The sequence below is a fragment of the Alosa alosa genome, chromosome 13 (assembly GCF_017589495.1).
Source record: "Alosa alosa isolate M-15738 ecotype Scorff River chromosome 13, AALO_Geno_1.1, whole genome shotgun sequence".
NCBI lineage: Eukaryota > Metazoa > Chordata > Actinopteri > Clupeiformes > Clupeidae > Alosa > Alosa alosa.
The window spans coordinates 793645-865733 of NC_063201.1; the positions used below are offsets into that span (position 1 = coordinate 793645).

Below are 72089 nucleotides of genomic sequence, written 5' to 3' on the forward strand. Positions count from 1 at the left end.
GCTTATAAAAAAGGCGAGAGGTGTTTTGGCTTGGCAAGTCTCAATACCCTTTTCAAAGACACTGTGAAAGAAACAGAGGGAGAAGACATAGGAGCGATATAAGGATCACCTGTTGAAACAGAGGCTTCATAAGTCCCATCCTTTTCTAAAATTCCACAAAGCCTCAAAACATACCTTGTTTATGTAGACAATATATCTCCTGAGGAGATTCTCCAGGATGTCGCCATGTCCTCTTCATCCTCATCTGAGGATAGTGATGGAGATATGAACCTGGAGATGGAGAGAGAGGAGCCTGACAATGCCACCACAGAGATCACAGATGATTATCGCCTTTTATATCATGCTGCACTTACCCTCAAAGAGATCCTCCAAAACGCTGCCAAATCGTCTGAAAAACTTCCATGGCCTCCCACTGCAAGTGACCTCACCCTGGAGAGGGCCTTTGAGGTAGTGCCTCACCAGCTGTTCAATTTCATTGCATGGGCATCTGGAATTACATCAGAACCAACAAACGAGCATGTTAGGGTCAGTTTTGAGGATAGCAGGAAAATATTGTCTTCCTGTCAGGACATCATTACCTTGGCAACAAAAGCACGATGGCTCATGCCGAAGCAATGTGCACTTGCCATGGCAGTTAGACATATGTCTGGCTCAGCACAACTCATTGGAATGTTGAATGGTCTTGGCCACTGTTCATCCAATTCCCTGGTCCTTGAGCATGATACTGCCCTGGCTAATCTGCAAATGGAGAAAGGAGAAACTTACATCTCAGAATCCATCTGTGCTGAAGTGCCTGTGACTTTGGTCTGGGACAACAATGATTTTGGAGAAGAGACCCTGTCTGGTAAAGGGACAACGCACAACACCAATGGTATCGCAATTCAGCGAGCCACGGGTAATGATGCAGCACCTGTTCCAAACACATCCAGACAAAGAACAAGAGAGCGGTCAGTCAATCCTCCACCACTTAACCTACTATATTACAGAAGAGGAAAGCGGTCTGGTCCTCATAGTTCAGGGTTGGAGATTGATTTTCAGCAGGACCAAAACGGGTGCCCAAACAATTGGTCGGAGAACTGATGCAGCATACTTCTTAATGAAAGTCCCTGAGGCCCAGGGTAAAGTTCTTCCTGGGTGGACAGGTTTTAATATTATGTTGAAGGAAGATGCAGTCTTACCTCTTACAAATGTGACCTACTTACCTGTGATTGATGCCAGCCCAACTGACCTGAACACGGTTCACACGATCCTGAGCCGCTCCATTGCAATTGCTGGCAGCCTAAAACAAACAGAAATTGTATTGGTTGTGGACCAAGCCATCTATGCCAAGGCACAGGAAATCCGTTGGCAGACAAGCTTATATTCAGAAAGACTTGTTTTAAGGATGGGAGAATTCCATACGGCCATGGCATTTCTTTCCTGCATTGGGAAGCTCTATGCAGACGCAGGCCTTCAGGACATCTTAATTGAGTCCGAACTGGTGGCTGTAGGCTCTATTGATGGGGTGATTACAGGCCACCATTACAACAGGAGCATGCGGGCCCACAAGCTCTTCACAGAGGCATTGCAAAGACTGCGCTGGCAGGCCTACTTAGACACATTGCCATACACAGGCAATTCTGCAGCAATGGAAATTGTAACAGACCTGCAAGACCGGTTCCCCATTGAGTTCAATGAGGCACTTAACTCTGAAACATTCCTGGATTTACTGAAAGGCTATGATGAATTTGTGGAAAGAAATCACTCAAATCTGACCTTTGCATTTTGGAGCCAGTACATTGAAATGATGGAGACCCTGCTTCTTTTCATCCGGGCTACTCGGGAGGGAAACTGGGCTCTCCATTTGTCTACTGTTCAATGCATGCTGCCCTGGTTCTTTGCTTGTGATAAAGTCAACTATTCCCGTTATCTGACAGCATATTGGGCCGAGATGAACAATCTGGAAAACACACATCCAGCAGCACACCAGCAGTTAACTTCAGGTGACTTTGTAGCACAAAGGCACCAAACACATGGCTTTGCTGGCACAGCATGCGATCAGGTAATTGAACAGACAGCCAATCGAGATTCTAAGACAAAGGGAGGCATTAGTGGGTTCTCACTGAATAAGGGTGCAGTTCACCGATGGACCTTGACCCAGCATGAAAGGGCAGCAATCACTGCGGAGTGCAAAAACATGGCAGGGCAGGGACCAGTGGCACATCTGAATTCAGAGCTAGAACAAAGCAGAATGCAGAGAGATCAGACTGTGGAGTGCAAAAACATGGCAGGGCAGGGACCAGTGGCACATCTGAATTCAGAGCTAGAACAAAGCAGAATGCAGAGAGATCAGACTGATGTTGTAAACATTCTGAGCACTATTGAAAACATGGTGAATCCTTTTGACCTATCCCTGGATGGAGACACTCTCTATCAAGTCTCCTCTGGCCAGCTGGCATCAGAAAACATTGCCACAGACTTAATACAGGCTAAACAGAGAGGTGAAGTGGCACTCACAGAATTCTTTGACAGACGGATCAGCACAGGAGAAAGGTCTTAGGTCTTGACCCAATTAAAAAAATAAAACTTAAAACAGTTAAAGACTCATGCCAAAGCACTACAACAAAAGTCAAAGGAAGAGAAATCACCCTGACAACTCACCGCAACTTGTTTGCAAGATTAATTATTGTGGGCAGTGTTAGGCAAATTAATATTGAAGAAATGCTCACTTACTGTTTGGGTCCTTTTCCACAGGCTCTCGCAAAACACTGACGGCTCCCCTGGCAAAACCAATAAAGCCAAGCTGATGCATGTCTTGCAGGAGGAGATCGGCCCGCCTGCTACTGTGAAAGACAGCCCCGATGGCTCAGTCTACATTTGGGATGCTATGGCTCTTGTGCAACAGCTAAAGCCTTTGCCAACATTTGGGCAATATGCTGACCACGTACTGAGGACACTAGTTCACTCAGCAAAAGAGATGAAGTCAACAGAGCTCCATTTTGTATGTGACACATATAACAACCAAAGTATCAAAAATGCTGAGCGAAGTAGACGGGCCGAGCAGGGCTACCAAAAAATAAAAATCTATGGTGACGAGCAGAGAACACCCAAGCAATGGAAAAAATTCCTGCAATGTGGGGAGAACAAAAACAACTTGCTTGAGTACTTCTTCCAACGCTGGACCACATCTGCAAAAAATATAATTGGAAATGTTACCATCATCACGACACATGGCCACAAGTGTCATGCAATCAAGCTAAATGACACTGTCCTTGATGTAACTGAAATCAAAGACCTTGAGACTACTCAAGAAGAGGCAGATACACGAATTCTGCTGCACGCCGCTTATGCATCCAAGTCCTGCAGTGACCTGGTGATTAGGAGTCCAGACACAGATGTTTTTGTGCTGGCTCTAGCATTTTGCCCACAAATAGACGGTCATCTGTACTTCCACACAGCCAAGGGAAGAGAAACACACATTACAGATATAAGCAAACTACACAGCCATCTTGGTGAGGACAAATGTCATGCCCTTGTAGGTCTGCATGCCTTTTCTGGATGTGATACTGTGAGTGCTCTGTATAAAGTTGGGAAAGCAAAAGCCTACAAAAAATTATGCTCAAAACCAGAGTACTTGCGTCTGTTCCAAGACCTAGGAGCTAGCTTCACCCCATCTTCAGACCTTTGTGAAGCACTGGAGGTCTTCACATGTCACCTGTATGAACAAGAAAACTGTAAAGAAGTGAACGTTGCAAGGGCCAAACATTTTAAGGCAGGAAAATGTTCAGAGAGGGACTTACCTCCAAATAAAGACTGCTTGCACAAACTTATTCAGCGTGCAAGTTATCAGGCTGCAGTACACCGCCAAAGCCTTGAGTGTATGCCGGATATTCCACCTCCAGTGAACCATGGGTGGAAAATGGCTGGAGATGGCTACGAAGTGGAGTGGATGTCACTGCCACCAGCTCCAGAGGCTGTACTGGCACTTGTACACTGTGGATGCCAAAAACACAGTGTGTACTAAGGGCAGATGTACATGCAAACAGCATGATCTACCATGTACAGACCTATGCCAGTGCTTAATGTGTGAGAACAGGCCAAGCACTGACTAGAGTGGTATTCTCTGGATGACGTTCACCTCTTGAGCTATTAGCTCTGTTTGTTTGAATAATGTTCCCCTCTTGAGCTATTAGCTCTGTTTAGTTAGTTATCAAACATATGTTAATTAAATGTTTTAATTCAATATTTTTTGCAATGTCTTTTTTCATGCATGCAACACTGACATAAGATTTACTTAACGACTGTCACTTACGTCAACAGTTCTACCACACATACCGCACATGTGCCAATTAAATAGCTATCTTGTCAATACAGCCTGCCAATTTTAAGTAAGTTAACAGGTACTGTAGAAAAAAATTATTCGTTCGTGTTAACAACAACTGCATTTTAACTTTATCACAGCCGTTTTTTGTACAAGGAGTTGTTCAAATAAAATGTAGTGCTACCTAAAGACAGTTTTAGCTCGACAAAAGCTAGCGACAAGCATTAGCCTATAGCGTCTACCAAGAATATAACGGCAATTGACAATTAACTAAGATTGCCGTTACATTGACAAAACACATTTGACCATCGCTGACTACTTAAATCAACATGCTATATAGCAAGATACATATATAATATATTAAAGATACTTACCTCCACAAAATCAATCCTCTTCGGCGATGTCCATACTCTGGTAGCCATGTCGGTGGCTAAAAAAAATGTTCGTGTTGTTGTTGTCCAACAGCTGATTCAGTATAGCCAAATCTGATTGGCTTGTAATATTCGTGAACAGATGTCAGTATTGTACTATGCTATTGGTAGATTGACATTGGCGACCACAGCGTTCACTATCCCACGGTGAAGACCTGTACCACCAAGAGTTATTAAAACTAATATTTCACGCGTTTCAATAAAATACTAGTGCTGTAAAATACTATAAAATACTGTTTGACTTAACGTCAGTGGCAACAAGTGGCATATTGCTAATAACAAATGTATCCTACTGAATAGTAAAAAACAAGTAATCCATCTCATTTTTCAAAATTGAACAGATACCGGCCATGCCGCAGGGCCAGCTTCCGCCACACAGCCCCCGGTAGAATGTGGTCATGATGGCTGGTGGAGCACATGATTTGCCAGCCTGGACTAGGACAGCCCAACTTTTCAAGGTAGGCTCTGCTTTTTTCTTTTTTTATCTCTGTTGGTTTATTCAGAGACAACAATAAGCAAACGAATTGCGATTGATAACTTTACTGTAAGGTTATACTATTATTTTCCAGCAATATAGGCTAGGCTACTAGCTTAGCTTGAGCAAAACAGCCATCACAATAACTAGCCTATTTTGGTAACAGCTAACGCCAACAGGATCACTGATGATAAAAAAACGAGTGTAATTGTGACTTAACCTATTTTCAAAAAGGAATAAATGGGTCATGTTTATTTTTTGTTGTTTCAGATTGACTATGGAGATGACTGAGGAAGACAGCCTGAATATCGATGGGAACAGTGGAATTAACACGACTTAATCTTTGTCTGGGATTGCACTTCTACAGCCAGGTTGTTGAATAAAAAAAATAATAAGACACTTATGTGTAAAGTTTTTTTTACCCCCTTGTGTTTGTAGCCTAGCTTATGTTTATCAGTTGAGCTGTTGGGAAAACGTTACGAACTTTAGCCTGGGTGAACCTATAACGAACCTGTTAGCAAATGTGTAGCAAACAGATTTTTCAGGATATATTAGCCCTAATTACCAATCACATTTCACATGTCAAATAAAGCCGGCTGATGTCTGATAAACGGTCCCATTACCACACACAATAAGCGGACCCGTATTGCATATGATAAACAGATCTGGAACACGCCAGTAACACAGACTACCATACGGAACTGGGCCAGTCTTAGCCCTTATTGGTACCAGATCCGTCAAACGGATCCAGACCAATTTTGGACCGATGTGCGTTTGGACGCCGGATCAGGTCCATTATGCAGATCCGTGCCGAACGTTGTGGTAGGTGTGGCCCAGTTCCGTCCCAGTGTATGTTTGCTATCTGGGCTGCCACTAAAAACAGTCTTACCTACTCCAAAGGACACTCGAGGCAAATTCCAGACAATCGATGTAAATGTCTGTGTTGATAGAATAGTGTAAGAAATACAACTACCCTCACATTGCGTTGCAATAGTTATACTTTGTTCCCTGAAGTTGGTAGTAGTCATTTTGCATCTCAGCCATGGACTGATATTACCAAGGCTACTACTAGGTATCCCCATTGGAGTGTGCTTTACTGTTTACTTTTTGGCGCAGTACTACTAACTGGAGCAAGTATAATTCCGCCGCTGCTAAGACACTAGTCCCTCAAAATGTAATGCGATCGTTGAAATGCAAGGATAGAATAATGTTAGAAATAAAACTATCAATACAGACATTTACATCGATAGTCTGGCGTTATAATTTATTTGCCTTGGGTGTACTTTGGAGTGGGTAAGACTGTTTTTAGTGGCAGGCTAGCACATACCGTTGACTTGCGCTAGCCTAGCACCTGCGAACTCTGCAATTAGAACGACTGGATGAAACGTGTTGAAAACGGTCTCCACTGATAAGTATCACACTTGCTTACTTGGAAATGAGGTCCTATGTCCAAAATCCTGAACCACCCCTTTAACTAACCCTTTGACTAAAACTAGACTAAAATGACGAGACTTTTAGTCGACTAAAACTTGACTAACAAAAATGATATTTGAATGACTAAATATGACAAAGACTAAAAAGGACATTTCGTCACAAGACTAAGACTAAGACTAAATTAAAAATAGGTGACAAAATTAACACTAGCTCTTTGTCCAGCCCCTGTTCTGTACGCAGGTAACAAAAATCTTTTTTCAACTGAGTGTCTTGTCGAGTATGTCTGTGTATTACAGGAAAAAATAAAGTAGCTGGACACTTTTTCATAATTACATTTCTTACAAAACTGAGAAGAGTATAGTGTAACCTGTCTTTAACTGATAACCAGTTCAATGCATTTAACATTTCAGAGACTCTTGTTCGGTATGAACAATTGAGCACAATATGTGCAGCTTTGTTCTGAACAACCTGTAACTTGTTGAGATTATTTTCTGATGTATTAGACCATACCACAGTACAGTAGTCCATCTGGGACAGAACTACAGCCTGCATTAATTGCTTAACTAAGCAGCCTGGCAAGTATTTTGAACGTTTGCAACAATCTCTAGCGTTTCGTTAGCCTGCCTGCTTCGGTCGGTGGGTAGGATATACTGAACTTGCAAGCGGGATATTCTTCCTACAGACAGTAGGAGCGGGCAAGAGAGTCTTCATTCGCCCTGTAACGAGTCATTTAACCATATACCGACTTACGAAGATGAGTAATTAACACGAAAACGTTGCCTGGTGTCCCTTTAAGCCTAGTCCTACACTAAAAGAGAACTCATTAAAAAAGCATTTAGTCGCTTATGCATTTCGCTAATACCAGGCTTTAATCTGCATATGGGAAAATGAAATGAAATGAAAACTAAAAGTTAAAGTACAATAACTAATGTAGGAAACAGCACCAGCAGCATTCTATAGTGCAGGAAACACCACCAGCAGCATCTTAAAACATCATGTTTTGCAAGCTGTGATAAACATTGTTAAGCCAAACTGTGATGAGGTCATCCCTTTATTTAGGCCCTGTCCACATTGAGCTGAATAAGTATATATCCATATCTGAGCTGAATAAATATCCATATCTGAGCAGAATAAATATATATCCATTTCTGAGGTGAAAATGATCTCGTCAACATTATTGTTTTTGTATTGTTTTTGTTGTTGGTGGGGTCTGGAACACCACATTTGTTTCAATATCATGACAAGTATGTCATTCTTATTTGTGCACCTCAGAGAGAGTTTTCAAAAAGTTTGGTTTGGGGTCTGGGAATATGCCGTTTTTAGTGTGGATAGTGTGATAATAGCGTGCATTCATATTGACCCGGCTTAATGTGGACAGGGCCTCACTTTATTTTGATAAATACTTAAAGGGACACAGGAGTGAGCGGGTCAGGTGCTGAGGGTCTGCCTGGATGCCTGATTGTCCTTCTGTATAGTATTTGTCCGATTTAGCATCAGCATCTTGACGATGGACACCTTGGTGGTGGTGCGGAAGGCACTAGAGGAGAAGTAGAAGATGATGGGGTCCAGGCAGGTGTTGAAGGTGCTGAGCAGCAGCGTGTAGTAGCGCCACTCAGGGCTACTGCCGGTCAGGAAGCCCACCAGATGCGCCGAGTTGTAGGGCAGGAAGCAGACCAAGAAGACGGTCAGCGTGCCCACGGCCATGCCGATGGCCTTGCGCTTGCGCTCTGGCGGGATGCACGGCTTGCTGTAGAGGATGCGGATGCAGGTGGCGTAGCAGAAGACGCAGATGAGCAGCGGCAGCACGAACAGCACCACGAAGAACACCAGCCGCACGGGGACCAGCACGCGCAGCTGCTCGCCACTGAAGTCCTCGTAACACTTGTCACGCGGGCGGCTGCTGTTGCCGGCCGCCTCGAGCAGGTGCTCGGTCACGAAGACGATGCTGCAGTGCGCCGAGGAGACCAGCCAGGCCAGCGCGGCCGTGCAGATGGCGTAGCGAGGCTTGTGCAGCTGCCGGTAGCGGATGGGGAAGGCCACGGCCAGGAAGCGGTCCACGCTGACCGCGGTCAGCAGGAGCGAGCTGGTGTAGATGGTGGTGAAAAACATGAAGGACATGAGCGAAGCAGAGGAACCGCGGCAGGTACCAGCTAGGGGCCCTGACCCGCATTACATCTTCAGCGGCAGGAAGAGGAGGAAGAGGAGGTCAGACGAGGTCAGGTTGAGCAGTAGGATGTCCGTGGGCGTGGGGTTGTCGCGGGCCTTCTGGCTGAACGCGTAAAATGCCAGGATGTTGGCGGGCAGGCCAATCAGAAACGTTAGGATGTAGGTGGCAAGGAGGACGTGGACATTAATGAGATCTGCCATAATGACTTGGGTGTTAGAGGGGACACTGCAACAAGGACAAGAATAAGAGTCAGTAACACCAGTTTAACCACACACTCAATAATACAACTTTAATTGTATTGGTCATTATAAAGAACACAGATATAGGTGGATATTTATGGTCAAACATGTATCTGTGTTCAAAAGGATCTGTTTGACTGACAAGGCAGAATATGTCAGATTCATATTTCTTAGTATTATGCACTTTTCCTCTGTCGCACGCACGTTATTTGATTTTCCAACACCGGCTTTGCAAATAACGATGTCCACAGACAAGGTAGAGTATGTTGCATGATTTTATGAAAGTATGATGTATTGCGACATCAGAAGCAAGTCAAATTTGTAGTTTCTTATGTCTCATTCCATCGAACTACAGATCCGCTACCCGATCTGGCAAACTTGCATAGTGCGGTTATAGCCGATAGAGGGTCGAATGCAGAAGTGCTGTTACGAGTTGATGAACCACTGGCACGATTTTGGAAACATTATTTTAAGGTACAAAAAACTCTGGTGTTGCTTTAATTTGTGGCTTGAAAAGATATCCACTTAACTGTCATATATGTATATTTGTAATAGACTCTCCTACCATTATCAAAGTCTGTTCTATAAAAGAGATCAGTGAGGAAGTCTAACTGTTTTTCCTTGTGGGGCTAATAATTAAAATACTCAGAACCCAATGCTATCATTTGACCATAAAAAAAACATTTGCTTTCAGTTATCAGATTACAGTAGAGAGCAAACCAGGCCATTATGATCACATTACAGACATAGTAACATAATTATGATGATATCAACAACACAAACCGCACAGCTATTGAGCATTTAATATGACACCGAACAAAAGAAGTCATGGATCCTCTACCATTTTATCTACATTTAGTGCCATGAGGTTGTATCTGTTCCCTTATTGGTTGAAAATCAGTTATTACTCACCTATAAAATCAACCCTCCTTTGTTTAATGAGCGAGCAGCGTGTTTTATATGGGAAGTGAAGGCGCCCAGGAGACTGGAATGAGAAAAGCACAAAGACTAGCCTGGGATGAAGGCTCTTTCTCCTCAATTCAATTAGACCCACTTGAGCACGAAGAGGGCGGTGTGGGGAGGCCGATGCCTGTCTGACAAAGTCCTGAAGCATTCTGACCTCAGATCCACACGCAGAGCTTTATCTCTTCAGCAAGGCGGAGGAGGATTTACATGGGGGTGTCGCGGAGAGAGTGCTGCCCTCTCCAATGAGCCGGCCACTGAGGACACTGTTGCAATGATGTCATGTCATGTCCGTGCTGCAGATGTTCCTGTCCAGCAGTGAACGGAAGTGGTCGAGCATCTCTATCTGAGCACATATAGATCTAGAGTACATATGGTGCTTGCTATGCAAAATAAAGTGGTTGCTATGCTAGTTGTTAAGCATAGTATACTCTTTTGATCCTGTGAGGGAAATTTGGTCTCTGCATTTATCCCAATCTGTGAATTAGTGAAACACACTCAGCACACAGTGAACACACAGTGAGGTGAAGCACACACTAATCCCGGCGCAGTGAGCTGCCTGCAACAACAGCGGCGCTCGGGGAGCAGTGAGGGGTTAGGTGCCTTGCTCAAGGGCACTTCAGCCGTGGTCTACAGGTCGGGGTTCGAACTGGCAACCCTCCGGTTACAAATCCGAAGCGCTAATCAGTAAGCCACGGCTGCCCCCTGTTGGGGGTCATCATGGGTTAACAATATTTCAGTTGTTGCTGGGGTAAATGAGATGGTTGTTAGGGTATTGACAAGGTACATCTGGTGGTTGCTATGCTAAAAGAAGCAGTTGCTCAGCTGGTTGCTAAGGTAATCATGTTGGTTGCTGGGCTGCAGATGGGAAACCCGGCTGAGGATGAGGACGGACCAGATTTAGCAGAAGCTGGAGACCAGCAGTGGCAGGACGAAGAAGACCACAAACAGCTCCAGTCGGATGGGCTGAACCAGTGCCAGCTGGAAAGTTGCCGTAACAGACCGCCGCCGCCGATGGAGACGAGCTGTTCGGCATGATCTCAATCACGTAGAGGTACGTGAAGTGAGACAAGCTCAGGATCCAGATGACGACGCTGGCCAGAATGCCGTGCAGGGGACGAACACACTGCCTGTACCAGATAGCGTAGGCCACACACAAGGTGCGGTCCACACTGGTTGCCATGAGCAGACCAGAGCTGTTGTAGATGGTGGAGTAGTAGACAAAGGTGGAGAGCAGGCAGAGGGCCTCAGGGAGGAGCCAGCGCATGTCCCATGCTGCCTCATACATCTTCAGAGGCAGGCAGAGGAGAAAAAGAAGGTCAGAGAGCAGGAGGATGTCGGTGGGCGAGGCCTTGGTGTGGATCTTGCGGCTGAAGGCGTAGAGAGCTAGGAGGTTTGCAGGAAGCCAGAGTATAAAGATGATTATATAGTAGGCCAGAATGAATGTCTCCATTATCACTGCTGTAGAAAAAAATATTTAATGTATCATGAACACATTGTGGGGTTTCTTTGACTAAACAAATATTGGTAACACTTTACTTGAAGGTATCTACATAAGAGTGACATGACTATCAACCCTAACACTAACCCTAACTTGTCATGACAAAAAACGAATGACACTTGACAGAAGCGAGTGACAGAAGCATTATGTCATAAACGTTTATGACTTGTTTATAATGTTTATGACACGTTCATGTGTCATGTCACTCTTATGTAGAGTTACAAGTGAAGTGTAACCTAAATATTAATAGATTTATGTCACTCTTATGTAGAGTTACAAGGGTTACACTTTACTTGACAGTGTTGACATAAGAGTGACATGACACTGTCATGAACGTGTTATAAAGAGGTCATAAACGTTTGTGACATAACGCTTCTGTTATAAAGTGACATTTGTTTTTTGTCATAACAAGTTAGGGTTAGGTTTAGAGTGAGGGTTGGGATTATAGGGTTAGAGGTTAGGATTAGCTTTAGGTTTCATGTGTCATGACAGTGTCATGTCACTCTTATGTCGATACTGTCAAGTAAAGTGTTACCGCAAGTAAAGTGTAACCCAAATATTAATAGATTTCTTATGTCATCCTGACACTGGACCACTGCCCCGCCCCTGCCTGATGCCTCCTTGCCTGTGCCTGTTGAGGTGTCCACGATCATGGAGGACAACAAGTATAAGTAACTCTTTTGATCCCGTGAGGGAAATTTGGTCTCTGCATTTATCCCAATCCGTGAATTACAGTAGTGAAACACACCCAGCACACATTGAGGTGAAGCACACACTAATCCCGGCGCAGTGAGTTGCCTGCAACAACAGCGGCGCTCAGGGAGCAGTGAGGGGTTAGGTGCCTTGCTCAGGGGCACTTCAGCCGTGCCTACTGGTCGGGGTTCGAAACGGCAACCCTCCGGTTACAAGTCCGAAGCTCTAACCAGTAGGCCACAGCTGCCCCAAACAACAAGGAGGCTGACATCCCCCCCCCCACAACTGTACTACCCCATCCCATCCATAGTGTCTATTTATTTACTTATACATAGCCATATTCTACTGCTCTTCATTCTGACTTATTCTTAATACTATTATAATGTTACTATTCTGCACTACAATGGTACTGTTACCACACTGCACATAGCTGTACATACTGTGTTTATATGGTTCAATCTAAATATCCATATTTATTCAGTTTTTCTGTAATATATTCTGTTAATACACTGCATATATTTATATTGCAATATATAATATTTATATAGTTTTTACATGCACATATCTGTACATGTTGTTCATATTACATAGTCATATTTATTTTTGCTCTTATAAGGTTACTGCTGATACACTGCACATTTTATTTTATACTACTCTAAACCACCTTCTGAAAACAACTGTACACTACTGTTTACTCTGCACTATATCTTCTGTCATGTCTATGCACCACCTACTTTGTATATCACATCGCACCTTTTCTGCTTTTTTGCACTTCTGGTTAGACGCTAACTGCATTTCGTTGTCTCTGTACTTGTACTCTGCACAATGACAATAAAGTTGAATCTAATCTAATCTAATCTAATCTAATCTAATATAAAACCCTGAAGAGCATCCAGACTATTCTTGTGCAAAGTTCCCCAATGGTGGAACAAGTTACCAATCACTAACACAACAGGGACATCCCTTTCTATCTTCAAGAATCTATGAACATCCACCTCTTTTGAAAGTACCTCCTCCCATAACATTTCCTCTCTCATAGCGCTTGCATTCACCCATTACTATCTCTTTTGATTACTTTTGTCTGGTTTGTAACTTCATTATTAGTCTGGTTGGCATTTACAGTTCTGTACTGTCATCCTCTGGTGATCTTGTATTGTTTGTAAAGGTGTTATTTATAGTTCCTTCAAGTTCTCCTTTTTTGCATCTTGAATGTCAGACCTCATTTATTTGTCGCTTTGCATAAAAACGTCAGCTAAATCAATATGATGTCATAAATTACAAGAGGCGGAGCCTTTACTTGCCCAGCCCTCCTCCCTTGGAATAATCTGCCCTCCTCTTTGTGAGAGGCTGACACCCATGCCACTCTACTTTGCTCCTCTTTTCTCTTTATCAATCCCCATAGTTGGTAGCCAAAGGCTCATTGCTTGTCACACAGCCTCTAGGAGAAAGGGCGGCTATCTCGCTCTACTCTCCACTGCCAAACATGTCTGTCCTCTGCCTCCTGCTTTGGGACGAACAATGTTTCTCCTCCCAAAACATAAAATGACTGTGCATCAATCATCATCCACACTAATAACTATCACTGCTATATAATATATTCATTTGACAAAACTAAAAAAACACAATGTAGTAAAATGAGCACACTATTTAGTAAAATGTGCACACAATGTACTAAATTGAGAGCACAATCAGTATTCACATGACAGGACTAGTATAACCTTAGGTAATTTATCTGGATTCCTTTACAAGATGTCAGAATTTTTACTGACACAGAAACGCACAGAACTGTCTGGAAAAATAAGATATTGTGAGATATCCCACTCAGACAGGGCTAAAATAAAAACAATGAAAAAATAACATTACTCCACCACCCTGTGTAAAACTAACCCCAGTACACATAGAGCCTGAGAGACCAACTCACAAATAAAATAATGAGTAGTGAAGTTACTTTGAATAAAATTGAAATGTCTTTAATGTCCCCAAGGAGCAATTTGGTTCACAACAGGTAGCCAACACATACACATTCGCACAAAAGCACATAAAAACATAATAAATAATCAAAGGGAGATATAAGTAAAGTAATCTAAGTACATTTTAAAGAACTAATACTAGCTTATAACTAATTATTTTTTTCAGCAATTAACACAGCACACAAACATAGACAAACAGATAGACCCAATTACTTACTTATTTACAGAACTCAATCTTCTGTTCTTCGTTCTGAAGGATCACAGTGTCAATCCAGAACCACTTCCCAATGGTTTAACAATTCAAGGTAGTTTCCATTTATTACGTAAGCCTCCGTCTGTCATTTCCACATTAATGTCAGACGGTCTTATATGTTATGTTGCACTGATGATTCCCCAGATAGCAAACATACACTGGGACGGAACTGGGCCACACCTACCACAACGTCCGGCACGGATCTGCATAATGGACCTGATCCGGCGTCCAAACGCACATCGGTCCACAATTGGTCTGGATCCGTTTGACGGATCTGGTACCAATAAGGGCTAAGACTGGCCCAGTTCCGTATGGTAGTCTGTGTTACTGACGTGTTCCAGATCTGCTTATCACATGCAATACGGGTCCGCTTAGTGTGTGTGGTACGGACCCGTTTATCAGAAATCAGCTGGCTTTATTTGACATGTGAAATGTGATTGGTAATTAATTATCCTGAAAAATCTGTTTGCTACACATTTGCTAACAGGTTCGTTATTCATCCAGGCTAAAGTTCGTAACGTTTTCCCGACAGCTCAACTGATAAACATAAGCTAGGCTACAAACACAAGAGGGGGATAAAAAAACTTTACACATAAGTGTCTTATTATTTTTTTATTCAACAACCTGGCTGTAGAAGTGCAATCCCAGACAAAGTTTCAGTCGTGTTAATTTCACTGTTCCCATCAATATTCAGGCTGTCTTCCTCAGTCATCTCCATGGTCAATCTGAAACAATACAAAAAAAACATAGCCATTTATTCCTTTTTGAAAATAGGTCCCAATTCCCAATTGCACTCGTTTTTCCTGTTGGCGTTATCACTGTTTTTTCCAAAATAGTTATAGATGGCTGTTTTGCTTAAGCTAAGCTAGTAGCCCATATTGCTGGAAAATAATAGTATAACCTTACAGTAAAGTTATCAATCGCTCGGTTGCTTGTTGTTGTCTCTGAATAAACCAACAGAGATAAAAAGCAGATAGCCTACCTTGAAAAGTTGGGCTGTCCTAGTCCAACCCCAGGCTGGCAAATCATGTCAAAAGATTGAGCAAACCAAAGATCCTTGATTAACGTTACTGCTTGGACTTCTGCATGCGTGGCAAGAATATGGGGTTCTCTCATAGCACTGTTAGATCTGACACAAACAACAATTGACTACTTTTACCACTGCTGGGTAATAATAAAAATAATGAAACGAACATATGATCAATATTGAGCCAACTATCTTCTTGTCCAGCCTTACTGTAGAAATGAAGTGGCCATGGGAACATAGTGCACCCCCATGGTTTCTAAATGTGTGCAATTCCAAAATACCTTTTTTTTCTTTAGCAGCCAGTTGACAATGAAGTAGGGAAAGGACAGTCAATTTAGCAGAATCAGCACCTTAATTAATATCATTACCACCTGAGTCTGCTGTGAAAAAATGGTCCTTCGGCTCATATCTGTATCACAGGTTTGGGCCAAATCAGTGTTTTGTATTTTAAACGCATCTCCTGACTTCCAGTTGAGTTGCGGAAATTGGACCTGGGACAAATCTGTAAACCGGTGATAAAACAGCATTGCTAGCAGAGCTGAAAGACCTGGCCCACAGTCAGATACCGTATGTCCGCTACAGGCGGATCTAAAGGCTTTTATGCGGATCCGGCCTAAAGGAAATTGCTATCTGGGTCTCCTCCCAAAGCATAAAGGGTCACCATCCACACTAATAACTGTTTATTACTGGGATTTGCATGAGTGCCAAGGTAGCTCTATAAAAGAGATATAGCTCTAGTGCCATGTGTGTAGGGACCCTGAGCAAGCTACTGACACAGTTTGGTGCTGTTTTGAACAATATTACTGGTTAGAAAATCCTATTTGGGAAGTGTTGGCTCACCGCCCTTAGCTAATCCACTGTTAGCCCTTTGGGGCTAGCGTATACCGGGACAGGCTCTGTAGTGGTTGATCAACGAAAAATACTGTCTCCACGGCTTATTTGATGTGTTCTAATGCAGAAAAAGACCCTGGGGTAAATTTTCGCTGGAGTTACACTTTAAGTAGGGAGTATCTGTACTTTAGGCTACTTGAGTTTTTATTTTTATTACTTTTACTTCACTACATTTTCATTAACAGCAGTAAGTAGAAAGTAGGCTAACATAATGTGCAAATGAAAACGTCACAGTTAGATATTTGCAACCACAAGATTGAGCAATGAATGCAGATATGTGACAGAGTTAGCAAATATAGCTAATACATAGCACATCAAGGCCTATGTAGGCTGTTGTGTAAGGAGCTGGATTAAATTAAAATTCGAAAACGCATGGGACTCATGAGCTGTAGCACTATCCTATTGCGTGCAGAGGGCACTGCCAATTGTGAGTTCCCAGATCCTACATCTTAATGGGGCTCTGGCTCGTCAGGCTATCATTATAAGCCTATAAAAGGAAGTGAAAATGAATTGGCAGCCATGCCTTTGCTCAGGCTTCAAAGACATTGTGTATGAAGTGTATGGCACAAAGTTAAGATGCTGCAGGAACTTAATAGCCAATCCAAAATTCTGACAGATTTATTTTCCATTAGAAGCATAGCAAAGGGAGGGGGTGGTCACCCCACTTGGCCTCAAAAGCTTTTACTACTTTGTACTTCTACTTTGAGTATGTAGCAGGATAGGTCTCCGCCCCTTTTTCGTCTTAATTGTTGACTAGCTGAAGACCATCTTGCTAATTACCAGTTGGCACCTGCCACCTTATATCTAGGCAGCTGACTGCATGTCTCCCGATTCTCCACCTGTTGCGGAGAACCTACTTTGTGGTAGTGGAGCAGCAGGCTGTTTGGGCTGGTGCTGTCCTGTTGGGTGTTTGAGGAACAATTCTGAGTATGTTTGTCTCGTGGTTCAGCCGTGAGTCATTTGCTCTGATTCGAGCCTTTGCTTAAGGCAGCCTCGTATCCAATTCAGAACTGTGGCCCCTCCTCCACACGCAGGAGACCACGGTACTTCAGCGAACCCGGAACTTGTGGTTGACCATCTTCAAGCTTGCTGCTCCCACGTCACCTGATTCTGTCGCCCTGTCTTCTACTGCTGATTATGTTTTATGTTTGCACTGTGTTTGTCCTCTTCTTGAGTGTTTGTGAGTGAATGCAACCCCCTCTCTGTGCATACGTGCAGGTCGTGACTGTCAGGTCCCAGGGACTAGATGTCCTCATTTGCACCTTTTTTTTTGTTATTTTCGGAAATTTCCAGATTTTCTCGGCTCATGTGTTTGAGTGACCTGTGAGTGTTAATGAATCAGAGTATTTAAGGAGTATGTGTTTGTTAGTGCCTTTGCTGAGTTCTTCTGTGTGCCACCTGTATCGTAAGTGTACTCCTGTTTTGAATACTCGTGAAAAAGACTTTTGGTTATCAATTTCTCCCTCTTTGAGGTGTTTTTTTTACTTAAAATTTTTGAATTCGAGACCCGGGTTCGAATCCCCGTGCGGGCCTGACTCGTGATAGAAGAATTCAGCCAACAAAGATGGACCAAGCAGAGAATATTCCTCTTCCTGACATGGAATCCACCATTCACCATTTGATGGCTGCAGTTCATAGACAGGAGGCTACCATGCAGCAACAGGAACAGGCATTGAACCATCATTGAATGCTCAGAGATGGACCGACATGGAACAATGCTAAGGGAGATTCTGCAAACCCTCCACAATCGATCTCCAGCTCCCCCGCCTGATCCTGCTCCTCTAGTCCCTTCACCCCTCCAGCACCCAGCCATGAGCCAAGACTGCCTACTCTAGAGAGGTATAGTGGAGACCCTGAAGAGTGTCGTGGCTTTCTGACTCCGTGTCGACTTACCTTTGATCTACAACCGGCCGCTTCCCCCTCAGACCACCGCTCCTAGATCTGCGCCAGGACAACCGGTCTGCAGCAGACTACGCTATCCAGCTCCGGACTCTGGCAGCTGAGAGTGGCTGGGGAGAACAGGCTCTGCAGGCAACCTTCTACCATGGCCTGGCAGACCGTATTGAGGATGAACTGGCATCGTGGGAAGAGGTGGAGGATCTGGAGTCACTGATCTCTCGAGTTATCTGTCTGGACAACCGTCTCCAGGAGCGATCCCGAGTCCCAAGAGGGCCCTTCTCAGAACCACTATCCTGTGCCAGCCGGGCTCCTCAGCTCTCTGAAGAGGTTCCGGAGCCAATGCAGCTCAGTGGAACAAGACTATCCCAGGCTGAACGTGACCGAAGGATGAGTAACAACTGTTGCCTGTATTGTGGGAAACCTGGGCATTTCCGCAATGCCTGCCCAGAGTTGGTGGGAAAAGCCAAACCCCGTCCAGCCGAAGGGGGTCTGTGACGGGGGTAACTTTGTCTCCTGAGTATCCGGGCTCAGCCATGGGAATCCTTTCCCGAGTGCCCCCTGAGTACCACAACTTGAGTGAGGTCTTTAGTAAGAAAAGAGCAACTACCCTTCCACCCCACAGACCTGTTGCCTGGTACCTGCCCCCCTAGGGGTCGCATTTCTCTCTGTCAGCTCCAGAACGAGTGGACCAGTATATCAAGGAGGCGCTGGCTTCTGGCTTCATCCGACCTTCGTGCTCTCCAGCGGGGGCGGGCTTCTTCTTCGTTGGCAAGAAGGACGGAGGTCTTCGGCCATGCATTGATTATCGTGGACTCAATAAGATAAATATAAGGAATTGCTATCCACTCCCCCTCATTGCTTCAGCCTTTGAGTTGCTCCATGGAGCCACTGTCTTTACCAAGCTAGATCTTCGCAATGCTTATCACCTTGTGCGTATTCATGAGGGGGACGAATGGAAGACGGCATTCATCACTCCTACAGGCCATTATGAATACCAGGTCATGCCTTTTGGACTCCAGCTGTGTTCCAAGTTCTGATCAATGACGTCCTACGGGACATGTTGAATAAGTTTGTCTTTGTTTACCTTGACGACATCTTAATCTTCTCTAAGGATCTCCGTCAACATGTCCAGCACGTCCATCTTGTCCTGAGTTGTCTGCTAAAGAACCACCTCTTCGTCAAACCTGAGAAATGTGAGTTCCATGTTTTTGAGGTGTCCTTCCTGGGCTTCATCATTTCTGAAGGGAAGATTCAGATGGATCCAAAGAAGGTGCAAGCTGTCGGGGACTGGTCTGTTCCTAGGTCAATTAAGGAAACGCAGAGTTTCTTGGGGTTCGCCAACAAAAAGTAATTTGTTCCTTCTGCTGTGTCTATCCTGAACCAAGGCATACTAAAATAACCCCCCCTTACTCATGCACCACCCAGTCAGGGTGATGATGAGAAGGATCAGTAACGAGAACTGCACTAGTATTTATTAATTTATATTTTTTAACTATTTATGTAACTACAATTTAACTTATATTGTCTGTTGCTGTGTGTTTTTATGTCGCCAGAGTGCCAAAGATAAATTTCCAGTGTATGTACATTCAGTGGACAATAAAGTTTTTATCTATCTATCTATCTATCTAACTTCTATCGGAAGCTCCATTGCTGCTCCCATCACTGCTTTAACTCGGAAGAGCAATACCCCTTTTTCCTGGTCTACTGAGGCTGACAGAGCCTTCAAGATCCTGAAGCGTCGTTTCACCACTGCACCCATCCTTTGCCAGCCCGACCCTGCCCGCCCATTTGTTGTCGAGGTAGATGCCTCAGATGTAGGAGTGGGGGCGGTGTTGTTCCAGAAGGCCGCTGATGGGAGACTTCATCCGTGTGCTTTTTTCTCCCGAAAACTGACTGCCACAGAGAGGAATTCTGACATTGGGAACTGGGAGCTCTTGGCCGTGAAGCTGGCTTTAGAAGAGTGACGACATTGGTTGGAAGGCGCCTCACACCCTTTTCTGGTGTGGACTGATCATAAGAACTTGGAATATATCCAACAGGCCAAGCGTCTGAATCCACGCAAGGCTCGGTGGGCCCTCTTTTTTAACCGCTTTGACTTCACCCTTTCCTACTGGGCAGCCGTGGCCCACTGGTTAGCACTCTGGACTTGTAACCGGAGGGTTGCCGGTTCGAGCCCCGACCAGTGGGCCGCGTGATAGTGACATTCAAGCTGACCAGGTGGCAAGCTGATTCCCAGGTGGTGGTTTCCCTTCACTGTCCTTTGTAATTGCTGTGTATCAAGTGTGTGTGTGTGTTCACCTTTGGTGTGCTGTGCCTGGATCCTACCCCTTGTTAGCATCTTGCTAGCCCTGGTGAGCCCACTCCCCTGTCCCTGTGTGCAGTAATAGTAGGCCTATAGGGCCTTGTGCAATGTTTGGGTGCAACCTGCTTGTATGTGTGTATCTTGTATATGATTAGTCTCTTGTGGCTGCATTCCTGTTTGTATTGTCTCTGTGCAGTCCACAATGGACCGGTTATTGTCATGTGTCAAATTGTTATTTTTATAGAACCATGTCTCCAGTCTCAGTGTTACGAACCTGTGTGCGCAAAAGGGTCTAAACTGACCAAAAGGTTTCTAAATTAGTTCCTGGGAGGGCCTACTATTAACATCCGAACATCTATCTCCGCCCTGCTACAAGTACTTAAGTATGTTTTATAATGGGTTACTGGCCATAAGTACTGTAAATAATAGATACTTAAGATTTTTAAGAGGTATTCTGACTAAGGTATTCAGAACAAGTATTTATTTTAGCATTATTTCAGATACAGGGCTCTCAAGTGTCACGCATTGAGCGTGACAGTCACTCATTTCAGTCTTTTGTCACGCTCTCCCGCCACACATTGTATTTCTCACGCAGAAAAACAATTTATATATTTAATATGCTGCGCGGCTTTCAAAATGTCTCTGGCCGCTCTCACTATGGAACCGGCAAGAATCAAAGCTGCCCCTGGAGTTGAGCCTGCCACTTTTCAGCCAATCAAAAATAACGAGAGGGGCTACACAATAGCCAATCAGAAAATAACTGTATTGTATCTGGGTAAGATTTAACGCAACAACCAATGAAAAACGCGTATCCTGGAATTGTTGAACGTGAATTATTGAACGTGAACCTTCTTCCAAGTTTCGTTCACCTTGGAGCTTCGAGCATCAGTTCATGGTTTCAGCACAGAGTAAGTCATCTTTTAATGTTACAACAAATCCACAACTTGTTTGACACAAACAATGACAACGTGACTGCTGCTATAGAGAATGTTTCCCAGATAATTAGCATCAGTTGTTCATGACTGTCTGTAACAGTCTCAGTTTCACAGCCTGTTCATTGACAACACTTGCTCAGAACAAGTAGCCTATGCCTAGTCATACTTTCGTTCACACGATGACTGACATATTGTCACATTCTAAACATCTCTCTCTCCAAATAGGCTTAATCATTTTATTAGCACTAAACAAATTAAAGTGTATTGCATAGCCTATTGTTATAGGTCACTTTTAAAATCACGTCATATTATATATAATTATATCCTGGCCATGGATGCATTAATCATTGCATCTGTATTCAAAAATGTTGGGTAAAAAGCAATTAAGCATCCCCTCATTCACCCTGAGAGGAAAGCCCCCTAAAAGGTCCAGGTTAGTGGATGATCAGAGGTGGTGAAAAGGCCCATTATTGAGTTGTCAGTGCCATGTGTCAAATCATTTCTTTTGCAAATCTGAGCAATTATAAATTATACTTTTGCCCCATTTTGACTTAGGAGGGCATTGCTCCTACATACTTTAGCCAATAATCAAACGTCTGCTCTCTTTTGGAAAGCTGAGACACTGTTGGAAAACTATTAGAATAACTGTGTGATGTACTGTCACAAAGTTACAAAGGCTAGATTATTCTTTTATTTTTCTACCGGATAACAAGCATCTTTGAACTGACCACATTTCAGCCCTCTAGGTCTTGACTTGATATGACTTGAGTCCTAGCATTAGGTCTTGTCATGCTGTGTGCAAAAGTAGATCAATATAGAATGACAACATGAGTACTTTAAACCATTATTTGCCAAGGTATGCTCATGCATTTGGTAAAATGCCCTATGAAAACTCCCCATGGGACTTTGGGTTATCCAAAATGCATACTGGCAATCAAATGCTTACTGCATATGAACCCCACATAAGCATAATCTTGGCCTCAAATGAAAGGTAATACTCTGAAGTTTCATGCTTGCATTTGGATTGTAGGCTACTTCAGGTTCTGATATGACTACACTAAATATGGAATAATTACAAAAAATACAAATCAACGCACAATGCACAACTAATATTGGATCAACTGGTAACTGACCTGGGGCTGGTGTATGCTAGCTGGTGATGCTAGTTGCGCGTGTAAATCCTCACACCCCTAACCTTAACCCTTAAAGGATTACCGTTGAGAATGTTGAGAAATGAACGTTCTAAAGAATATCTGGGTTCATTGAATTCAACATAGAATTTTAGAACCTTCAATTGTTGCGGAACTTAGAATGTTCAAAAACCTACACCTTTAAGGGTTAAGAACGCTTCTAACCGCTGAGTTGGAAGCCTGTGCTTTTAGCTCAGTGGTTAGAGCGCTCAACTCCCATGCCAGTGTGTGTTGACGTGGTGGGGGTGGGGGGTGGGTGATTGTCGACGGGGAATGTCACTCTTGCCTGTCCTCAAAACTTGAGAGCCCTGCAGATACACAGGAGAGATATTTCATTCCTTGCGCTATAGGCAGGGGATTTTACCACAATGCAAATATATGAATTTTACAATCAGTAACACAGCAGTAGGCCTAATGAATATGCTTATGTGCACAGCGCAAAGCGTATTCTTATCATGACACAAAGTGTATTCCTATCTTACTCTCAAATTTTTCGCCATGCACTTCTCTTTTATTGAACAATGCCCAGGTGTGTGGCAATTAAGGCCCTAAGGTGTGGTCTAGCGCATTATCTTAAAATTGCTTTCTTACACCGTCTAAAAAGCATTACGCCTCTGACCAAGAAAAACCTGGTCTAGCAAAAGGCGCATATGAAACACAGCTGAAGATGCACTGTCACGAGATGTAAGCAGCAACTCCTCTGCAGGATAAATATCCTTAGATTTTCTTATTCAGTCATTCAAACATTATTGTAAGTGTTGCTTAGCCTAGAAATCTAGACGCACCCTAGCGGCGGCAAATTAATTTGCTCAGCCTGTACGTCTAGTATCAAACCATAGGGATTTCTATTGGCTGACGCCGTGGACTTCATCCAGTCACACCGCTCTATTTTGTTAGAGAGTCTTAAGGCGGGCTTAACAGGATAACGACAGTCCTCCGACTGTGTGAACAACAAGGAAGGTGGCTATGGCGAACGAAGAGCGGTTGTTTGAATCGGCGTTGTCGTCAACTTTGGAGGAGTTGGACTTGTGCTTTTCTTTGAAAGTTGAGCAACACAATGCACTTAAGTCGTTACTTTCGAAGAAGGATGTATTTGCCGTTTTGCCGACCGGATACGGATATGGTCGTAGCGCTGGCCTATTGCATGCCTAGGCAGTTTGAAAGACAATTCTCTGCCCGCCCCTTGGATTAAGCGAGGTGAATGGTTCGATTCCAGACTATACATTTCAATGATATAGGATGGCCCGCCAGGCTAAGTGTTGCTTTTTTCAGGCTGTTTTCGATGGTAACCTATTGTCAGTCAATAGTGAAAGTAATTAACTGTTATAAGAAAAAAATAGAGATTTCTAGGCTACCCAAAAGAATAGAAAAATAGAGATTTCTAGGCTACCCAAAACCCATTCTACGGTCGTTGGTGTTTCACACCTCACCTGGTGCCAAACCGTCTGACCTGCCATCAGAGCATCATAACTTTATCTTGGTTGGAGAAATGATACCACTCATACAATTCGGCAGGATTCATTTCTTACACTGTGTATAACTGTTTTGTCATTGACTATGGTACCACGGTAGGGTGACCAGACGTCCCCGGTTTCTGGGGACAGTCCCCAATTTCGGTGACCTGTCCCCGGCTGGAGCTATCCCCAGAAAAGTCCCCGGTTTTCACTGTAACTGACAGACCCGAAATTGGAATAAAAGAAAGAACGAAAACACTGACCAAACGTACAGTTGCGCACCCTTCACGCACAGGCTCAAGCCAGTCAAAGCAAGCGCTCAGCTCAGACCTCCAAGATGTTCTAGAATGCCCATATTTCTGGTAGGCTATTTCGATTGGTGGAATAGCAGCGCGGTAGAATCTTTGAAATGAAACCACTTGTGTGGGGGAATTATTAAACTATTCATCACGAACGTGCCAGATGCTCAAGTCCAGGTTAAACTAAAATTGCGGAGAACCCGTCACACAGATAGCATATCATACGCATATATCACGTGAACGGCCGGAATCTAAGCTTTCCAATGATATTAGTGCCAAATTGCTGTGATAAATGGTTCGCAAGAAAATTAACAATGAACTTATGTGACAACTAGCATCGGTAGGCCAATTGCAACAAGTTTCATGGTCTACAACTTTGGGCCAAAATTATAATGTAGGCCTATTCTCATGTAAACGATTTTTTGTAAATTGTTTAGCCAGAGTAGGCCTATCCCACCATAATGGTTCTCATATTGCCAGATTCCAGACAATCACCTAGAAATATGAATATAGCCTACATTTCTACTGGCATGCTTCCTAGTGACATTAAGACAAAAATATAAAGAAAAAAAGCATGAGACGTGAGTTATTTTTTTGTTGATATAAGACTGACAACACATAGGCCCTATTAGGCTACATAAGACAAATATTATTACATCATACATTCTCAGATATGGGTAAAGCACAGACTGTCTTGAAAAAAAGACAGGCATTACAATGACCAAGATAACTAGCTAGATTAACTGTCTGAACAGCACTGACACTATGATATAATTTCATGGAGTGCTGAAATGTAGACAATACTATTTTGGACCATTTCTGAACTGTGAACCTGTGAAGAAAATATGCTTTGTGGATGGGCAATATCATAACTTATAGCAAAATTATAACTATTCCAACTGTGTGTGCATGGTTAAAATTCTGAAGTGGAAGTTTAGGCTAGCCTACAACACAAATATTTCCATCCATAGATAAGAATAATGAAGTCTAATTTCTTTTCTTTTCTTGAATTTCTTTTCAAAGTGCACCAGATTGATGCATTTAAACGTTAAAATATACCAAATGTTCTTACAGGGGAGCATGCCCCCGAACTCTACTAGGGGGCTTGTGGAGATCTAGTCTAGTGATGCCCCTGGGACAGTGTCCCCGTTTTAAGTTTACAATGATTAAAACATTACACGTTTTACGCTTCTCAACTGAAAATGTCCCCAGATTTTGTCTCAGAAATCTGGTCACCTTATACCACGGTGAAGTCAATAGTGAAGTTAAATAAGACGAGTGCATATGTGTGTAGGCTATACTCTGCTAGGTTTTAGTAAAGCATGGTTTAGTGGAATAACTGTTCCATACGGTCTCGCGTGCAAGCAGATTCCTTCAAATGCGCCGCTGACTATCAAAATACCGATGCGCTGTTTGAAGTTGTGCTGCTTGCTGTTAAAGGGAATGGCAGATGTCATTCTCATTGTTTTAAAGGATGTTACGCCCAAAACACACCCATGACTGATAGAAACATAAGAGCCGCTTTTTTGCACCAGGTGCCAGACGTTTGATAACAAAACCACCCCGAATGTGGTCTGGACAAACCCCTAAATGTATTTAAGCTATTCACCAGTGACCATGTGTTTTAGATCAGCAAGATAGAGCCCTCAGTCCACAAAGTATGACCATTAAAGGTTTGTACAGCATGCCTGTTGACCATTAAAGGTTTGAACAGCATGCCTATTGATTTTGTATTAAAAGGGTTTTTGAGGGTATAGTACATCAGACTTCAAATATTGGCACAACATTAATGAAATATTGTATGTAAAGAAAAACATATTCATTGACACCAAATAGGTACAAACGTTTATAATAAAAAGTTGGTTTTGTTGAAGTTGATGTTTGTCTTCCATCCTTGGGAGTTTGGGCTTGCTATGAATAATACTTTTCATGATATTAATGCCCAACTATGGCTAGACAAGGTTTGGACAAAACAACATGAGAGGTGGGGAAACAACAACCTTATCTGATTTGGGATATATTCCACTCAATCTACTTGACACTGTAATATATCCAATGATGATGTACAGTACTATAATAATTTCTCCATTGTTCCCAAGTTCAGCTGTTCAAGTAAATGTTCTCAGGACTGTCACCCATCATGTCATTTATGTATATATCTTCAGAGTCTTCTTCCTGGAACACAATGCCGTATAACATAAGATACTGTTGAATCAGTGTTGTTGTTAAACACAATGGCGTATAACATAAGATACTGTTGAATCAGTGTTGTTGTTGCTAGGAAGACCCCAGTTTCTTAGTTGTGTACAGTGTGTTTGTGTAGGCATCCCCTTAAGGTCACATGTCTTCAATTGTTTCTGTGTGTGTGTGTGTGTGTGTGTGTGTGTGTGTGTGTGTGTGTGTGTCTGTCTGTCTGTCTGTGTTTGTGTGTGCACTGCTGCTCATGCATACAGTATGTGTTTGCATGGGACATGAGGATTGTGAGTCCAAACAAAAGATCTTCAACGTAACTGTGAAGCAATACCTGTGACACCTTTGGGGTTTGAGGAGAAGGGTCATTATCAGTGTGTGTGTGTGTGTGTGTATACCTGTGACACCTTTGGGGTTTGAAGAGAAGGGTCATTATCAATGTGTGTATACCTGTGACACCTTTGGGGTTTGAGGAGAAGGGTCATTATCAATGTGTGTGTGTTTATACCTGTGACACCTTTGGGGTTTGAAGAGAAGGGTCATTATCAATTTGTGTGTGTGTGTATGTATGTGTGTGTGTGTATACCTGTGACACCTTTGGGGTTTGAAGAGAAGGGTTATTATCAATGTGTGTGTGTGTATGTGTATACCTGTGACACCTTTGGGGTTTGAAGAGAAGGGTCATTATCAATGTGTGTATACCTGTGACACCTTTGGGGTTTGAGGAGAAGTGTCATTATCAATGTGTGTGTGTATGTGTGTGTGTGTGTATACCTGTGACACCTTTGGGGTTTGAAGAGAAGGGTCATTATCAATTTTGTGTGTGTGTATGTGTGTGTGTGTGTATACCTGTGACACCTTTGGGGTTTGAAGAGAAGGGTCATTATCAGTGTGTGTGTGTATGTGTGTGTGTGTGTATACCTGTGACACCTTTGGGGTTTGAAGAGAAGGGTCATTATCATAGATGGTGTCCATTTCCATTCTACAAACATTGTTATCCATTTTGCTGTTGTTACACAGTTTGGCCTCAGGCTTCAGGGCCCTAGTCCTTCTGGCTTTAACTTGCTCTTCCTTCGGTCTACAGAGGTACATAGAGCAGCATTTACTCATCAGGGGCTGTATTCACAAAGCCTTTTATCTTACCACTAGGAGTACTCCTAAATCACACTAAAAGATTTTAGAACTCCTAAACTAAGAGTGAGTCTTCGTTGCTATGGATGATGTCATTACTCATGCACAAGCTTGACTGAAGTGACCACCTTGATTGGCTGATGATTGTAACGCGGGAATGATTCCAAACACCTCCCCTATGATGATGAGTGACAGGTCTGAGAATGTGTGCACTACACAAGTAGTGCGAAGGATGGAAGATGATTAATAACTGAATAAAAAGGCCTAGCCTAAATGAATAAAGAGTAAGGCAAAACAAATAGCCTAGTAGCCTAGTGAAACATAGGCCTACGAATTGATGCAGTAGGCTAGGCTATCTTTGCAACATTATTAAATTAATCTGTCACCATATGCCTACGTTTGCAAAGAGAACATTTTAATTTGATTCACACTGAAACGTTACATTTAATTTACATGTTGACAATGAGTAGTTTTGGTTGTTGTTGGTTGCGTTATTGCATCCCTTTTAAGCCTACAATGCGAAATTGTTCCCTCACGATTGGAAGCTCCTGTAGCCACATAGGCCTACGCATTTTAAAACATCGCAGCGTGAAATGCCACAAAAAGCTGTTTGTGAATAGGTCTTAGTGAGTTAGGAGTCCTCTCGACTTCTTTTAAGCTGTCCCAGACTTAAGTGCTACATTTAGGTCTAAAATGCTTCGTGAATTACTTTTAGTAAAAAAAATTAGGAGTCCTAAAGTTAGGACTGACACGTCCATTATTTTTAGGAGTTGCTCCTAAATTCGCCACTTAGGAGCTACTTTTAGCCTTAAAATTCTTTGTGAATATGGCCCCAGGTAAACCCAGATAGCAAGGTGACATTGATATGATGTTGATTTTCCATCCAAATCATCATTTTGGTTGAGATTGAAATCTCAATGGTAAATAGATATTGAATCAGCATTACAATCCTGACAAAAACCCGACAGTGCATGAATATCGATAAGAGAGATATCGAAACAACATTGGTTTATAGTTTATGTTGCCATAATCGATAGAGCATCGATACATAGTTCACTAAAAGATATTGAAAAGTCATGGATTTGTGGTTGACTGGGAAATCTTGACGTGGTGATTGAAAAGTAGTGGATTTATAGTTGACTGTGCGACGACGTTTGAACTGTCCAGCAGGAGATCATTTTCAGCAACAGTTCAGTCAGACCAACCGGGTGTTCAGCTCTCTGTCAAGTTCACTCCTCCTTAATGGTAAGCAAGCATTTATTTATCAAACGATAATGTTTTATTGTAAAAGTGTACTACATTAAATTCGGTCATGTTTACAGTCTATGTACATCGTCTGACTTACAAACTCATTCAAATGCTAGGCTAGCTAAATTCACTTGCTGTTGTCAAATTAATGTTTAGGCTAACTTACGTTATGGCAGTTCATCATAATGTTAGGTTAACGTTACTCGGCAGTCTGATTTATAATTAGGTCCAACCTTTGTTGTCAGTAAGTTACAGTTTATTATACTCATGATAATAAAATATGAAGTAGTGTTAGGCCTACCTGTAACGTTAGCTTCTAGGCTACTGTCAAAATTATAGGCTGAAGATGTGCTGCTGGTTAACGTGGAGATTTAGCTAACATTTATGTAACTCCTGGTGATCATATTTTTGTGAGTTTAATAGGCTAACTTTAGCAATACTGATATAAGTTAACTTTAAGTCATATCTGACTAGACTGCTATCATTAACCGTTCATTGGGCAGCAAAATTGTTCGGACGAACAGAGCTGCCCGAATGGCTGGTGCTGCTAGCAAATACGACATGTTCAATGAGCTCACCCAGCTTGTGAAACTGAATTATTCTAACACTATCTTCAGCCTGGCATTTTGACAGCAAACTCAACAAACATATAGAATATATATTCTATGATTATTCTAAAGTTTCAATTATAAGTAGCCTTCAGTTTCAGTTGAACATATTTATCTAACACTGTCTATCTCTTTTTCTTCTGTTTCTGTTAGGTGCCACTTCACTCTGCTACTGGATGGTGGAGGGCCAACTGCGAACGGGTGGTCTATGAATGCTATACTGAATGGATGGCAGGAAAGCACAACACACGTGAATTTCTAAATGAAGAAGAGTTAATAAATGCACTTGATTTTCAAACTGATAAGTTGTCAATGATTATTTATGCACGATTGTGTAGCCTAAACCAGCCATACTAGCAGACCTCTCAAGTCTCACGCATTGAGCGTGAGACACACACATTTCAATGACTTCATACGCTCACACGCCACACATGGCATTTCTCAGTCAGAGAACTTGCCCGCACAGAAATTTCTAAGGGCAATATTTTACAAACGTGTCACACAACGTTGCTGTCTGTGCGCTCATTCAGCTCAGAGAGCTACTGTTCAGTCACTAACCTATCGGCCAACCAATCAGGAAATAGTTTTGTTTTGATGTGGGTCCGCAACGTGGAGACTGCTGGTCCGCGGAGTCTTGGAGTGAAATTAAGCCCGGTGCTTCGTCTGATAATTTGTTGCGCAGTTGATCAAGATACCGCGGACCGACAAAAAAGAAAACAAACGCTTCTGCTATCGATGTCATTAAACATGGAGCCATATAATAAAGTGGTGGTATGAGCGTTCATTCAATGCAGGCGTCTGCGCGAGAGAAACTGAAACTAATCAATAACGTTGGTATCAAAGCTCCGCTTCAACCTGTTGAATGCTATTAATTGTTTAACGACACTTAATAGAACAACGTTGATTTTTGGAACTTCCATAGAAACAGAGCAGACTGTATAATACACTGTATAGCACTGAGTATTGTATAAAATTCAAAGTTTCTACATCCATCATGAAGGCCTTCTACACTTCAGCGGTTGACAGTGTTCTAACTGGTAGCATCATCACCTGGTATGGGAACTCCACAGTTAGAGATTGTAGTACTCTGCAGAGAGTAGTGCGCTCAGCTGAACGTACTATAAGAACTCAACTCCCTGCTCTACAAGATATCTATTCCAGAAGAGTACTCCTAAGAGCCCAAAAGATTCTGAAGGACTCTTCTCATCCTAACAATGGATTATTCCTACCGCTGAAATCAAGAAGACGTGCTCACGACGCCGGTTTTTGTGAAACCGGTGAGGTTTTGTTAACGGTTACGCCTTGCATGTACACGACGCCGGCAGTTTAGGAGACTGAAACCGATAGCTTTTTAAACCGGCTTCCAAAGTGGGAACTTTTGAAACCGCCGGCTAACTTTCGCCATGTAGACGCCTGTAGGTGCGAAGCCGGCAACTTTATGACGACATAGCCCACCTCTCAACTCAGCCACGGCACTCGACCTGACATGTTGCTTGTCAAAACAAACCAAACCATTTATTTATCATATTAAAATGTTTTTCTTTCCCCTGTCATGATTTATGTGCACAATGTAGCCTATCAGCTTTTAGTGGCTAAGTTAGAAGCACACGTTAGCTTAACTTAGTTAAACATTAGCTTACTGCATGTTAGTGTTTTCTCCAGTGGTGCTCAGACCTAATGCAATGCGTAGGCAAAGCATTTGAAATTTCAGATAGCAGTCACATACCTTGAAAATTAACTTTATTAGTTTAACAGTTGAATTGAAAACCGAATTGTCTGTAGTCTCCTTATTTCATGCGACTGCTTAACCAGAGCACTTATTAGACATTCTCTGGCTTAACAAACTGTTTCAACAACGTTTTCTTCTACGTGATTCACGCGAATTTATAGTGAAGCTTCTGCACAGCGGCGCCATCGACTGGTCTGGCATATGCACTACAGCACATTTAGCCGGTTACACCTCTGTGTGTACACGCGAGGTGTAAACGGTTCAAAGTCTCACTCCTTGCAAACTTCAAAACTTGAGAGCCCTGCATACTAGGCCTAGTCAAATTTATCCTGGCTGTATATAAAGCAGGATGTGAATTTCCCAATATTTTTCCAAATTAAAAGTGGTTTACTGAGGTTTAATATCAATTGAAATACCACTGAAATTGCATTTATTCTTTAGTTTGGTTGTAATTTCAACGTTGTTTCAATATTCATTTTAATTGAACATTGCTTCAATATTAATAGAGGGTGGAAAATGTTATAGGATCAATGTTGAAGTGCGACGTTGACTCAATGATTTTAACGTTGACAAAATAATGTTGATTTAACATAGATTCAATGAGTAATTGCTATCTGGGAATAGTGTAATAGTTTAATAAGTTTACTCCTCTGACATTGTCTGCAAGTGATTTTCCATTTGGCAAATGTATAGGCCACTACGAGACAAAATCACTTAATTACATGGTAAAGATGACACTTAATATGTATCTTTTAAAGGCAATATGGACATACTGTTCTAGATATCAGAAAATTAGGATATGAATTCATAATCCATGATTTCCCTCACCTCTGCCTGTTGATTTTAGGTGAGGTAGCTCCATCTGAGCTTTTGGATTTCCTGAAATGTTTGTCAGACAGAACAGTATCCACAGTTATATTGGAATTACAGCTGAGACATCTTGCACTTTACCGCAGCGGTTACACTTTACTTGACAGTGTCGACATAAGAGTGACATGACACTGTCATGAACGTGTCATAAACGTTTATGACATAACGCTTCTGTTATTAAGGGACATTCGTTTTTTGTCATAACAAGTTAGGGTTAGGATTAGGGTGAGGTTTAGGGTTAGGTTTAGAGTTAGGGTTGGGTTATAGGATTAGGGTTAGAGTTAGGTTTCATGTGTCATGACAGTGTCATGTGTTCATGACAGTGTCATGTCACTCTTAATGTCGATACTGTCAAGTAAAGTGTTACCAAAGCAGTTTAGCAGAATATGCCTCCCAATCCAAACAAGTATTGTAAAGAATACAGTGTGCATAGTCTGTAAATTAGGGGGGAAACATTCAAAGACCTGGTTGCATGAATTTTACTAAAACTGAATTAGTGGCCTGTATTGTAAACTACATTGATATACACCGTTTTTATACTTTGCTAATGATTGGTTGTGTTCCTTATAAATCAAATTACGAAAATGGTCAATATTGGAATGTTCTCCACATTGAAGAAATAAAATTATCATTTAGCAGACTACAATGATCAAAATTCCTAAAGGCAGTAGAATATTGATAACCAAGCTATAATACCACTAGTAGTTATATTTATGTACAAGACACAACATGTCTAACACGTTGTCTTAACATAATTCTAAACAATACCTTTTTGTTGTGTACCGGCAGAAACAGATCAGTCCACACAAACCAAAAAATCCAAACGCACAAGCCAAAATAATCCATGGAAAGGATACTGGCAGTGGCAGGGAGACTATTGGGCAAGATAAGAAAGAAAGATAGAGAAACACAGAGGGAGGAGGTGAAGTTAAGCTGTTGTCGAGTTTTCTCATTTTAACATCTAGTTTGTCCAATTTTCTTCCCTGATCAGAAAACACTGCATACTCTTTCCATCCTGCACGGCCATCTGCTGTTTCACAGTTCTGTAGGAGTTCTTTGCCACACACACAGCAGGCCCATGCTCGGCTAGTCTCCCCTCCAGTACGACTTCTGATGACGTCAAGTCGCCTGTCGTGGTGACAGCAGGGATCACGGATGCTGAGATGTTAGAGCTCCCATTGAACATCCATGTCACCGTGGCGACAGGGTTTGCCTCCACCTGACACAAGCATCTCAACATCCTTCCTGTGTCTGAGCACGAGGACTCTGGCACCATGATGGAGACAACTGTGACAGGAGACGTACAAAAGAGAATGTCTATTTTCCAGCCATCTACATTTGAACAGACTAATGTGTGGTTTTCTGCTTTCTTTATAGTGCAAGAGCCCAAATGTAGAGGGCTATTGCCAGAATCAAATCCAGATGTATCACACATACATGGTTTATGTATTGGAAATAAGTACTGGTACTCACTCCATACTAGTAATAGTATCAAGACCAACAATGAAATCATTATTCTAAAAGACAAATGCTTACAAGCGACATCTACGGATGTTTTAGTGGACTGTCCAGCCCCAATGGCGTTGTGAGCGATGCAGGCAGCAGAGAAGTCCCTCTGAACATCCGTGATGGTTATAGTTTCCCTGCTTGAGTTCAGCTGGAAGTGACGGCTCCCATTTGTGATTAGCCACTCATACCGCTCAGGCTCTGGGTTGCTCATGCTGTTACACGTCAGGTTGATGTTACCATGCTCTGCAATGATGGGACTCTCAGTGCTGGTCTTCACATCAATAGGCGCAACTGTCAATCACAATCACAAAAATCACATAGACAATGTTAAGGAGGGATATGCTGCACCAGCTAATTCATTTAGCATTGTGGTTAAACAGTTCTCATAAGCAGCAGCACAGTCACTTTCTTGTCTTACACTGCTTATGTAACAAAATCTTACCAAGTGTTATTAATCCACTAATCCACTAGCCACTTTTACCACTGTCTTTCTGCCTCATTGTTTTGCGTGCTATATTAGCACATTAGCACATATACATAACCCCTCCCTCCATGCCACAGCCGAACTGTGGCCACACTTATACCTTTTCTTAAAATAGTTAAATATATAGATATATAGACTTTACTTTACTTTATTTCTGCATTGTTGCACTTACTCATTTGCACCATCACCATTGCACTATCACCATGACACTCATTCACACAGAGCCCTTACCTTACCTTACTATGCACAGAGAATCACAGGCTCAATCCCTGTCTCAGTCATTGCAAGCGCCTCTGATTGATTAATCACCACTATGTGGATACTATTTTTTAGATTTGATTTAGATTAAGTGTTAGTATATATATAGTGTATTTAGTATATTTAGCATATTCTTTATCTTCTACTGTCCTTATTGCTTAGTTGTGTTTTTATATTATATACTTCAATTACTCTTTCTGCTGTTAAGAATGTGTTTGTGTTGTCTGTATGCTGATGAGACCTTGAATTTCCCCAGAGGATCAATAAAGTATCTATCTATCTATCTATCTATCTATCTATCTAATCGTATGTCAAAACATTTAGTTGGTATTGTTTTCGGTATAAAGAGACTTACCTAGAGCTTTCTCCAGTGCGTTGAGCAGATTTGTCTTGATAAAACTCCTTAAATTAAGTCAAAATTATCCTTTGCGAGAGTGCTAGGTAAGTCTCTTCATACTAAACACCAAATAGATTTTTTGATCTAATATGAGATTAATTACACTTAGATTTTATATTTTGCAGTGTACTTAGTGACTTTGGTACAGTCAAGAAGCGTTTAAAAATCTCACCTTTTATACTTATAAATACAACTTATTATTAACTTACTATTTATTTATTATTTTGTGTACATATTAAGAAGTCTATTGTCAAACTCTTAAAATGAATGCAACAAACACATCTCTGTGAGCAGATAAGGATCACACATTCGTTTTAAGAGGGCATTGGGATTGGAAGTCAAGGGATTGGAAGTCAAATGTGAAAAAAAGAATTTGTCTGGAAGGTGAAGATAAGATTCTTTAGAACCCCTCATGAGGTATCAATGCCCCCAACACTTGCTGGAGAAACTGTGGCATTGTGGGGGACCATACCCACATATTCTGGGACTGCTCCGTGACACAGACAGGAAACACCTGAACACTTGCTTTCTAGGACCAAAGCTACATGTTACATGTCTTGTTAATGATTGCAAGAAAAAAATATCACTATTAATTGGATGAAGCCTAGCCCTCTACAATAGCTCAGTACAAAAAATCAAACAGGTCCATACAATGGAAAATATGACTGCTATTTTACAGTTGAAAGTACCTTTGTTTGTAAGAAGATGGGCCCCTGTTATCCTGGGCCTTGATTTAGAATACTAATCTAAACATACTGTGTGAAATGCAATTGTTTATTTGTATTTAATCAGTATACCTGTAAAACTTCAAATAATAGCTGAGTCCCAAATAGACGCCTGTCTCTTTGCAACGCCTGGCGTGGCTGCAGGTTTGGGTTAATGGCCGGTCTCCAATAGAGGCCTGGTCTGTTTTTTAGTTTCGAGTTTTATTGAATCTTCTAAACCCGTCAGATCATCTGTTTAAAGCCCAATTCACAACAAAGATTCGCAATGACACGAAACTGTTGTAGAAAGGAGTTGGGTGTGAATTTGCCGTCGCAAAGCATTCACCATGTCTAGTCACAGTTGCAAGGTTTTAGAATGTTGCATCAAGTTGCTGGTTAATAGAATGTTGCAGCTCATCTCGTCGCGAATCTTTGGTGTGATATGGGCTTAAGTGTGGTGCAGACTGCGCACGCTAACGTTATGATTACATGGCATTAAAAGACTGCGGTGGGGAAAAGCTAGAGCTCCAAATTGTACAACCTTTTTCAATATGAACTATGCCTATATGTCTGACTTCGTCATCGTTCAATTCATCCTTCACTCCATGGTTGGATGCTTTCTTGACCTACTCACATGCGATGTCCAGAGTGAGAGATTCGCTCTCTGTTGACATATCACCGGTGCGGCAGTGGACCTGTTTGCCATGTTGAGAACGTGCTGCAGTCACCGTCACGGTGGACACCTCCACCCACAGCTCTGCTGCCCTCTGAGTGGACACCCCGTGCTGCCCCTCCGGCCAGGCCTCTCCACTTTCGATGGCTGGGGAGCGGGGGGCAGGAGTGCTGGACACTGCAGCTGAGGCGGAACACAGCACCCTCCTGCACTGGGCACTCAGGCCCAGATATCACAGGGCGGCTTCTATCTGTTGTTTGAGATGAACAGGGTATTTCAGCTTTTTTAACCAGTATGATCTCTATCTTACTTAGCCAAGTACATTGTTTTATCCACACTACTTTCTGTGATCTGTGAATGAAATGTAAATAGTTATAACAAAATGCATACAAAAATGTTTAATATTTTGCCAGAAAAAAACAATGAATTCTGAGGAATTTACCTAGGTAAAAAAAAAAATTATATACTTTTTGAAAGTGTACTAAGTACAGTTTGTACTTTTTTCGTCAAATCCAAGTGTAATTAAGTGTATTGAATTATGTATTAAGTTCAACTTAATACCAACTTGACTATACTTTGAGTGTAATTAGTGTGCTAAATTGGAACAACTTTTTTCAAACTTAAGCGTTCTTAAGTACATTATACAAAAATAGATTTTATGAGCATTCGAAACACAGTCACAGTTCAATTATGTAACATCCCAAGTGTATTGGAAATGTATTTAAAAGGCATTACAGTATAACTAATAATAGTGTAGTAGTGTATTTTGAATACACTCTTATCATCCTCATTTCTATTCATTTGGCATGCTTCTGTAATATTTTAAATTAACTTCAAATGTACTTCCTGACTACAATAAGTGCCTTGAAAGTTTGCAGTTATATTAATAAAAGTATAGTCTTAAGATACTTTAAGCATTATAAAGGCATGCAATTTAAGTATAATATTAGTGTGATTTAAAATTGTACTATTAGTACTCTCCTACCTATTCTGTTACATGACAAATTACACTTTGATTAAGAGAAAAACATTTTATTGACATGAATGAAAACAAAACATAATATTCATCCATAACAAAAGTAAAACATTTTTCTGAAAGTTATGGATCTCTTGAGCATATCTTTTCAAGTTGGATGTGGTAACGCGATAAAACATGCATTTGGGCGTATGATATTATTTCACATGCATAGATTTTTCGAGTGGCTGTTTGGAGCGCTGGTCAGATTCCTCCTCGCTCGCAGCATTTTCTTCCATGCTTGGGGAGCAGTTTCCTCTGAGTGCACACGCGCAGAGAGAATTTGCGCGCACACATTTAATATCTACGTGTGAAATAATATATAATATAATACACCCAAATGCATGTTTCATCGCGCAAGTGCTTTTTGCCACTATTGTGTCGTGATACTCTACAGCCTCATTGGTAGACCATCAATTCAAAATGCAGATTTCATGAAAAACAAAAGTTGTTTACCCTCCTAGGTGAGAGAATTTGCCCTCTAAGCTTGAAATTGTTTACTGGACACCCAGCCTACAAGCCAACAACTTAACAGTCTAACATGGTTAAATTTGTAATGCATGATCATTTATTGCTTATTTGTTTGCAAAGTCTTCTGGCCCAGAAAGAAAACCATGGTGGTTACGGATCATGGCTGAGGAGGAAAGGTACAGCTGGTAGTTGTGCAGTGAGTGAACTTCCCTCCCAACACTGAGATGTGGTGGCAAAAGCTGTGGTAGCTAGCTTCCTTACTAGCACACCATCTTCCAGTCCAAGATGCATAAAGTTTTTGGTGGCAACCCGGGACTGGACAGCAGTCAAATGCATTGACCTTGGTATTAGAGAATTTGTCTCGGTTGTCTGTGAACAGAAAGAAGATTGACAACATTTTAAACATTTAAAACAATATTTTACACAGAAATCCATTGGCAATGATGAGATTAATACAGATTATCTGTACCTATTTGACATTTACTTTTTATGGGTCAAATTGGTATTGGCACCATCTGTTTGCCATCCTGGTATGGGTAGACCTGGCCAGGTAGTCTTTCCTTAACCCTTAGAACCCGATTGACGCAAAGTGCGTCAAAAAAACACACCCTCTCTTCTCTGTTACATTTCTCCGCAACTGTTCATCGCAGCAAGATGAAACCTTTATTGCGTGACAGAGGAGAAGTGGGGCTTTCCAACGGGACCACGCACTTGTCTGTACGTTAAATTATGAACATTTTAAAAAATCTTGAAATTAAATCAAATTGCATCATATTTACAGTCTATACTTCTCTGCGTTCACCAGTCTATACTTCTCTGCGTTCACCTGCGCACCCATTACTCTCATTTGAATTACTCGCGAACCCGTGATCACATAGATACGGCAATCATATCAGATGAAAGAGGAGACACAAGGCTATCCATTGGCACCATGTATATCGATCCTTCTGGCTTATGAAAACAGACGAAGTGACTGCAAAATAATAACGTCAGGTACACAAACCAACGCTGCACACCCATTACTCTCGTTTGAATTAGCCTACTCGCGGACCCGTGATCGGCTAGATATGCCACGCATGTCAAATGAAAGAGGAGACACAGAGCTATCATTTGATACCAAGTATATCCTTCTGGGTGATAAAACAGACGAAGTGACAGCAAAATAATAACTTCATATAGCTGGACTTACCCCACGTTTTTGTCTGTTTTTTGTGTCAAAGCATGTTTATAATCCAGCGCTATCGTGTGTTTCTCTATGGCATCCAATTCAAGGCTCACATTGCATCCCAATTTGTTTAACAAACACCTTTTTTGCCTTTACTTTGTTCATGGCAATCCAGTAAAAAGTTGAGAATCATTATGAGTGCATACACATAGGCACGCAGGCTAACACGCAACCTCGGGTCAAGTCAGGTCAGATCAGTTCGTGTCACAGATATGGAGCGCAGAAAAGTCAATTTTCATCACTTAATAAAAAATGGCATTTATTTCCTTAAATCACAGACCACATATTTCTGTAAATTGCTCAGCCCCAGAGTATCCCTCCAACATGGCAATTATATTGCCCAATTCAGGACAGTCAGCCCTACACAAACATGAAATGCATGTAGAGCTATGAGCTTGCTGTGGTGAGATACATGTCAAAATATAAGAATTTTTATAATACACTTTTTATATTTTAATTCTTTAAAAATAAAAATAAAATCAATGCTAGTACTAATACATGAAGGCAGATCTGGATAGCCTAGACTCTGCTGAAAAAAAAAAAACAATATATAATATGTGTGCGTGGCACTTACAATGACCAGAATAAATCCTTATGAATAAAGGTAGTGAAAATGCCCTAAAAACAGCTTAGGGTTCTAAGGGTTAAAGCGTTGTGCACCTTGGCACCGATATGAGTGCAACCACCCTGTTTTCTGCATTTGATTACCTTAGATTCCTTTGTTTCAATATTAACTGTATTATTGTTTTCGGGTCAAATGGCATTTTAAATGGGAGTCGTAGGGGCACTAGCCTACTATTTTGATGCATGAATCAAAATCATCATGTATCAAAATAGTTCTGCCCCTATGACTTCCGTTCAAAATGGCATTTGACCCAGAAACGACAATACAGTCAAGCTTAATGGTGGCGCTTCTGACTTAATTATGATTTCAAACGAATGTTAACCAAGGCATAATATCAATCATGTAGCCTAAGCTTCATAGCACTAACTTAGTAGAACAACAGGTTTAATTCCCCCTCTAATATCAATGGTGGGAAAAAACGTTCTACTTCATAAAATGCATGTCATTTGTCCTGTAGACTCATTTTAAAAGATGTCTCCACGATTAAAGAAAAAAACAGCTACAATGTCATTAGCATGCCTAATGAATGTGAAGTTTGACTAGCCTAGCACCATCCTCCTTTCTGTGAGTTAACTTTAGCCTGGCCTTGGCCTGTCTACGTACTTCCAGTCGATTTCTTTTCCCTACAGTACTCCGTCTGGAATAGGTTGATTCGGCAGTTGGGCAGCCGACCAACCAGCGAACAGTGGGCGTCCCTGAGAGCGATTACGTAGCCTACCCAGGCATGGTGTTTCAATTACTACGTCCCCGACCCTGAAGCAGATCGCTTGGAATACATCAACGTAGGGAGCGAAAATTACTTATACTTATGAAATCTTTGAGCAAATGTAAATAATAATAATAATAATAGCCTATTAACCGGAGTGTCACGAACGAAGTCACAGTGGAGTAGGATATCGTCAGCTAAACTTTAGTCATAGATTTTGTCACTAAAGGCTACGAACGTACCAGAGTCAAACTGTAGTTTAGTAGGCTACATGGTCGGGTCAAAATCGCTATTTTTCAAACACTAAGAAGGCTCGACATAACTTGAAAGTGTCAGTGTCTCTACATATGAACTCGAGCATTAAGAACATTGTTTGTGTACACATAGTTTACTAAAAAGAAACATTTTGGACAACTCACTCCTTGCAAGATGGCAGCGAGCAGAAAAAACAAGGTGAGTTGTTCAAAACCTCTCTTTTAGTAAATTCTGTGTACACCAACAATGTTCTCAATAAAGCCCGACCGATTTATCGGCGGGCCGATATTAGGCATTTTCCAAACTATCGGTATCGGCATTTATAATGGCCGATAAATGAATATTTTAATAATAAAATAAAAACGGACGAAACACCATGTCATGAGTGTTGCCGTTGTATAGTTTGTCCACCAGAGGGCACTCTATACCGTCCCTGCTGGCAACACTCGTGTATAACGCGCCACACATCCTGCAACCTGCTGATCCAGCCAGAGTCTGGCAGAGAGAACCAGTTATCCGCGAGTGAAATCATCAGTGAAGTGTGTTCATGGTGATTTGGTCACGAGACATACATTGCTTGAAATAACAATTAAAAGAACACCCCATGACATGACAAAACATGACAAAATCCGTGAAAACAATGTTCAGTTTTGCTGCTGTTAAATAAGCCAAGAGTGAAGCGGAATTAGCTAGTAATTACGTTACGTTGTTAGTGTAGTTGACTGTCTGTCCTTTTAACTTTTGACAATGTGACTGAAGATGTATTTCTTTAATAGCGTGACAGTTATAGCAGTGAGACGTATCATCTCTCCCCGGCCTGTTATTTTGAAAGCGTATGTTTTACAATTTGCAGTATGACTATCCATTGCTAAATTAGGGCTCATCATAGACTAGCTAACCACAAAGCTAGCTAATGCCATGAATATCAGTGGAAGACCGCTAACGTTAACATTAATGAGCTTGGAAACCACAACAAACTTATTCTGCCTAAATAAAGTAATGATTTATAACTAGTATATCTAGTCCCTGCATTGTAAAATGTAAGTTAGACGTGCGAGGAGTGAACATTTAGACATAGAGAAAAAGTATCAAACGTAGCTTGTGCATAAAAGTTAGCTTTTCTTTTACACGTGTGTGAGATCCAATGACGCCAAGTGTGCGTTTCAGACTGTCGTTCAGCCACAGCATTAACGAGTTACATAATGGATTTAGATCACTAAATAGTAGGTTTTAGAAGGCAGGCAGCAACTGATGATTGAAAATGGTTTGATGTAGCTTGATGGAAATAATTTTAAAAGTGCAGGTAAAGGGATAAGCAAGCTGACATTGTAATTATAAGGTAGCTTATAAAGCAATAGGGACTAATTATTACACACGCACACTCAAACATTTAAGAGTGACCTTTATCTTGTTTAATGATAATACAAATGATGATGATAATGTCATCATTATTTTTTGTAATTATTAAGTCTTAGATCAAAGTTATATTTATGAAGCTTACTAAGTCTTTTAATACTGGTAACTTTGATTTGGTTGTTGTTGTTGTTATGTTTTTGTTCAAAAGACTAAGTTTCATATCTTAAGATTCTATTTTTATACATTTTATTTATTAGAACTTTAATATATTTCGATGTTCCTCTGTTCCACTGTGACAATATTATTTAAAAATAAACAAGTTTGTTTTTGAAATGCATGATCATATTATTTTAGTCAATACTCATAAATAACTACAAATAACTAATGTTAGGGAAATCTGTTAATGTTTTGTTGCGTGTTTCTGAAAAAAAAAAAAAAAAAAAATATATATATATATATATATATATATCGGAATATCGGATTTTTAAATCGGTATCGGCCTTCAAAATCCTTTATCGGTCGGGCTCTAGTTCTCAATGCTCGAGTTCATGTGTAGAGACACTGATGATACTTCGATCAAAGTCTCATGTTGTGTCGAGCCTTCATAGTATTTGAAAAATAGCGATTTTGACGCGATTGTATCAAAAAAGTAGTAGCCCTATAGGAATCCCATTCAAAAGGTCATTTCACCCGAAAACGACAACGCATACAAGCTTAAAAGTGGCGCTTTGGACGTACTTATGCATTTATATGAAAGTTTGACTTGGGTACATTCACAAAACACTATATGATGCATTTTGGCGAGAGTTACGCAGATTAAACGTGTGATTGTTTGCTGATAAGATGCACCCGTGCTTGTTATGGGCGTGCTGCAGAGAAACTTCTCTGTATGACGAAACGCCGGTTGTTAGTGATTGGTTCAAAGCGGTTCAAAGGAAGTCCAATGATTTTAAACCTCAAAACTGTGCCCTCCCACCCAGAAATAAACGAACGCCTATGGATCTAGGCCATAGACAGTAAAAGAAATGGACGAACAGACTCCGTCGTTTTCAATGGGAGGGCACTGAGTCAAATAGAACGATTTTTCAGTTGGTCCCCCCAGTACTGCGCAGACTCACACTTAACTTCGTGACGTTAGCCATCAAACTGAATCTTGTAACTCATATGATAGATACACAGAAATTCTTCTCACACTTCCTTCGCCTTCAAAGTCATCAAAGTTAAACATTTATTTATGTATTATTATTAATATCATTCTCACCAAGTCGTGTTAATGTTGAAGCTACCATACATGATCATCTTCAAAAACAGTCATGCTAAAACAAAACAAAAAAGTTATAGCCTTGAAGCTAATCTTCTTTCCACTTTTCCGACCTACGGTCAATCCATCGAAAACCTCTGAAATTAGTGCCGTTTTTTTTTTTAAAATTAGGTTTACTTTTTTAATTATTATTAGGTTGCCTCTGTGTAATGCTTTACCTTAACATACGGTCGTGTATGCTAGGTTTTGATGAGTTACCGTCATAGACAGTAAGGTGGACTGAGCTTCTTATCCAAACAATACGGTTATCTCCCTACGGCGCGAAAGAGAGATTACGTCAAAGCTAGCTTCCCTCCAACCGAACAAGCTAACCATTCTTCTTACGGGTAAACAACGTTACGGACGAGGTAGTGGAGTCTGTTTTGCCTTTGTAGTGTTTATGTGGATTACACAGAAGCTACAATATCGGCACAGGATATATGTTATATGAAGTTATGGTATTTCAAAAAAATCCTAGAATGAATGGGCTTCTATGAGAGTTAGCAGAGAGGTGGTCCCTCCAGCCTACGTCGATTCTTCTACTTCCGGGAATTCGCCTGCCCCCTTGATCTAGTTTCCAGGCTAAGTTAACTTAAACGTTCCACATACTCGACGCACCCAACCGGTAGCGCGACAATGTGAACAGAGGTGTCGCTGTTGTGAATGAATGCTAACTACGTTACACAGCAGAAGAAGCTGCATTAAGAAACACTAGTAGCAGAGAATGTAAACGGGCTCTGCTATTAGCTAGCCTCTGTGATGGTACTTCAGACTTTGGTTGCTACTATTCACAACTACCACCATCATTATCATCTAGTTTCCATGGTGTGTGCACAGGTAGATAGATAGATGGATATATAGATAGATACTTTAGTCATCCCGAGGGAAATTTTTATAATTTAAACAGTTTAGTTAGCTGGCTAACTAGCTAGCAGCTGGCTGAGTTTGTGTAATTTCCTGAAGTGGGAAGAGATTTTGTTCAGGCCTTAATAGATATCCTTTGTTTGAAAATAAATAGTTTCTATTCTTTCCTCTTAATTCCATGTGTTGCAACTCTCGCTGGTAAACTATTAAAAAATCACGACTGTATCAAAACACTGCAACTCTCGCTTGCCCTCGAACTAGTCCATCTTCCTGTTTCCGCTTTGTCGCGCTCGTCTGAAAAAAAATGAGTGGTGCGCTACCTCGCTACCTGGCTAAAATCCTGGCGCGCCAGCAAGATCTACGTCATTTTGACGTCACGGTGTCGCGCTACCGGTCGGGTGCGTCGAGTATGTAGAAGCCCTTAGCCTTAGCCCTTTCTTCTTGATAGGGATCTGGTCGACGTTTATATCGTTAACGTTAGCTAATTTAGCTAATGTGATCTGGCATTGCTAGCTTGTACTAGCAAGGATAAAAACAAACTCTTGAAAGATTGCTAAGCCATCAATTTAACTTCTCCAAAGACTACCAAAAGTCATAAAGAGTAAGCTACATCAGAATCATTTAACAATATGCTTTGGGACTCACCTGATAACGAATAACTTGGCACTTTAGATCCAACTGGCTTCAGTCCTTGTTATCTCATATGTCGAGTCCTTCTGGCTCTGTAGGACCAACGTCTCTGGCATGACTAGCAGCTAGAATTTATGGTATCTTTAATTTGGACAAACCTGTAACCTTATACGGACCGTAAACGTATGCATTTTCTGGTCTCTACAGTCCATCTGTCTTGCAAATAAAGTTACAAGCATAGACTGTATAAAATAACATTTAATGTTTGCTCACACCACGTTTTGCTCGAAAGCTGCACAGATCCGCCCACTCCATTTCAAATTCAAACAGCCATATTATTGGTCAACTGGGTTGCCTATAAATTTAACAAAATGCCACATTCATCCTCTCACAACCTCTACTACATCACAAACGTATAGGCTACCATTTTATGGTAGTGTTTGTAATTTCCCTTACTAAGACACAAAATCAACAAAAGAAAAACTATTATTTGATGACCAAAACTGATAGATCAGTGTGTCTAGGCTGGGTTATTGCACATTGCCATCCATGCGGCTGACATATCAGGCCTAAAAGCTACACACATTAGTATTTCATTAAAGGTGAGATAACTATGAAACTATACAAACAATGTATTAGGTCTACCAAAAAAATATACTTTCCATAAGTACACTATATTACAACTCTAAGTTATTAGCAATTTAATAAACTTAAACTAAATAAACTTCTTTACCATTTAAAATACACTAACAACAAAGTACACTTTTAAAAAGTACATTACAAAAACACTTTGAATATTGCACAATAAGTATATTTAATTTTAGTACACTGAAGTTGAACTTAATAACATCTACTTTGAAGTATACTTTCTAAAAGTACACATTAAACATACTTTACATAAAGTACAAAAAGTGTAAGCATACTTGCTTTATACTTCATGTACTTTAATCATATTTCTAACACACTAAAGTATACTACTTTTTTACCTGGGTATTTATGAATAACAACTATTTCACTATACAACAATCAAAGCATTTACATGTGCTATTCATGAATGTGTTATTCAGAAAACAACAGAAATGAAAATGAAAGCAAATTCAATAAGTGACTTTATAATTCACAGTTATTGCAATATCAATGGGAGTGTTGTAATAATCTGTAGAACCAAACCGGGACAGATGTCTAATCTTTCCTGACTTTACACTGTCTTAGTATAATAATCTTAGCATGTCTACTGTATGAGGTAAGACACCTTGGACATTTTATTGAAGAACAAATGACAATATAGATGATCAGAGAATGTCTAATAAGGGGAGAACTTCCACTCACTGCAAACTTCCGGTTTCTGAACTGGTTGCAGTTCCTTCTGTGGTTCCACATGACGAGTGCAGAATGCATGGAGGTCTATGGAGCTGTACCCCTCAACATCCACTTTTCTCGGGATATAATTTTTTTTCAAGTAATTTGAATATTGTATTCGAAGGGGGCAAAGAAAATACACTTGGCTGACTATTATATTTTTTAAAGTCACTTAATTGTTCTAAAAAGCCTTTCAAACATGTCAATGACGTCATTCATTAGCACAATGCTAGGGTGTTATGGGCAACAATGACCCAACCTGTAAGAAATCAAATGGACAAAAGTACTCGTTCATTCAACTTTTTACCTATAACCCATGTAAAAGTTATACAAACTACAATCAAATCTGAGATTTGTCAACGACAATAAGGTGAAAGAGACAAATTTAGCCGTCTAGCTCCATTGACTCCCATTGACATTTTGCACTCATGGCGATCGCCTCCAGTGGAACTCTGGTGGAAGTGCAACCAAAATTCGGTACAATGGGACTTAATACGGAGTGGCCAGGCTTCTATAAAGTGGTATAGATCGAGTGATCTGTGTTCCGAGCATACTGAACTCAACTCTATGCTGCCCACTTGTGGTCAAACTACAGAAGTTTACCAGGACTCCAAGTACTGATGGCGAATGGTACATCTGACACCAAGATGGTGTGGTGCAAGTAAACAGAAAAGTTTGCAGCTTCAGGAATCAAACTGTGTCAATAAGAAATGCTGGCTTAATGACTCAGAAATGAAATGATTTAGGCTTATCAACCCAGTCCCATCTGTGGCGAAATTGGTACAATTGTAGGACACCAATTTACTGTACACACTAATATACTGTACCACACAATAAAGACATATTTTAAGCATATTTTGCTCAAATTCACTTTGTCTCTCTTCATGTTTTAGAAAATCATTGGAGAACTCACGCTCAGTCTTTATCTGGACAGTCGGTTTGTAGTATTTGTCAGACTCTGGGTTGATGTAGGGAAACAGAGTGATACCATCAGACATCTTGACGTTGTTGATTCTGAGGGTGCAGTTCCCTTCTGAAGGACTCCCCAGTACTGCAGTCCGTCCTTTAAATTCACCAATAACACTATCAGGGTAGGTCCCATCATAAACGGCAGGCCAACCTGTTGTCTGGTGTTTGTACCAGACGACCCTGGTATGGGGTCGGGTTTGGCAGGGGACCAGAACGCAGCTGCCCTCCACTGCCCTCACAGAGGCTGGCATCTCAACACTAAAGCCCTGTGCTGTGGACAGTAGACAGGCTGCTAGAGAGAAGCACACACATTTGTAGTGTTTATTATAAGCATGCGTCACATTGATGAAGCACACACATTTGTAGAGTGTTTATAAGCATGCGTCACATTGATGAAGCACACACATTTGTAGAGTGTTTATAAGCATGCGTCACATTGATCAATCTGAACAGGTTATTATTAGATTATGTATATGTCACAAGGTCGGTTCGTTCGCCGCTCACGGGCCTCGAACCTGCCACCCGTACACACACACCGGCATGGAAGACGAACGCTCTAACCACTGAGCTAAAAGCCCAGGCTTCCAACTCAGCGGTTAGAAGTGCTCTTAAGGTTAGGGCTGTGAGGATTTACACGGGCAACTAGCACGCTAGCTCAGTCTGCCTCCGCTACATATACAGTGGAGTAAATAAGTATTGAACGTGTCAACATTTTAGTAAGTATTTCCAATGAGGTAATTCAAATGAAATGTTCACCAGACATTAGTATTAACTCAGGAAATTCACATATAAATAAGTTCGACATTAAAGTCCATACATAAAGTTATTTGCAATAATGTGGAATGACACAGGAAAAAAGTATTGAACTGAAATGTCTTAAATTCTTTGTGGAAAAGCCTTTGTTTGTAATGACAGCTTCAAGACATTTTCCTGTATGAAGACACTAATCACAGTATTCAGGTGTGATTTTGGCCCAGATAGTCTTCAAAGCAACACCAAAGAGTTTTTTGTACCTTAATATAATGTTTCCAAAATCGTTTCAGTGGTTCATCAACTCGTAACAGGGTGAACGGCACTTCTGCATTCGCTTCGCTGCCCTCTATCAGCTATAACCGCACTATGTACTGTATGCGGTTTGCCAGATCGGGTAGCGGATCTGTAGTTCGATGGAATGAGACATAAGGAACTACAAATTTGAGCTCCTGTGCGTGGCCGGTTGATGATGGAGTGATGCTCCTTCCACTTGCTGATAATGGTTTGTTTTGAAAAAATAAGGTTGCAAAGGTCTTGGGAGAGCTCTCTGCTTTTACTCATCATAAGACGTTTCTTGTGTTCATTTATTTATTGTTATTATTATTATATTATTATTAACAACAACAATAACAACAACAATTACCTTCTAACTACTTACAGATTTCAGCTGGTTCCTTGCATTACACATAACTTTACTTATGGATTTTAATGTTTGGAATTCTTTATACGTATTTACTGAGTTAATTCTGTCTGGTGAAAATTTAATGTGAATAGCATCATTGGAAATAAACTGAAAAAAAATGTTAACGCATTCAGTACTCTCCCCACCGCGCCAATGTATGTCTATCAATGGCGGGGGGAGTATCTAGTTTTCCCAAACTAGCTATAACCATCTTCAACTTGTTTGGATAAACATGAAACTAGCTATAACCATCTTCAACTTGTTTGGATAAACATGAAACTAGCTATAACCATCTTCAACTTGTTTGGATAAACATGGAACATGAAACATGGTTGTGTCAGGATTTGGTCCCTTCTTTTTGGTGTTAATAAATATATATTTCTATGTCTGTGTGTGAGTGTGTCTATCTGACCGTCTTTCTACCGTATGAGTGTGTCTGTGTGTGTGTGTGTCTATCTGACTGTCTTTCTACCGTATGAGTGTGTCTGTGTGTGTCTATCTGACCATCTATCTACCGTATGAGTGTGCATAGACCACCTGCCACTGCTGCTGGCATCCATCTAGTTTTGAGAAGTGACCCTTTTGTGGTCAATGTACTTCCCTGGCCTCACCACAGAGCAGTAAACAAACACATCTGCATAGCAACACATATTTTACTGAGCAATGGTGCCAGTGCGGTTACCAGTGAAAGAGACGCCAAAGAGTCCAAGGAGCCTCCGACAGTCCATCACAAGCCCTGTGTTAGCCCTGTCATGAGAAAAGCTTCACTGAGTGGCCTGCGGTTATTCACACAATATGCAAAGCCACAAGCCGTGATGACACATACCATGCAGTACATCTGTGAGGATATTTTTTTTTAAATTGTGGTAACAAACAGCATACAGAACTTTTTTTATAGTTTAAGTCTTGACATTTGGCTGAAATAGCATTAACCGCTTGTTCCATACGTATTCACAATTTTGTTCTCTGATGCAGGTTAACCTCAAAAGAACCTGAGCAATGAAGCCCTGTGACAGCAAGCAGTAGCTTTAGTGTGCTAGGCTACAAACAGTTAAACATGCTATCTAGCTTTAGTGTGCTAGGCTACAAGCAGTTAAACATGCTGGGCCCTATCATGACATTCTAAAGTGCATCGTCACTCGTCAAAAGTCTATTCAAATTTAGTAGGATGTCCAGTTCACATTGGGAGGGGTTTCGTTATCAAACGTGAAGCGCATGTCGCAACAAGGTGTTCCTAGGTTTTTTAATCAGTCATATGGGTGTGTTTGGGGCATAACATAATTTTAAACCAATGAGAATGACATCTGTCATGCCTTTAACGGTGCAAAGCGCGATATGTCAAGTAAATGCATCGGTATTTTGGCATTCAACGGCGCATTTGAAGGAGGCTGCTTGCAAGACCCTATGGAATAGTCATTCTTAAACCATGCTTTAAGCATAGCCACGCATTTGCACTCGTCTATTATTTGAACTCATTGGCAAAGTGAAACTAACTTCACCAAGGAGTCAGTCAACGACAAGACAGTTATATGCAGTTACTTTCACTATTGACTGACAATGGGTTACCACCGAAAACATAGGCTGGAAAAAGCAACACTTACCCTAATATTGCTCAGATGACTGAATAAAAAAACATTTATTCTGCAGAGGAGTTGCTTATATCTCGTGACAGTGCGTCTTCAGCTGTGCTCCATACGTGTCTCTCGCCTCTCCCCTAATCACTTTTAACCGTCATTACCAATTTGCAAATGATGGTGAATAACTACTCATCATGAGATGTACAGTATTTAGTAATATCGTTATTCTAATTATGTTTCCCATTGTAATCGTGCAATTTGTAATACTTTGCATGGACGTGCGCTGGTGTGCGTTCATGAATGATAGAAGGATGGTGCGTGCACCTGCCAATATGACTGTTGACATGCGCTCTTAAAATAGCATATGAACAACTCGCCATTGACTTCTGACCAGGTTTAGGTGGTGTAAGATAGCGAATTTTAGACAACGCGCCAGGCCCCTCCCTAGGTTGTTTAATTGTCACACCCCTGGGCGCAATGTTTAAAAAAATAAACGTGCAAAATACCAAATTAAACTTTGCGAGGGTGGAAAACGAGTTTTACGCAAAATGTGCAAAATACAGCCTGCTATCTAAATCTGGCCTTTAGATTAGATTTAGAACAGACCCCTATAAAGTCACTAATATTAATGTAGTTAAAGCACAAAGTTAAATCAGCGCTGTGTAGGTTTATGTTTACCTTAAAATAATTGCTTTGAACTAACATTTTACACCAATAACATATTTTTCCTTTGTGTGGGACAGTCCGGTAGACTTTAGTAGACTAAGAAATTGAACATTAAGAAATCATGCTTAAGGGGTATGCAGTATGTTCAACATTGCAAATCACGAGGTATATCCCAATTCTTACATTGTGCTGCTTTAACTTGTTGTTCCACAGATGAGCTTCCCACACACACAACTGTGAATGACTACACAATACATATTTTAACAAGTGTTCATTTGTGAGAACTTCTTTATCTTTGAGTAGAAGACTTTATCATTTGATGTCAACATCAAAAATGTTAGCTTGCTTAACAATAAACAAGGAACTTGAAACTACATGCTGTACAGTTTTACTGCAGCATTGCTAGTTGAAAATACAAACAGAAGTTCTGCTGCTTTTAGACACAACGTTTCCATTCCATTTATTCAAGTAAGTTCTGCATTTTAGCAGCTGTTTAACCCAGTATCAATATCAATTATCTTTCAAGGTGGGCTTCCATGATTGACTGAATAAACAAATAACAGTGCAAAAGAATGATCAGAATGCCCTACCTTAGAGAACGTCTTTTAATCATCAGTCAACTGCTGTCCTCTCAGTTTCTATTGAAACAGGAAATAGTCACTGTTGTACCCAGTAAGACAAAAGTGAGTTCTGTTTTATGTACACCCCCTCCCTTTCTCTGTTGACACATCTGCCAAAGTTACAGATATAGAATGTAGCTTTCAGCTCTTTGAAAATGAACAGAAGACTAGAACTAACAGATTGCAGATTCAGGATGACAGAGAAACCAGTGTGAGAAAACCCCGAAACTTAAATCTTAAATAAATGTTACTTAAATGTTACTAAATCTTACTTAAATCACATATAAATGACTAGATGACAAAAGAGCAGATGAGTCAGAGACGTATAGGGTATAGGCTGAGCCACTAAGAAGGACAGACTAGAGGCATGATCCTCGAAAGATTAGTCAGAAGGATTGCAAGGAGGGCCAAGGCCCAATGGAAAGTGCAAATCCTCTGGGGGTCTGGCTGGAAACAGTGAAAGAGGAACACCACCGAAGGAAAGGTTAGAGGTCAACGTCTACCAAAACCTTACTATCTAAGTCTCTATACACCTAGAAACATGAAATAAAAAGCATGCTGCGCTACGCAGCAACCAGCGGGAGAGTCAATGCTGCGCTATGCAGCAACAGGCGGGAGATAGAATGTTGCGTCGTGCAGCATCCAGCACGAATGGGTTAAAGAAGAAATTACCTTTCTTTAAAACCCAACATAAACATCACGTATCACCAACTATGCTAGCTTAACATTGACTTTGTCTAATGCTCATTTTAGCACTTATGTTCTTACAATACATTAAAAAATATTTCACATTTCAACTTGTTTCAACCCATTTAGTCTCTAGTGTTCAACAACTTTTAAATCAATTTAGATTTATTTGTTACATACAATTATAAAATGTATGCAGTGAAATGCTTTGTCCTCTAAGTTCATGACTGTGAAATGTGTGATAAATAGAAAAGAAGTAGAAAGAAAGAAATGTCTAAAGTACATGAGATGTTTCCAACATGCTTGTGCTCCTGCTAGTCCTCATTCAGAACCTAGATAGCCTGGGGATAAAAACCTGGGTAGTGCACACCTGGGGATAAAAACCTTTCCTTTCTCTCCGTGTTGGCTTTCAGGTAGTGCAAACCTGGTGGTACTGTACATTCAGCTGTGGTCTTGCTGAGTGCTGTTGCCATACCAGGCTGCTATTCCCAGTTATAATACTTTTAATGGTGGTTTTGTAAGACTTCTTAAGTAACTGCTGAGGTAGCCCAAAGTACTTGAGGCGTCTGGGTGTGGTCAAGTGTCACTTGACTTGACACTTGTGACTTGAGATCAACAAGATTTCTTCTCAGAGATGTTCCATGCTCTGTCTGATTTGATACGAGCATAGTGCCACGTCTCTTTCCACTGATCCCGGTGCCAGTCTCGTGATCTCAGATTCTGACAAGTTCTCCTGCCTTCAAGTCACGTGTAACGGGTAGACCTTAGAGCACATTCCCCAAGATCCATTCCTCTGATACGCATTCACCTGGCTGTGAGGCTTAGGCTACCTGACGGAGTGCCTTCATTAATGAAACCGCGAGGTTCCCCTGCTGTCTTGCAGAGAGAATTGTTTGGTGTCGGCGTCTTCTTCTCGTAGATTTCTCTCCGAAGTCATTTGCTGTGGGAAGCCGTTTGTTTTCACTCTGGAGTCATTGGTTGCTATTTCTTTTATTATAAATATTACCAGACGTCTCAAGTCTCACGCATTGAGCGTGAGAGACACACATTTCAATGACTTCACACACTCACACGCCACACATGGCATTTCTCACTCCGAGAACTTGCCCGCACAGAAATTTCTAAGGGCAATATTTTACAAACGTGTCACACAACGTTGCTGTATGTGCGCTCATTCAGCTCAGAGAGCTGCTGTTCAGTTACTAACCTATCGGCCAACCAATCAGGAAATAGTTTTGTTTTGATGTGGGTCCGCAACGTGGAGACTGCTGGTCCGCGGAGTCGTGGAGTGAAATTAGGCCCGGTGCTTCGTCTGATAATTTGTTGCGCAGTTGATCAAGATACCACGGACCGACAAAAAAAGAAAACAAACGTTTCTGCTATCGATGTCATTAAACATGGAGCCATACAATAAAGCGCGAGAGAAACTGAAACTAATCGATAATGTTGGTATCAAAGCTCCGCTTCAACCTGTTTAATGCTATTAATTGTTTAGCGACACTTAATAGAACAACGTTGATTTTTGGAACTTCCATAGAAACAGAGCAGCGACTGTATAATACACTGTATAGCACGGAGTAGGCCTATTGTATAGTCAAATGTGAATATAACGTGGCCTTTCTACCTGTTAAAGATGAACAGATCAGTGATTTACGCCTATCTGCTCGCCAAAAAAGCTGGTATTGTGTTTCCTGAATCCTTACATTCAGGCATTCAAATTAAACTTCATTAAAAAACATGATTTATTTCCTCAATTTCCTACCAATGTATGATGCTTGCATGAGGGAAACATCCCAAAACAATAGCACCCATAATTGTTGCTGTTTTGAGAAGTATTTCTTTTCTTATGCAAGCATCATGCAATAGCAATGAAACTAATTATATCTTACATTAGTAAAGCAGTCCTCTGATGTGCATGTCACAAAACATTTAAGTGAAAGTGCATGTATAACAATATAGGCTTAATAATGATTGTGATGATGATAATAACAATTTGATTTGGAGGGAGTGGGGTTTGGTATACGTGTAGATGAGCCCTATGACCCCAAAGTCTGCCATGACTGGGCCTCAGGTCAAAGAAGTTTGAGAAAGGCTGGTCCACATAACCTGCATCAGATTGAGGTTTGCAGTGATGCGCCTGAAGGCGCGGGTTAGTCAGTTACGTCACAATATGCACATTTAAATTCATACCTACGTAATCACCATGACCAACAATTTTTTGGCTGTTACTGCAAACAAGAATATTTTTAAGGATGGCCTCCTGACTGTGAAAATGACTGAACCACAGTGCTTTAAATGGGAGCCCCCAGTATCAGTCATCAAGGCATCAAAATCTGCCACAAACACTTACAACACACAACATCACTCATAAACACACACACGGACAGAACCACCACTGTTCAAGAGACCATTTTGGGGCTTAATGTGCTTTTTCTCATTTGGTTGTTTTCTGTTTGTTTAGAGCAGAATGAGCCACCGCTGTTGAAAGGGCCCATTTGGGTGAAATTATTATTATAATTTACATTATTATTATTATTTACTATAGGGTTCTAGAATAAACTAGACTGCATTTCCGGCGGGAACTGCGAAAGTGTGCTTACCCTGGTCCGGTCAGCAACGTGAGCAGACAGTGGCATACGCTATGCTGAACCTGGCTTGATCCAGGCATTGTAACGGTGCCTTTCAGTGTTGGAGCAGTGGCAATATCCCAAAAGCTCTAGGAGAGGGCTATTCAACTATTGGCTTGCAGGTTGAATGTGATTCGTTGGATTTTACCTTTGGCCTGCCTTCGAATTTAGCTTCTATGACTGAGATCAAATCTATAAAATAAAATGACAGCAGTGATTGGCTGCAAAAATAAATAATGTCACGTGTCTTGCGCCTCTCAAACTGGGCTATCAGGTAACCTACAGAGGAATTGAAATTATGAAATATGACCAAGGCATTAAAAAAAGCTACTTGTTTGTCAGGATACTTTTTTCACTGATTTATTTAAAAAAAAATATGAGCTATGAGTGTGAATGTTATATATTCCATCCCACAAATTATGTTTTACTGGTTTATTTGACAAATAATCTATATGGATTTGCTCTATAAAGACCGTGATGTCTGTTTGGGATTGTTTTGTGAGCCTGGGGTTGTTTTGAGAGCCTATTGATGTAGCCTATCTCAGAATAAAGGAATACTTCATATTACTCTAAACCACCGCCTGTAAATCAACTGTATACTACTGTCTACATTGCACTATATTTCTTGACCTGTCTCTGTATGTTTCATCACCTTTCTATACTTTGCCTCACATTGCAACACAGCTCAGATCTTTGGTTGCTATGAAGGCCTGTCGTTCTAAATGGATGGTTGCTATGGCCAAAGGCCAGTTCTATCTCTGCCGTTGTCAAGCGGGCATATCGTAGAATTCTGATTAACCTTATCTTATTTAAAACATTTCTATTTTACTTATCCCACTTCCATACAGTGGGTCCCATTAAGAAGTGGCCACTTCATTCAAGGCTTTTACCGTGATTCACACAGCAGCATTAATAAATTAATCTGTCACCATATGCCTATGCTTACGTTTGCAAAGAAAACATTTTAATTTGATCCACATGAAACGTTACATTTCATGTACATGTTGACAATGAGTAGGCTAGTTTTGGTTGTTGGTGGTGTTATTGCATCCCTTAGTTATGTCTACAATGCAAGTTCCCTCGCGATTGGAAGCTCCTGTAGACAATAGTAGACGATTTCAAAACATCGCGTTAGGAGTCCTTGCCACTTCTTTTTAAGCCCGTCACAGACGTAGGTGCTACTTTTAGGGCTAAAGTGCTTCGTGAATTACTGTTGGTAAAAAAAAAAATAGCAGTCCTAAAGTTACATCGCGGAGTTACGAGTGCAAGCATCTCATATCAAATGACCATGGCATTACGCTAAACAACATAAATCCCAATTAGCAACATAGCACTACATCTCCTCCTCCCTATAGCTAGCCACACAAGAAATTAATGATACTAAATCTCTGCTTAGCATGCTTCTCCGCTTAGCATTCTAATAACAGAAGGGGCACATTTATGTTGACCACTACAACATGACTCATTATGTCTGTAACGTTAACTGTATAAAACACTTACTTTCATAAAGGGACGACACCATCCAGCACATGGAAACCGATATTTTAGGTTCTTGGCCACAAACTCAAAACGTGTCTCTCTGGCCCTGTTCTAGAATCTTTGCTCTGAAGGCTGTGTTGCTAAGGCAACATCAAATAAACGAAATGATAGTCTTTCAGTATTAAATGTGTAATGCGTGTGATTCGAATGGATGTGTGTGGTTTGCAATTAGAATAAACAAGAAATAACATTTCCAATAATTTCCCATGATAAATTACATAATATTTGCACCTTCCTTACTTGGGAATCTCACACCGTATTTCAAGTAGGCTACACTAGTTAAATGTAATACAACGTTGCCACCTAGCGTTCAGATAGTTGTAGGCTATTTAACAATTAACGTGACATTGATTGTTTATTCTTTCGTCAACTCCATGCTTTTAGGAAAACAATCTTTTTATCATAGTACCCTCTTCAATGAGCGATTACCAGCTCGTTTTTGTAACAGAGATAGCTGTTTATTATCCCTAGGTTTACAGAAACACCTATTCATATTAATACGTAGCCTATGGAGTGCTGCCGACCACTGTTCATTACGGCCCAGAATGCCTTGCATGTCTTTACAACAAAACAACACAGTAAAACCTAAATGCCCGTAAACATATGCATTTGCATACTTGTAACATTTTTAATAATACTCTCCCATCATGATATGTAACAATAATGAAAAATTTAATTTGAATACCGTCAATGTGAAAACAACTCTATTATGTAAGCTATATATAGCTACTGTTCTCCTTGCTATTTCAGTTCGTAAGTCCATACTATCCCATGGCAGAGCAAGGATTTCATGATTGGGCAAGGTTGCCTGGAGACATTGTGTCTGCTCTGAGACATTGTGCATACATGGAAGGCATTGTGATAGAAGGTGAATGGTGAAAAGGTGAATGGTGTGAGTTACCAAACACCGTGGGTGGTTTGCCAAATGATGGAAACTTTGGAATATTTCTTTTTTTTTGCCTATGCACCCTCACACTGGAGTCCCCAGTTCATATACAAAATTTGGTATCGATATGTGACAGTGTTCCTGAGATATGGACAACTTCCTGTTTCGGAGCTTCGCCGCCGATTTCGTTTGGCTGTGACGGGGCAAACGCTTTTGAAAAATCAAAAATCCTTCCGCTAACATTTGTGAGGCTTGGTCCAAGGATAATGTACGCCAAGTTTTCGTATGCGTTTCGACCAAATTTGTGACCTGTGAAAATTTAGTTTCGCTTTCTGTTCAATCCAATATGGCGGACGAACGGCACGCCCACCTGACGTCATCTTCGCGACCAACTTACACCGGTACTGACCGGACGTTTTAAAGTTGGAACGGTGTCTCTGTCTCAAAGGGCCTAGGCGCTAGGGCTGACAAAAAATTAGGGAGACGGGAAAAATAATAATAAAACTTAAGAAGAACAATAAGTGTGCTGCTTTGCAAGCACACTTAATAAAACAGTGTGTTTGAAATAATGGAATTTGTGCTCTCTCATGAAGCTGGGTTGATGGGACATGGGGAGGGTGGGTGTGTTGATCGGGGGAGGGGGCGTGGCGCCACGAGTAGTTCAAGCAGACGTAGGACTTTCATGTAGGCCTACTTCGATCAGGGAGGAGGGGGCGTGGCACTGTGCCCCCCCAGGAAACAAAGTCTCAATCCTTGCAAACTTCAAAACTTGAGAGCCCTGAATATTACAATCATGTATCCACACTGGTGGGCTATTTATTGTATCCTCCTAATCATAATCAGTACTGGGAAGGGGAATCTAGCTTGGCATTACGTAGTGGTGACTGATGCACTGAGGCACTGTATTTTATTAGCCTACAGCAGTGGTTCTCAAACGTTTCACAAGGAGTACCACCTCAGAAAACAATTGGCTCTCCAAGTACCACCACCATGACCGACATTAAAATACAGTAGCGTAGGCCCATTTCACTACATATTTTACATTGTACATTCTGTTTTGCGTTGTTTCTTTTTTTAAGAAAGACAAAAACTACTTTAAATTTAACGTCAGTGATCGCGTCAGTTAAGGACTGTTATTATATACTATGTATATAATTTGAAGTGACTATTTAGTCTTTAGGAAAAAACACAATGGAGACTCCCAGAGTACCAGAGAAAGTCTGCATACCACCAGTGGTACCCGTACCACAGTTTTGAATGAATAAAAAGGTGCTAAGCGATGCAGGGAAACATCACTTTTGTTGACGTTCAAACAAAACAGAGAGCTAGCTCGCTACTCCCTCCCCCTCCCTCCTGTGCAATTGAAACTCTCCCAAACACGCATCACGTTCGTTGGGGATAAAAAAAATAACCTAATCCACTGCATTTTAAACTAGCCTGTTTTTAGCTGATGCTTCCAAAATGCTAACACTGGTAGCGATAGGACATTTCTATTGGTAACAAGGTTGCTAATTTTAAACCATTTACATGGCTCAAAGTAGCCCGACACTTCTTTGGTAGTAGGTTTCCTAACATATAGGAGTACCACCTCAGAAAACAATTGGCTCTCCAAGTACCACCACTATGACCGACATTAAAATACAGTAGCGTATTTTAAACCATTTACATGGCTCAAAGTAGCCCGACACTTCTTTGGTAGTAGGCTATAATGAGGTTTCCTAACATATAAAACAAAGCATAAGATGTGTGGGGTTATGTAGTGTGTAGCCTCTCTACAGTCACATAAGCTACAAAAGACAGCGACAAGTCTAATAAATAAATGTGCCTCCTATTAGGGGTTTGCACGGACGTCACGTTCTGGGCGGTAACCCAGCTGCGCGGCCATGTGTTGGCGGTACTCAATATAAATAAGTGAATGAAGTGCAATGGACTATTATGCGTGGTGGGTACTTTAAGTGATTGTAGCCATGTCGAAACAAAAGCGTAGGCCCATTTCACTACATATTTTACATTGTACATACTGTTTTGTTTCTTTTTTTTTTAAGAAAGACAAAAACTAGTTTAAATTTAATGTGTCGAAACAAAAGAAAATTTCCTCAAAAGGCGTCCAAGATGCTACGGCATATAGGGAAGGACTTGGACCACAGGTAAAGACGCGATATTTCAGAAAAAATAGGGTTTATTGGCGGTGCCGATCCCTATGAGTTGGCTCCCTCTTCTTGGATCCAATGACGACCTGGTGATTCTTCCTTCAGTTGCATGTGGATATTGTTAACTACCTGGTTTTCAGTTGCTTGTCGATATTGTTAACTACCTGGTTTTCAGTTGTATGTGGATATTGTTAACTACCTGGTTTTCACAAAACAGAGAGCTAGCTCGCTACTTCCTCCCCCTCCCTCCCATGCAATTGAAACTCTCCTAAATGCGCATCTCGTCTGTGATTTGATGGAACAGTTTGTTATGTTTTTATGGGCTAGGTTTGCCCAGGTTGTGTTTGTTGCCGTTTTTGGAGCCTGGGCTGTCCACAGAGATCGCGTTTTTTTACAGTGTATTCAGGACACAGACAACTAGCGGTTGGTTAGGTGATGTTTGCAGTAAGTGACATAAAATGTTTTAGCCTAAAAAACGTGTCGCATCTCTTAGAGCACCTTTAAATCCTACAAAAGTTTGGAGGCCTATAACCAGATGGTGTGTGGATGGGTGAGGGAGACGCAGTACTAAGTCATCATCAACCTTTGTGTTGTGAAGGCTAAAGTAATAACGTCTTCAATCAGCCTAATCTTAAAGGGATATTCCACCATTTGGGGAATTACACTCATTTTCCACCTCCCCTTGAGTTAAAGGATAATTCCGGTATTTAGCACTTTGAGTCCCTTTTCTGGTTTGTTTTGGATGAACTAGAGTGGTGGACACCGACATTTTGACTTAAGTCACTTTTAAACGTGGTGCTAGCAGGCGAGATGCAAATGGTCTAATACGATTCAATGATCTATGATAGGCTGGAGCTAAAAGTGGTATCGCCAGACTCATAGAATGGTTGGATGAACTGGAGAAAGGTAAAACTCAATTGTTTAACTCGAGGGGAGGTGGAAAATGAGTAGAATTCCCCAAATGGTGGAATATCCCTTTAACTGAATGATATCATTGCGATACCCAAGGTGTAGCCAAGTGACATTCAATTGTTGTTGGGTTTTTTTTTTTTTTCCCCCATTTCAAAGACCCCCAGTTTGCTATCTACACTGTACACTATCTGAGTTAGTTCCATAGCTCCATTCTCAATCAATCCGAGAAACACCCCTCGAACCCTGGGTAATCGCTGAGAAGTCTGGTCGTATACATGGAGCCCTCTGCACATGTATGGCTGGCCTCGGAGAGACATGTACAGTACACATGTACAAGGATACAAGGAAGTTTATGGTCACATGCATATAGTTACTGGAAGTAAGAAATGCAGTGAAATTATGTCTGGTGTCAGCCTATTTGTGCAAAGTGGGGGTAAACGTGCAGTAGAAGAGGGGTTTAGTAGATTAAGTGGCAAGGGCTGCATAAGAAAGGTGAGGGAGGATTGGAATTGGGGGGGGGGGCACCAACAAGGAGCACCCAAGAGCATGTTACTGCATTATTGTTTCTCATTGAAGAAACAGTGAAGTTGAGGGACGCAAGAAAAGGCATATTGGCTGTTGCCTACTGCAATGTCAAAGGTGGAATACAGGGAATGCCGGAAGATTGACTTCACTGCAACAAAGACATCTCAAGTAAAAGAGTAGGCACGATGAATTATGGTGCTCATGAACAGTCACTTGAGGAACAATGTGCTAGTGATTTTTCTACTGATACAGTTAGGAAAACACAACAGCCTACCAGTGATGAACTGTCATCATTACTCAGTGCTGTTAGCGCAACCGGATCAAAGTCTGCAATTTTGTCTCTGATTGAGCCTTACTCTGACAGTTTTGTCCCCAAAGTGATGAGAGAAAACTTCCCTCTTGTGTTGACTGAATTGCGAAATGATGAAGCAGTTCACATGGACTATAGTGATCTATTGTCTGTGTGCAAAGATGTTGACATTTCAGTATCAGAGGACCAAGCAAATGCAGTTGAGGCCGCTACAAGGGATCAAGCTTCCTCTAAACTGTGGTTTCGATTTCGTGCTGGTCGAATTACAGCATCTAAAATGAAAACTGCATGTTGCACTGATCCAAAACAACCAGCACAGAGCTTAACCAGTGTGTGCAATCCTGAGTCATATAAATTAACATCAAAAGCAACTACCTGGGGATGTAATCATGAGAAATTTGCATGTGACATGTTTATAGATGCACATAAGGAATCTCATGTACCGTACACGCCACAGGTTTCTTCATAAATCCAAGTGTGCCAATCTTGGGTGCTTCTCCCGATGGCTTTGGTTCTTGTGATTGTTGTGGTGTCAGTGTAATTGAAGTGAAATGTCCATTCTGTGTTAAAAGCAGGGCTCCGAACCGGTTCAAGGAACGAAAACCGTAAACGAACTGAATTTTACGAGGAGCGGAAACGGAAACAAAATGGTCTTCAACTGTTCCGGAACAGTTCAAACGTTATTCTGAAATCCACAAAACCGGTTAATAACATTTTTTTTTCGTTCTCTCTATAACAGCCTAATAATTTGATTTCTGCAGTTTGAAAAAAAAAAAAAAATGAATAAATGGACCTTTGGTCCAAATGTGTATATTTTGTCTTGCTGTTGTAATGTAACCTATCCATCTGCCACTTCGGATCTTACACCAGCTCGTAGCTGAAACTGATTTGGAAATTGTTTGTAGCCTATGCGTAATAGCCTATTTTGCCTGTCCACGCCTTGTCGTTTTAAAGTCGGGATTTGAAATGTTTGCGCAATTATAGCCTATTCTATGTAATAGAGTTAAACGGGAAATTTGAGATAGGCCTTGTCAGCAACAGACAGGTTTGTTTATAAACAGGGTTGGAATTATAGCGCAAGCCTTTGAAGATCTCCATATGGATAAAACTTAGGCTACAACCAGGTAAGGAGTTTAGCACGTATCCAGAAATATTTTTGATAAGAAATTATTTATAGGCATAGGTCAGGCCTACAGTAAGTCTGTAGGCTATGGGATGGATAGCCCATCTGAATGTTTTTGGATGCCGCCTGTGATTTATTATTTTTGGGCATAGCTACGGTATAGGCTAAATCAAGGGGAAATAATGAGTAGCCTACGTCTATTCTAAGGTAAAGTCCACAAAAATAGACTTGATAGGCCCGCCAAACACTGCCGGAACTTTAAAAACGAACAATATTTTGCGTTCCAAACCGGTTCAGGACCGATATGTTTGTGGCGGAACGCATGCAAGAACGAAAACGTTAAACATAGGCCTACCTGAACCGTTCGGAACGGAACGTTTGAAAAATAATTTCGTTTTCAAGCCCTGGTTAAAAGTGACAAGTTAGACAGTGTATACTACTACCACCAGTATTTCTACCAGTTGCAAACTCAAATCTGCCTATTTAGTTGTTTGGACAGAAAAGGCTTTGCATGTTGAGCAAATTGTATTTGATGAAAAGTTCTGGGGTATGATTTGCTAGAAAAGCAAGAACATTTTCGACACAGCCATAATGGCAGAGTTAGTTGGCAAGTTTTACACAAGGCTTTCATCTACCATGGCCACTGTGTCCTCGCAACCTGTAATATTTGCCTCAGCTGAGTCACATGGCTCTGATTGTGCTGCAAGCCTGGTGTTTCTGTGGCCATGTTAAGTTTGGAAAGATGATTCTATGTGACAATGCAAACTGTCATATAAAAGGATAATTCCAGTATTCAGCACTTTGAGTCCCTTTTCTGGGTTGTTTTAGATGAACTAGAGTGGTGGACACAGAAATTTTGACGATGGGTCCTGTTTCGACTTTTCTGACTCGTTTTGAATCACCTTTGACTACTTCAGAGTGGCTGCCTACAGGCATGCAGAAACATGTCCTTAAAACAACCCTTAACGTTCGTTTTCAAAACTGCCTGACAAGAAATGTGCCAAAGAAATCCGGATGTTGTTCATATTTTTCCCTCGTAGACCTGGTTAAGCGCCTCCTTATAACTTCTGGCATTTCTTTCCCTGGTTTTTAATAACATTTGGAAGCCGATAATATTCCAAATGCCTGTCTGACCTATTGTTCCAACCTAAAACACGGGAATAATTCACCATTTTCCTTAACGATGTTCGGGGTCTATATCAGTGCCTGTGCTTTGTCGCCAACATGGCGACTTCCGGCTTTTGATGACACGCCATGCAAACCCCCAATTAATTTTTTTTTCTGGCTGTGCTTAGCATGTAGGATAATGGCTTGCTAACCGAGTAGGTGGCTGACAGACAGGGCTCGCATATTATTTGGTTACAAAACTTGAGTTTTCTTTTATTTAATAGTGTTTATTTCCCGCTAACTTTTACAAAATATAAGGGCACAAACCCTGAACTTATTTCTTAATAATAATACTACCGTCTATGAGTTAGCCCCACCGTAGGGTGTTGGTGGTTGCTTGTTCTTATAGCATATTTGTGCTCTGCTAATCTTTCTTTAAGCTTATGCTTGGTTCTTCCAATATAAAAACAGCCACAAGGACTTTCAAATCTATAGACAACAAATGAGGTATTGCAATTAATAAATGAGTGTATACTGTATTCACGATTTGATGTCACATCTGTAAAAGTATTGGTATTGACCATATTGTTACAGCGATTACAGTTTCCACACTTATAGTTACCTCTTTTTTTGCCTAGCCAGGTTTTGTTCTGTACAGGAGGCATATAGCTTTTCACAAGACTATCTTTTAGAGAAGGGGCTCGTTTAAAGGTGAAGGTACCTCCGGCAGTGCATCTGTTTTAGAAACCGTGTTACAGAAATGTTAGAAACAGTGTAACAGGACTTGGAGAACCTTTAAGCCTTGCCTCTTGTGAACTGCCAATCCCGACTGTTTGCTCTGATTGAGCCAATTGTCCTGTGCTTCTGTGACACCCTGCTAGGCCTGCTGTTTATTACGGAACCCTAGAGGCGTCATTGTGTAGTGGTGCTCCGGTACCTTTAAAGCCGCGCCCGCGGATGGCGGCGTCGTACGCCATCATCCGCGCTGGCTTGTTGTCTAGGCGTTAGCGGTAGTCTTTAAAAGCATGGAGCCGACACGGCCAGGCGAGTAAGCTCTGCCTGTTCCACGCAGTTCTGCATCAGCATTGGTTCTGCTGCTATTGCTTGTCCGCGAGCTATCCCTGCTGAGGCAGCGTTCGGCATTCCCACGGTTCCCTTTGGAGAGTGTTTCACTTGGTGACCTGCGTTCCTGCAGTAGCCCTCGGTTTCATCTGTGCTCCGCATCTACGCGCTTACTACTTGCATCCTTTGCAGTGGTTTATCCAGTCTTCTTCCTCCCTCCGCGTTCTGGTATGTCTCTGCCCGGCAACGCATTTATTCAGAATTATGTCTCTACATTTCTCCGTGGCTACCGCTTCCTCCCTTCACGTAGGGTCCACATTCGCGACATTTGCCTCCGAGATCAGCTGGGTATTCGGCCCCGGTGCATGTAAATATCAGGCTTTGGGTGAGTAATGCCGCTCTTAATACCGTTGCTGCCATGAATAGTAGTAATTTGTAATGGGCCTAGCTAATTTGGAAATGTTTGTCTGCCCGTAGGCCGCCGGGTACTCTCATTTCCCCTCCACTGGGCCTACAACGAGCAGCGCCTCTGCATCGTCGGGCTCTGCTCCGGCTGCTGTTCTGCTTTTATTGAATTTCTTTCATTTATAGGATATTCTCACGCTGTTGCTTGTCTCGTCTCACGGCGGCACCGCACTGAGAGGGGCCGCGCACCGCAATAGCATACGGCAGCATGTGTGGGCCCACTGCAGCCAGTGTTGGTGTGTGTGTCTGTGTGTGTGTCCTTGCGAGTTTTGTGGGGGGCGATGTGCGCGTGGTGTGTGTGGGGTGGTAAGTGGGTAATACCCACTCACTATTGAGTATATTTTTTTGTGTTCTGGTTTATTTTATTTTATCGTTTTGTGTTTTGATTTATTCTGTTAATTTATCGTTTGTGATTTCTGTACGTATCCCGTGGGCATTGGTCAAGTTCACAGGGCCTGTGTGGGCCTCACATTTTGTCCCTCATGACTTGTGTTGGTTAAGGCGCTTTGCTGTGAGGGGTGCGATATTTGCTGTGTGTGTATAGCTTGCTGTGCGTGTGTGCTATCACTGTGGTTTGTGAGTTACCTTACTACTAGCCCTGTGGGCTCAGCCATTGCCTGTGGTCACTGTACCGTGTTAATTGTATTTTCTTTTCTTTTCTTTGGCAGGACCAGGGACGACCAGCAGGGGGGCCAAGCCGTTGGTGGTGGGTATCCGTGTCTGTGAGTTCACATTTATGGTAGTGTAGCGGCACCTGGGTGTAGTGTTAATTTTGTCACCTATTTTTAATTTAGTCTTAGTCTTAGTCTTGTGACGAAATGTCCTTTTTAGTCTTTGTCATATTTAGTCATTCAAATATCATTTTTGTTAGTCAAGTTTTAGTCGACTAAAAGTCTCGTCATTTTAGTCTAGTTTTAGTCAAAAGAAAACTAAAGGTATCTTAGTCTTAGTCAGATTTAGTCAACACATTTTAGTCTTTTTTTTTTATAACAAATTATTACCATTTGAGTCAAATAGTGTTTCACACATCTCAATTTTCCAACAATATTGTGTCCACAGGGCTACTCGTCTGTTATAATTACTCATTCTGATTTTTTGTCAGTTAGTATGTTTACATGCACAGGTAAGTCGAGCTACAGTTATAGCTCGGCTGGGATTTGACCATAGACAGTAAAAGATTTGACTGGACCACGGTCATATTCGTAGACCAGTGTTTCTCAAAGTGTGGTCTGGGGATCACTGGTGGTCCATAAGCTATCCCAAGTGGTCCTTGAGCAGGCGTGGTAAAATATAATATAGATGAGTTGTTTGCAATATTGAACCAACTTGTATGTAAATCCAAACAGTTCTGCAACACTGTCTATGTGAGATATGCCAGTTTAAATCATACAGTATGAATCCTCTGACACAATAAGCAAAGTGCAAAGACAATGAGCAAGGTGGTTCAGTGAGTAGCCCATACAAAAATGTGATATATGGCAATATATGTAAATCACATATATTATGTATATGTCAATGTATGCTTCACACATATAAGTCACATATATACACATACATGTCAAATATATTTCAAAATATAGCAAAATTGGCCGTTTTTATATGTCACATATATTTTCCCAGATATACAAATATATTACAAATATATGTTAGTTGCATATATTTTAATATATGATCAGTTATGTATTTGTACGCATACTAGGGATACCAATATATTGCAAATATATGTCTATGGACATATATTTGCACTCATATAAGGTAAATATATTGCAAAATGTATGTAATGTTCTGCTATGTCACATTTATAGAAATATGTCACAATATCTGTATCAGAAATATAACATTGTTGATGTTCCAAAGAAAACACACAAAATATTTGTTTAACCTTTTATTAAAGTTTAGTTTTTCCACACAAACAGTGAGTACACTCTCCAGGTAGAAACTTTTTTCCCCTTTATGGAAGTGGCACACATTGATTTGGCATGCAGAATGTACTCTGTGTTCTCAGGGCAGCAGTCCTCACAAATCACCACCTGCAAACAGGGAACAGAGAAGATTAATATGCTGTAAAACACACATAACATGAAAAGACCATCACTGAAGCACTACTACCTTCACATGCATCTTTAATAAACACACACCTTGGCACAAGTAAGCTTAAATAAGGGCTATGAGATGAAGAACATGTAGCCTAATGATCCATACATCAGAATACTTTGGCAAGATTTGGGAAAGATTCTTGAAAGATTGGAGTCTTAACTAATGCCCCCCATTCAAGCTTTATTCAAAAGACTATCTTTCAAGAATCTTTCCCAAATCTTCAAAGTCTTCTGTTGTAAGGATGGCTTAACACTACCCTTCACAAACTAAAGATCCATTTAGGCCTACTAACATTCACGTTAGCCTGCATGGTTTTTAGCAGCCACTTTAAATATAAGTTAGCTGCTATAGCTAGGTTAGCTAACTTACCTCACACCTGATATTTCATTCAAACTAAAACTTATATTCATAACGACATCTCAGACAGGCTTGTTGTTGGATATGATGTTAACTACCATTTTAGATATTCCACATAATGGTAAAGTTAGTTAATGGAAAAGTTAACATTAACAGCTAACATCGCTAACGTTAGCAATATTAGCTCGCTAACATTATCGATAGCTAATTGATAACATTAACATTAGCTAATTGTAACATGATGGTTAGACTGTTAACAAACGGATTTGGATAACATTACATTATAAAAACAATATTTTATAACTGATTCCCGTTTACTAAAGGCTTTCTTACCTTGGATATGATGACAGCAGAGTTTGTACAGCTTAGGCTACACAGTCGGATGCATGACAAAAAGTGACGGTTGAAGTCACCGTGGTTGGAGTTCAAATGTCAGTCCAGGGTGGGGGATGGGTATTGCTGTGTGCGCATGCGCATATCAAGATGCGATAAGCATCCGTTATATTTAAAGTAGCTTTGGCCTCACACATTTTTCATGCACATAGTGCAACCCAAAGCGCTCCACACAAAACATTGACACATAAGGCAGCATAGTCGACACCTTATCTGTGACGCCAAGACATTAACAAATATATTCACACTGTTCTCCATTTGGAAAATAAGTAATGTAATCTAGTGTATGGATATGTATGCCACCATATATGGAGACTACAAATATGTCTGCCACATATTCACACATAAAGTTCTCCATATATTTAGAAAATAAGTAGTGGAATCTAGTGTATGGATATGTATGCCACCATACATAGAGACTACATATAAGTCTGTCACATATTCACACACAAACTTCTCCATATATTTGGAAAACAAATAATTGGATCTAGTATATGAAGATATATAGCATCTTATATGGGAAATTAAAATATTTTGTATGCATGTATGGACATATAGCTTTGAATATATGTTTGACATAAATATTTGAATCACATATATGTCCATATAAGTAAAATTATAAGTCCCTGTTATTTGACATATATGTTCATATATTGCCATATATCACATTTTTGTATGGGAGGCCTATTGTGTAGACTAATTATAGGCTACTGTTGAAGTAGGTCTAATCTTTTTTTTTTTAGCTAGGGTTAGTTAAAGGGGTGGTTCAGGATTTTGGACATAGGACCTCATTTCCAAGTAAGCAAGTGTGATATTTATCAGTGGAGACCGTTTTCAACACGTTTCATCCAGTCCTTCTAATTGCAGAGTTCGCAGGTGCTAGGCTAGCGCAAGTCAACGGTATGTGCTAGCCTGCCACTAAAAACAGTCTTACCCACTCCAAAGTACACCCAAGGCAAATAAATGATAACGCCAGACTATCGATGTAAATGTCTGTATTGATAGTTTTATTTCTAACATTATTCTATCCTTGCATTTCAACGATCGCATTACATTTTGAGGGACTAGTGTCTTAGCAGCGGCGGAATTACACTTGCTCCAGTTAGTAGTACTGCGCCAAAAGTAAACAGTAAAGCGCGACTCCAATGGGGATACCTAGTAGTAGCCTTGGTAATATCAGTCCGCCCGCTGAGATGCAAAATGACTACTAACAACTTCAGGGAACAAAGTATAACTATTGCAACGAGCGATGCGCGAGGGTAGTTGTATTTCTTACACTATTCTATCAACACAGACATTTACATCGATTGTCTGGAATTTGCCTCGAAAGTGTCCTTTGGAGTAGGTAAGACTGTTTTTAGTGGCAGGCTAGCACATACCGTTGACTTGGCGCTAGCCTAGCACCTGCTTAACTCTGCAATTAGAGCGACTGGATGAAACGTGTTGAAAACGGTCTCCACTGATAAATATCATACTTGCTTACTTGGAAATGAGGTCCTATGTCCAAAATCCTGAACCACCCCTTTAAGTGGTCCTGAAACTGAAAAGTTTGAGAAACACTGTCGTGAGGGCCAAAGTGTTAATGTTTTACTTACCGCTAGATGGCGATATGCTCAAACACAACACATTCCCCAAACAGACTCTCCATCTTAGCCATAGCTAACTTGCTAGCTTAACTTTCCATATTAGCTTACTTGCTAGCAAACTTTGCATCATCAGTCTAACTAGTTAAAAGTTGACATTACATGATGAACATTTTCGAATGGACATTCTGGGGAATGTTAATATGTATGAGAGAAGCTTCAACTTCTGGGTATGTAGCATTGTGGCATAAAGCTTAGGTAGTTAGCTTGAAATCTCCAGTGTTCTTGTTCCATGTAGTTTCATGTTGCAGCCACAGGGTTGCAGCAACAGCACGTAGACTAGCCTACAGGAAAGCTGTTGCGTATTCCTCATTCGGAATATTTTGAAAACGTAACAGCTAGATATTCTGTCTTCTCATTTTGTAGACGAAAATGAAGAGAGATTTTATCTTAGTTTTTATTTCATGCAAAACATTTTAGTCTTTTTTCGTCAACAATAATGCATCTTAAGATAGTCTTAGTCAGTGTTTCAGGACATTACTGCCGTCTCGTCATCGTCTCGTCTTAGTCATGAAAAAAAAGGTTGTTGACGAACACATTTCCTCTCGTCTCGTCTGACGAAATTAACACTACCTGGGTGTGCAGTGCAGTGTATATCACGCGTGGTCCTTCTGACCCACTCCATAGCTACGGTCCTCCCTCTGGTAAGCCCTCTGTCGTTTTGCTTTATTAATTAATGTACGTGTTTATGTTTGTTTGTATTGTATTTCTGGTGGGCCTACCGATAACCATACCCACAGCAGTTTGCATGTGAGCGCGCATGTGTGTGTGAGTGTGTACGTGCGCAATCATTTAACAGAACCTTTGAAAAACATTTTAAAGAGTTGAGAAATATTTGAAAATAAATAAACATTTATACGATTGGAAATAGAACCTTGTCTCTGTTTTGATTTGCACAAACCTGATTGCCTTTGTGCGGGTACATTGTGAAACGTGGTAACTGTGATCAATCTGGGTGTTTGTAACCATAAATTCACTTTCCCTCGGGGGATCATACTCCCCGGGGGTGGCGTAGTCGAAAGTACTTATTGGTTTCTGCCACTTACTACAATTGCAAGATATCTGTTGGTATATATCCAGAAAACGTGCGCTCATTTTACTAAATAGTGCGCACATTTGACTAAATTGTGCTCTCAATTTAGTAAAATGTGCGAACAATATAATAAAATGTGCGCACAATTTACTAAATCGTGCACACGTTTTACTAAATTGAGAGCACAATTTAGTAAAATGTGCGCACGATTTAGTAAAATGAGCGCACGATTTAGTAAAATGAGCGCACATTCTCTCGATACACAAAAATATTTTGCAATGACACCTCCTGGGCTCCGTAGTACGTTTCATGGACGTATTATATATAACTGGAGAGAGTGACTTAAGTCCCACCCCCATTCATTTCAATGGCACATGCTAGGCTAGCTACTTCACAGCCAAAAAAGTTTGAAATTGACCGCAGCCATCTTTGCAAAAATGGCGTTTCATGGGTGTTCGTTTCCGCCACCAGGTAGAATTAGCCTATTAGTGCAGCAGATTAATGGCATATTTCAAGAGAATCGTTCAAATTGGTATAAAAGCATAACATTTGGCACAGATACTCTCTAAAGGTCACTTTTTGGGAAAAAGGCGCTGGCCACCCAAAAATTCAACATGGTGGCCAGTTTTTCAAGATGGCCGCTATTTCTGTCAAATGTCATTATGTCAATCGTTCAAACAGTGATGTAGGCATAACATTTTGTGAAAATACTCTCTTAAGAATTTTTTTTTTTTTGGAAAATGTGCTTGTCCCTCAAAAATTCAAGATGGCAACCATTTTTCAAGATGACTGCCATTTCTCTTGAATTCTTCCATCAATTTTTCAAATGGTGATGCTATCATCAAATTTGGTACAAATATTCTTCAAGGAACATTCTCATGGAAAAAGGTGTGTGCCACTCAAAAATTCAAGATGGCCACCATTTCTGTCAGAGCTCAATGTAATGTGTTAAGGGAGGTTTTATTTAATAGAGTGAATGTCATTACACAACCAGGGCACACTGGTGACTTCACTGTTGTGGAACTCAGTATGGGGTTCAATTTCAGCTGATCTAGTTTTATTTACACTGTAGTTCTTGACTAGTAGTAATAGTATAGCTAAGTGTATAGTCCCAAATGCTGTCTAATAGCCCCTCATCAATTAGCTAGTAATAGATGTAGTTAGATAGCCGCACCTGAATTGACAGGTTGTGCCAGCGCGGGAGAGCCGGGCCAAGGGTAAGCAGGGCAATATATGACTTGTTCATGTATGCTTACCTGGAAGGTGTACCGATCACACGGGACTTAAATGGCACTGGATGAATGATCGGGCTAGGTGTAGGTGACCCGAACCTAGTTGTATGTGTACTATGTCTATGATTGAGGTGGTAAAAGGATACCCCTCGGCCTTAATCAGACAACAATCCCCCAAAATGGCAAATGAAAATCCCATGTCAGCCAAGAGATCAACTGATTGGATGAAATGTTGTCTTTGTCAGACAGACACAAAGGATCACCACCTACCCATCATGTTTCTTAACAGGATGGCTATAAAATGATTACCACCAACATTCCACTCTTTCACACCATCAACAAAATGTCAGTGACCCTGGACCTGGAACGACTGGATGAAGGTGGTGGTATAGAAGCTACTTTGAGAAGGAACCAAGCGAAGTATCACTGCAATTGTCGGTTCAACAACAAAAAGTTACTTTGTGCCCAGAAGCAACAATCCGATGCTCAATGTAGTGAGGCAGATGAAGGCCAAACAAAGCGTCGCAGAACCATGATGCAGAAAAGTCTAGATCAGATCATGATGCAGAAAAGTCTAGATCAGATCATGATGCAGAAAAGTCTAGATTTTGGGGCAGCCGTGGCCTACTGGTTAGCGCTTCGGA

General features: G+C 41.0%; 2 protein-coding genes, 1 long non-coding RNA gene and 1 pseudogene across 3 annotated transcripts; all 4 read right to left on the reverse strand.

Annotated features, from left to right (window-relative positions):
• Window positions 1-2793: 2793 nt before the first annotated feature.
• On the reverse strand, window positions 2794-3829 carry LOC125306170. Its single transcript, XR_007195511.1, has 3 exons — window positions 3780-3829; window positions 3275-3694; window positions 2794-3167 (listed from the first exon to the last, which is right to left on the reverse strand). It is a non-coding gene; the product is annotated as an uncharacterized LOC125306170 (long non-coding RNA).
• A 3982-nt stretch (window positions 3830-7811) lies between these two features.
• Window positions 7812-9114, reverse strand: LOC125306211 (free fatty acid receptor 3-like). The gene is given in 1 exon segment (XM_048261435.1): window positions 7812-9114. A coding segment is annotated over 1 exon segment (939 nt). The 5' UTR covers window positions 9008-9114; the 3' UTR covers window positions 7812-8068.
• A 1695-nt stretch (window positions 9115-10809) lies between these two features.
• LOC125305668 lies at window positions 10810-11462 on the reverse strand (annotated as a pseudogene).
• A 14794-nt stretch (window positions 11463-26256) lies between these two features.
• Window positions 26257-47250, reverse strand: LOC125305669 (sialic acid-binding Ig-like lectin 13). The gene is made up of 8 exons (XM_048260576.1): window positions 46944-47250; window positions 36186-36407; window positions 33736-33999; window positions 33205-33486; window positions 32968-33073; window positions 32158-32208; window positions 27535-27691; window positions 26257-26598 (listed from the first exon to the last, which is right to left on the reverse strand). Exons 1-8 carry the CDS (start codon window positions 47248-47250, stop codon window positions 26524-26526), a joined length of 1464 nt encoding a protein of 487 aa, XP_048116533.1. The 3' UTR covers window positions 26257-26523.
• Between the last annotated feature and the right edge of the window lie 24839 nt (window positions 47251-72089).

Coding starts and splice junctions, on each gene's coding strand:
- LOC125305669 (XM_048260576.1), bottom strand. CDS start 47,250: ATGCCAGCCTCTGTGAGGGCAGTGGAGGGCAGCTGCGTTCTGGTCCCC. Junction 33,074..33,204: donor GGCCGTGCAGGATGGAAAGA/GTATGCAGTGTT, acceptor CTTGCCCAATAG/TCTCCCTGCCACTGCCAGTA. Junction 26,599..27,534: donor AAACCCCAAAGGTGTCACAG/GTATACACACAC, acceptor ATTGTGTTCCAG/GAAGAAGACTCTGAAGATAT.